The sequence below is a fragment of the Pinus tabuliformis genome, chromosome 3_1, assembly GCF_031772625.1.
Source record: "Pinus tabuliformis cultivar Carrire ecotype Pingquan chromosome 3_1, CPIR1, whole genome shotgun sequence".
NCBI classification, from domain to species: Eukaryota; Viridiplantae; Streptophyta; class Pinopsida; order Pinales; family Pinaceae; genus Pinus; species Pinus tabuliformis.
This window is the reverse complement of record NC_142301.1, coordinates 182,687,562-182,759,650: the sequence shown is the minus strand read 5'-3', so window position 1 is coordinate 182,759,650 and position 72,089 is coordinate 182,687,562. Positions and strand designations below refer to the sequence as shown.

Here is a 72,089-nt window from a genome sequence, read left to right as displayed (position 1 = left end):
TCCTGCTGGCAGCAACTGGCAGCGAACACGACGAGGTTCTGGCAGCCACTGCAGACCACCCTTCCTCCACGCAGGCGTTCTGGACTTCTACTCCTGATGCCTCACACTGATACACGCAGCAAGATTCGGCTCCACTCCTTGACGCAGAGCAATTACAGCCCTTCACGCCTCACTGGTCTCACGCAGATACAGCCACACGCCCAGCACCACCGGCCAGCACGCAGCAGATACAGCCACACGCCCCCAACACCACCAGCCAGCACGCATCAGATACAGCACCACCGGCCAGCACGCAGCAGATACAGCCTCACGCCCAACACCACCGGCCAGCATGCAGTCCGTGTCAACTCTGTCTGGTCTTCACGCTGTATCCGGCCAGCACGTAGTTAGCACGCAGTCCGTGTCAACTCGGTCTGGTCTTCACGCTGTTCTTCAAGCTGATATACAACCTTACGCTCAGGTTTTGGACTCTTCTTCACGCAGGCAGGGTCTTCACGCCTTCACGCCCAATCTCTCGGCCCTGTTAGGCTCTGATACCAATTGTTGATAGAATGGGAGAAAAACAAGAAAAGAAACAGCAAAGAAACCAAAAATGACCAAGACGAGAAACTGAATCAAAAAACTGAATTGAATGGAATATTTATTTAACAATGATTCTCCGTATTTCATTTCATGGGCATTTGATAGTTTTATATCACCAACTATCGTTACATAACTGATTATTCGGTATACAGCTGTCTATTTACATTTTACCTAAAGTTACCAAAACTGATTATTCGGTATACAACTGTCTATTTACATTTTACCTAAAGTTACCAATTTGTTGTCAAACTAACATTAATAACAAATTCACGTTGAATGAACCAGACAATTATCGTGGAGCATTCTCCATCCTCTGCATCAATCATGGCATTCCCCAGTGAAACAACTGTCGTACTTTCTTTCGGCATGGAGATGGACTGCAAAGATGCAATGTAAGATAAACACAGTTCCAAGAATTAAGATTAAAGAAAACAGAGAATAAACCCTCGCCATGAAATTAGATGAAATAAGTAAACCTAAGGGTGTATAAATTTTGGAGAACTTAAAATCTAACCTCTGGAAACTCTGGTAATGCAACCAGGTTGCTTGAATAGAATAAATAGCAGAGCGTGAAACTAAACACACAACGTAACTAGTGTATACAAAACATGAGCATTAAATTCACGCATGGGTCTATGAGATGCATTACAGATGGGAAAACCAAATGTGAATATGAATCGAAACCGGTATAATTGGAATTTTACCTTCCTTGTTGCAATAAATCATTCTTTATTCGTGCGTTGCCTTGCAAGATAAGTCATGAAAAGGGTTCTTGAACTAGAGTTGTGATAAGTGGTATCAGAGCTTAGACTCAACCCTCAGGCTTAATGGGCAATGGGTACTATTATAAGCCACAGGAAGACCTTCACTAGTGGGCAGTGAAGATAAGGCAATAAGAGCTATGTGACAAGTGGTATTAGACCACAGACTCAACCCTTGGGATTAATGGGCACTGGGCACTATTGTAAGCCACAGGAAGACCTTCACTAGTGGGTAGTGAAGATAAGGTAATAAGAGCTATGTAACGTATTTCGAATAAGGAAGGGGAAGTAGTTGACAATCATGGAAGGAAAAAAAATGCCTCCAATAAAACTCTAATTTTGTTTACATAAATTCTATAACTATATTAAGGGTCATAAGAGTGATTGAGAAATTCAACAAGGTTTATAATGCATTCAGAATCACCCAGTTGAGAATTGTGTCCTTTGAAATTGTCAGCATTTTGTTTTGGGTGGCTAAAATTTGACTTCTCCACTTTTCCTTTGGCTTAGTTTTCGACAACCCTTCCTCATCCTTCTAGCTGGAATTTCCATACTCATGGTATCCCTAGCATTTGAATGGAGCTAACTCGCTTTCCATAATCTTAGGTATCTTAATGATGTTGATCAACTGAAAACTATATCCTTCTCAGAATTGAAATGGAGGTATTACAAGTTGATTGCAATTGGTGTGATTATGGGTAGATACATTTTGAATTGAACCCAATGATCCAATACTGCATGAAGAAACCTTCCCTACTGAGGTCATTTGACTATGTTATATCTCAGAAGTACTTGCTTGAATCCAAACTATAACAACGCTTGCAAGTTATGCTGAGAAGAATGACAACCCATATTTCTTTCTGGCATGTAACCATAGATTTTATTTCTTATTTTCCATAGTATCCCATCATTTTGAAATCTCAAAACATACCTCGAATCACACATGTTGGCGCGGTGCAAAATCCTTGTTTAAATTTTATCAAGATATTATTGCAGATATCTCTGATAACATGGATTGGGATCACATTCACGGAGGTTCACTGGAAATAAAATTGGTAATCAAGCTCATTATAGTGAAATTATGGCCCAGGAAAATAATTTTATAGTGTTTTCTTTTCATGGGATGATCTGCCAAGGGACATGTTAGATCGAGTTTTCTCCCATCTTCTTATCGTTGACATAGTTCACTCTCGATTTGTTTGCAAGCACTGGAATCAAATCTTGACATCCATCCAATTCTTACAGTATCAACTCCTGGCTCACCCTCATATATGCCCAAGGAGATGACAGAATGGATAACAACTACAGACTCCTCAATCTCTACAACCCATCATTGCACATATTCTATGAATTGGATATCCCATTCCTCCCTCTCCAATTCATAACCCTAGTGACAACCTCATGAGGATTGGTTTGCGTCGTAGAGTCCAACTCCACCATTTCACTTTGCCTCTGACAATCCCTTAACTAAGAAGTACAGGATTCTCCCTCCCCTCCATGACCTCGTATCCTTCCCCGTTATGTTAATGATCGAAGATCTAGGGTTTTAGTCCCACAAGATACTAATCATGGTTGATGGCCTTCATGTTTGTTACTGTCCACACGATGGCCTTCAAGTTTGTTACTATCCACACAATAATCGCTAGATTAGATTTGGATGCAAACCCTTCAGACCTATAAGCCCTGTGATGGCTTTCAATGGTGTAATCTATGGGCTTGAGGATGTGGGTTCTACTTGGCATCCCAGGTGGAGGCTTGCTAGTTTAAAAATAGATGATGTGTATGGGGATTTTGGAACCCTGCTAAAAATGACATCTAAGATGATATTGTTAAAGAGCCTCGACTTATCAAGGGAAGAGGGAACTGCTTGATAATGGAAGGGGGTTTGAAGTCATCATTCTCATTGAATTTGGTTTGTTCTACATTTGTGATTCTGGAACTTGATCTCAACAACCTTGAACAGTTAATGTTTCCCATGTTCCACTTCAATGGATGGGCATTCACCTGCGTAGTTGCAACTAAAGGTGGAATGAACATTTGTATTCTCAACATGTCTACAAGTGATATATAGAGTCATAAAGCATCATCGTGTCACAGGCCAGATCTTAGGTTTTCCGATAGTTTTATACAAGACCCTATAACTACTTCCCATAATGAAACATATTTTCCACTACACTTTGGATGCTATTCTAAAGTGATACAAAGCCAAAATTTATTCATTCTGAAGGAAGCTTCCTTCAAGTAGACAGTGGCTATGATTGTGATTGGATGAAAGTAGAGGAGTAGGGTGATTCATAGATTGAATAAGGGAAAACACTGTAATTTTTGAATTGTTCTTGGGATGTGTATTTGGCGTGGGACTACTAGTTCGCATATACCAAGAAAAATCTATGATAATGAATCTGTATCAATTTTGCAAGTTTTGCAGGATGACATTGTTAGAGAAGTGGGACGCCAAAGAATTGCCTTTGTCAAATTGATCTTTTTTTTCCATGTGAGCATATGGATATTATATGGGATCATAGAACCTAGTGAACATATTTCCATGGATTCATAGAACTAAGTGAACACATTTATGAAGGGTGGTTTACCTTGAACAATGGACAAGGAAAAATATTTTGTTTCTGAAATATTGGAAACGTTTGTAGTATGATGAACGCCATTCGTTTGGAGGTCAATACAGTGGTACGATAACCAACAGGGCCACTACACAGTTACCCTATGGGTTATGATGAATTCCCAAAACCCTTAATTCCTATTTGAAAAAGAGTGGTAGATATATCGATGGTTTATCGTGTGGTTGAGTATTTGTAGAGAGAGGGGAACCCTAAAATTTGGGGTAAATATTTTTTCGGTGGATAGAGAGCTAATATTTTTCAAGACATTTCTTGGAAATATTTTTGAATAGAAGGAAGAACTAGAGACTCAAACTGAAGGGATTGCAATAATAAATTCAAGAGTAGTACTTGTTCAATTCCTTGCCACTAAGAGGAAATTAGCTCTTTAATAAATTTGAAGAACAAAGGTTAAGTATATAAGCTGGAAATAGAATCCAGTGTGCATGACTTAAAGGAGGAGATAAAAACACTTACCATTTCAGTACGACTCAATAATCACAATCTCAATAAAATCCCTCATACAAAACATTGGAGATGCGTTAAAGTAAAAAATAAAAGTTGTTTTGAAGTAAAAAATAAAAGTTGGTTTAAAGAGTAAGGAAGTATATTCCAAACACTTCATATCTCGCTCAACCAGTGACATAAACAGAGGTAGATATGTCTCTATAAAAAAAATGAGCAAACAAATAGAGAATGTCAAAACATGTTTAGTCTTAAAAGCCATTCAAGAGAAGTCATGGTCATTATCATTTTTGGAAGACATCCTCTTCTTGAATTCTTCACCTTTCCATCCAACAAGTCATGTGTTTGAAAAGATTTTGAGTTGTCGCTGTTTTTGAGTGGACGTAGATTTATTTCAGCAATAAAGGTGGTCATAAATCAACTTCCAAACAGGGTGGGAGGAATCCTCAAAACCAAAATGGATGTTAAAAGTTGTATACTAAAGGCTTATATTAAATTTCAAAAGGAGGGAGCTATTTTAGTGATCATGTCACTGTAAGTTCATTTCCATCTAAAAATAATGGTTTGGTAAGTAAAATCATTATGGATTATTTGAACCTGTTGTGTTATACAACAACCCTCCCCATTTCAAAATTTTTATCTAAAACTTTAACAAGAAATGGGTCTTTTTTTTTAGAACTTAGATAAAATTAATAAAACTTTAAAAAAATCAATAGTTGTGATAAGTCTTTTGCTTTAAGGTTAAGTTCAATAAGAATCACAATTTTGCAAAATCTCTACAACACATGAAAATCCTTATGAAAAGGTCTGATCTGATTTAAATATTAAACAAGACCTTGTCATAAAACAAATATAAATGAATGTGTCGCATCCTTTGTTTAAAAGATAGACTTAAGTTTCCATTGGAAATCGAAAGCGCATATCACAACTTATCAAGGAATCATTCCAAGGGGTCATATAAATCTTCCGATGCGATAAGCTGATCGTAATCAGCCATCGCTGAAAGTACGAAATGCATAAAAAATGCCCATTTGGAAACTACCGATGCGATTTCATTATTGGAAAGCGCACTTTTCAATAAAAGTGAAATATAATCGTTAAGAGAATGTTTGCGGGTCTAAATTATAAGTCAATTATAAATAAAAAGAAAAACGTTTTATTCAAGTGATCCTACTTACCATCCATCACACTTGGAACTTTACAAATGAAACAGTTAAGCATAACAGTTATACCTCCCGATCTGCAATATGCAATTAATTGTATATCGTTGATTGGGAAGTTACGATATTTATTTTAAAAGAATCATTATCAAGATTTGCAATGCGACATATTTTTATGGCATTTAAGTGTCATGTTGGCAGTTATGGAAAATCATTAATTAAGTAGTTATGGTTGAATCCTTCAAGGATTTCATCCGTGGTAGTGTAATATATCAAATCCATAACACTCATTGCGCTTAATTGTCGTTAATCTTGTATACTGTGTATTAGCTTTGAGCAAATATTTCTTCTGTTATGTTCTTCTGTTTCGTTGTGCAGAGCAAGTCTACTACATTCCAGGATGAGTCAACCTCCGAAAATCCAGCCAATACTCACAATCTGTCAGCTACAAGCACAAGAAAGGACGCTGATTCAATGAATTAGTTCAATCACTATCGCACTGCTATTTTTATTGAAAATCCCAGTTTTTCATGTCTACAGTTTGAATAGCTCATAGAAATTTTTGTGGATAGTTTGTTTTTATTTTTATTATTTAAGACCCTTTCATGTATTTAGAAAGGGTCCTCAATCTATATAAGATTTGACTTAAGAAGTTGCACTTCTGTACTTCTAAATATTTTTTTTTATCAAAAGTGGATCAAGGTTCTGCATTTTTGTGAAAGAAGCTTTTTCAAGACTTGCACTTTTGCATTTTCGAGAGGTTTTCTCAAATAGGAAAGTGGAATCAAAGTGTTGTTTACATCGGAAGGATTCAAATGCATGCGGTACTTCTATCATTGTTTTTGTCTTATTTCTTTATGTGAATGAACATTTCTTAAAAGTTGTTATTGTTGATATGTGTATGATTTTTCAAACAATTATTTATTATATCATTTCTAAAAATCGAGAATTGTTTATTTCAAAGGATATATGTCAGCGATATATATTGTGATGAATGCGATAATGTTTCTATAATTACTTTGTTTAATTTCTTAATACAAAATAATCATTATATGAATACATCTTTCGATTTACAAATAAGCCATCTTTATGATTATTTGTCTATTAGAAATAATCAGAAATCACATTTTTAACAGGATACCCGGGTTATATACTTATATTTGTATATTTTTGAATTTTAGTATAAAACAGTTATCACCTTTGTTACACATTATAAAACAATCACCCATCAACTCATACATCACTCGGAAACTATTTCCATTATATCCAGTCAGAACCACCATACCAAACGGAAAAGGCGCTACACTAAGGTCCGGACTGGGTGGTTTTCCCCGATGTTGATGCTAGGATTTTAGAGGCACCAACAAAACCTTACTGTTAAATCACTGGATCTAATTACGACTATCACTGTGCTTCTCCCCTGTTTTTCTTTTTCTTGTTCTTATGAATATAAAAACATACTTTAGATTTTTGCGACTTTCCCTTGGATTTACCTAATTCCTATTGTGTTATTGAATGGTATGAGGCTGGTAGGATGCCCATAGAATTATTGAGACACTTTTATGCTGAAGGTGGGGTCGATATATTCGGTGGGATTGAAGGGGTTTATTTCTCAAGCAGAAAGGTGGGAAGATTGGGGTTTTGGAATTTCTCCAACGTTGGAAACGGATGCTAGAGTTGGGTTGATAATCCTCTTGGACAGAGGAATGTTATTCGCAAAACGTTTCCATTTGAACCCAGGCTGGATGTTGTGCCTTGAATAAACGTGAGTGAACGACTTTGTTTTTCTGTTATTTCATTTTCAATGAAACTGAACTGATAATAGTATTCCAATGTGTTAGGAAGTGTTTGTTAACTGAAATTTGAAATCACGGATCTCAGATCTAAAATACTAAAACTGGATCATTTTTTTCCTTTGTACTATAATTTCTACTTTATAGGGAGGTAGAGAAGGATCTTGATATTCATTGAGAGTTTCCTCTTTTTGAAGAGAAGGGTCTTCTCAGAGCTCAGGTAAGGTCTTGGTCTTACCTCAATAAAAAAGGTTGGTCCTTTCATGCAGCTAGTAAGGCCCTGAATTAGCTTACCAGGTTGAGATATCCAACCAAGACAGACCTTTCAGCACCTTACATTTAGTATGCTCAAGTACCTACTTTCACTGTTGCCATAGGTGAGTGACAACCTTCCCTGAGTTACAAGTATAACCTTATATAATAGTAATATTGTAGTACAGTGGGAAAAGAAACAGGCTACATGGTAAAAACCAATCTTAATCCAGGTGCAAAGGAAGGAGGGTAGGCTATCATTCATGTGATATAATATAATTATGGAAAATTTACCTTCATTGACCAAAGATTTTTGGAGGTAATAGTTGAGTTATCATTGATCCAAAAAGTTATTTTATTTTATTTGAAGTATAGGTTGATTATTTAATTTTTCCAACAATTACATAAATTGAAAATGAAGACAGAAGGGATTTCTTTTAATTTCTCTCTTTTTCTACAAAGGCTGCAATTAATATGGAAGACATTGAAATTTAAAAGACTAGCCAAGAGGAATGCTAGGGGGCACTAACTTCTTTGTTCCTGTATCCATACTTAAATGTGGTAATGGTAACCCATGTAATATAGATTTTGGTTTCCAATCCCAAGCGTAGCTAGAGAAAATCTCAGCTACAATAAAGTATTAAAAAAATGCAGTTCGAACATTGGTATATGTCCACAATAATATGGAATTAATAAACATTGGGACGAGAGTAAAACCGTGGTAATGGTTATAAAAGATGAAATTTCTAGCCAGTTGGCCAAACATTTCAAAGGAATAGAGAATATAACTATGGGGTACTTTTAATAAATTAACCATGAATTTGCAATCCATGGTGTGACACTAATGTGAGGTTAAAGTTATAAATCTTTCATAATAAAATAAGATTAAAGTATTATGATGGCCATATGCATAAATCAAATGGTGTGGTTCAAGCCAATACCTGAATAAGATTAAACATAATTATAAAGATATTAAGTATAATGGAAATTGAGGTGGACCGTAAAGTAATGGTTATCATGTAGATTGACAATATATAGCATATGAAACAACATGGATATGTCTTTAGATGCTATATGCCAAAAATAACATGAATCGGTAAATGCCACTGAATGTACTAAGAATATATAGCAAATCAATCTAGTAGCCTAATTGAATGTAAATATTTTAAGGGAAATTCGATGTAGGGTACAATTAAACCATGGAAGGGAATCTTCATACGTATAAAAAAAAAAAAAGAATTTCTAGAATAGATGATAATTAAATTTCCAAGGTACTCTTTAGGTATCTATGTGGGTAATATTTTCATACTTCCATATATTTTTGAAAATGAATGAAAATATATAACAAAATGATCACCATAGACTGGTAGCAATAAGATATGTATATTGAGATATATATAATAGACATATATTAGATACAAAGATATTGAATTTATGAGATCAAACTAAAATGATACAGAGAATCTGGAAACTAAAATGATACAGACAATCCGGTAATTAGTAATTCCTTGATGTGAGCAGTACGAAGGGAAGAGTTGAGGATTCCTACTTTGAATTCCATAAGAGATTACACCTATTCACTAAATGTAGCTGTGAATAAATGATTAAAAGGAACCTTTGGAATTGACTTGATGTTTTGTTAATGATACTAACATTGTTTGAAAACATGTGGATAATGTGATTGATGCAGGGAGACTACAAGAAGTGAGTGTTCCTATTCACTAAATGTAGCTGTGAATAAATGATTAAAAGGAACCTTTGGAATTGACTTGATGTTTTGTTAATGATACTAACATTGTTTGAAAACATGTGGATAATGTGATTGATGCAGGGAGACTATAAGAAGTGAGTGTTCGGCATGAATACAAATGTATTGGAATAACATACATTTATTCCTACTATTTAAATGCAATGAATTTAGAAATAAGGAATCATAGTTAAATTGCGAGCAACATTAAACGTGTGGATACTCAAATAGTAGTACCGTTATATCAAAGTTATGATATTTTTAGTTTGTAAACTAGTATTTAGAAGAAGGCATCTAATGTCTCTCACACAATTAATTGAAACAAATGTTACAAGTAGCACCTGAAGGAGACTTGCGGGTAGAAATACTTTCTATCCTATATCTAGGTCAGAAGGTAAGGGGCTAGGTTCGATCAGAGGTATGAGGCATAGGTCCCCAAGGAGGTTCCCAAGGCTAAGGAGGCAGTAGGGTCTAGGGCAATAGTCGCGGTTGGAGTAACTATACTTTCTATCCTATATCTAGGTCAGAAGGTAAGGGGCTAGGTTCGGTCAGAGGTATGAGGCATAGGTCCCCAAGGAGGTTCCCAAGGCTAAGGAGGCAGTAGGGTCTAGGGCAATAGTCGCGGTTGGAGTAACTAACACGCACTATATTGAATATAGTGTGCGTTTCACCTCTATATATGATATGCCCATCATCTGTATGCATTTTCAACGGCTCGTTGTAATAAATTCAATGGTAATCGGAGCCATATGTGTGAAATAGTTATAGGAATAAATGTATTACAGCTTCTACTAATATGGAGTTTAAGCTTAGTAAATTATATATGGTACATCAATTGATACCGTGTAAGCCGGCACTTTGATAAAGCATAGAAACTGGTCCGGGACAGAGAGGGATAGATACAAACGCACAGAGACGCTGGGACAGAGGCAAAGGAGAGTCTATAGGGTTGAAGCGAGACTGGCCGTTAGGGGCTTGTTTGTTGGGGCCGGCTTGTTAGGGACTTTTACGCCATTCGAGCATTGGTGATCGATAAATAAGGCAAGCAAGGCGGATTAACCTTACAGACAGAATGCAGTAAGGCATGCTCAGGTAAGAGAAAGATCTGATTCAGGTGGCAACGTAATCAGAACCGGTAATTCCAAAAATGGCTACCTACGAACGAGGAAATAAATCATAAGATGCATAAGTTATGATATTTTTAGTTTGTAAACTAGTATTTAGAAGAAGGCATCTAATGTCTCTTACACAATTAATTGAAACAAATGTTACAAGTAGCACCGGAAGGAGACTCGCTGGTAGAAATACTTTCTATCCTATATCTATGAAAGATCTGATTCAGGTGGCAACGTAATCGGAACTGGTAATTCCAAAAATGGCTACCTACGAACGAGGAAATAAATCATAAGATGCATAAATTTCTAGAGAATACACCGAGGATGGTGTGAATTTAAGAGGGGGAATGTAATATCCCTCCATTGTTATAATGTTTGGAAAAGTTAGATTGAGTTATAGGAAAAAATCTAGGATTGGGTAAAAATGTGAGTGAATAATTTATTACCAAATAGAAAAAAGGAATTTAAATGCTTTGAAAAGGAGACACCTAGAGATGAGACTCTTGTCAAACAAAATCCCATTGGTGAATGGGAATGGATAATTCTTTCCTAATAAGAATTCTAGATCAAATTCTAGATAAGCTTAAAGGATGGGAGATAAATTTCCATTATGATCCTTAGCTCGAGAAAGATGCTAAGTTTGAAAAAAAACATAAAAACCTCACCGGAGGGAAAGGCAAGTTTTTATGGGAAACGCCTAGGCAAGTGGATAAAAATATCCACAAAAGCAAGACACCGCTATAGAAAACCTTATCATGAAAGCAGTGAATTAAATACCGTTTGAAGAGATCAACAAGAGGTTGTTGATCAATGGGCAAGTAATCTCAGCTCGGGGTGAACTAGATGAAGTTAATTCTAGGTTGGGTGGTGGTGTTCAATTTTCCAAGTGACACTCTTTTAGCTAATTTGGTTTGAATCAAATGCATTGGATGTTCTTAGATAATTTGACTCCTTATGTTTTATGTTGTTTTTATTTAGCATACGAATAGATATATATGTGACCTTCTTGTTTATAAGATGATTAGATAAATCTCGATGTGACAACAACAAAGAAAATACATTGAATTGGTTGAATCAAAAAGGAAGAAACCTACATTGAATTTTTTAAATCGAAAAGAAAGAAACATACATTAAATTTGTTAATCTATCAAGTGATTATATAGTTAACTGATCAGATTGGACTGTAACAACCTAACAATGGTCTAGGATCTATGATCCAAGATAGGGATCCTGAGTTTCATTTCATCGTGATAAAGGAGTCCAACGCCACAATTTTTCTCCATCAGTGGAAAATATCTGTCCAATTTCTTGCTATCCCATACCTTTTTGTTACATGCAGGCAACGACTTAGCATAATCTCTCAGATCTGATATGAAATGGTGGTGTTTAATGAAAGAGAAAAATATGGCCGACAACTTTGTCATTATTTTGGAAATTGAAACAATGGACTCTCCAAGAGTTGGTCACCTGCTGAGTTTTGGATGCTTACGAATAATCTCAACGGTATTTTGTTTGTCTTTTTAACTCTTTCTTCGTTAAATCTACTTGATTTATTTTTTAGCTATTTCTAGTGAAGACAATTTCTTAATTTCCCTGGAATATTATCATAAGAAATCCATCTCTTATGGAGAAATCAGACAATTATTGTTCTCGTGGTTATTTCTTTAGGCTTAATAAGTTAACTTTCATCTTGTTGATATATATAGCACATGGAGCTAATCATTTCATTTGTATTTGTCTTTGACACTTTCGATTAAAGAATTCATTGGCGTATAGGTAGGCAATTGTAGCTCCCAGCTTAAAAAATTCGCCTATAAATATTCCCTTATCTGTGTGCTCTAATAGAGTCTTGTTACGTCATATAGTGAACCGTGAGTATAATTAAATTCTCCTTTTTAATAACAAATTCACGTTGAATGAACCAGAACCAATTATCATGGAGCATTATTCATCCTCTGCATCAATCACGATGTTCCCCAGTGAAACAACTGCCATACTTTCCTTCAGCATGGAGATGGATTGCAGAGCTGTAGGGTAAGATAACCACAGTTCCAAGAATCAATATTAAAGAAAACAGAGAATAAACCCTTGCCATGAAATGAGATGAAATAAGTAAACCTAAGGCTGTATAAATTGGGGAGAACTTAAAAGCTAAGCTCTGGAAACTTTGGCAATGCAAGAAGGTTGCCCGAACAAAATAAAGGGTTTGTGAGATGTGTTCCAGATGGAAAACTTAATGTGAATATGAATCGAAACCGGTATAATTGGAATTTTACCTTCCTTTGCTGCAATCATTCATTCTTCATCGATGCGTTGCCTTGCAAGATAAGTCACGAAAAGGGGCTCATTCTTCATCGATGCGTTGCCTTGCAAGATAACTCACGAAAAGGGGCCTTGAACTCGAGTTGTGACAACCCTTCATTTGACGGTGAAAATGAATGAAATAATTTTTTTTTTAGTATCCATCACATTACACAATGCCTTCCAAAAAGGCTATTGTCTCTGTCTAAGATTATGGACTGTAGAAGTTCAAAATGCATCCCATACATTTTGGAGAAATAACATCATTGTCTCTTGGCCAATGATGGTCTACTTGCATGAAATCAATAAATCCATCTTGTTGAACTAGTCCACTACCACATATTGCTAGTCATGACTATGCCAAGATCCTTGGATTCATCGAAGACCATAATGAACAATCCATCTTAGAGAAAATACATAAATCCAAAATGCCATCTCGGGAATATCTGTGCACCTTCATGGAAATAATGGAAAGAACAACACACCTTCATGGGAATACTTGTACACCAAGGTCTACATAATCAAAATCATGCAGTTCTCTACATATTGCAGATGGCTTCTCAAATACAACGATAATTTTTCATGTCATAAATCTCAACTTCTATTATCTCCACCTTACAAATTTTAGCATTTATAGAAAAGAAGTATTAGTCACAAATGTTATATCATATGTCATATTCTAAAGTCGGTAAATTTATATATAATTGTATTATATTATAAATGTACATAAATATTTATATCTTGTTAGTATATATGTTACTTCATACAAGTTAGACTTATATATCAAATATCTATTTAAATTATATAGCTTAAAAATAAATTTGTATCGTTGTATATACACATTTGTACAATGTGTTCTAGTTGTTGATTCAAGTGTCACTGCACGAAATCTCTAGGCTCAAAGCATTGAAGGGATTAGATCCCCTAACAACACTTGAGTTGAAGAAAAGTGAGGAGACATCTTGCTTGGCAAGAAGGAATAATGCAAGAATGATACTAATTTTTGGAGGATCTTTCGTGGAGCTAGAGTTTTTCATGGTTTTCCCTAGGTAGGGTTTTGGAGAGCTAGAGGCTCGTGGTAACCTTGGGATCAAGATACAATATATACATGTACTTCATCTTTATACACATGAAGTTTTCAGTTGTTCAAAATTGTCTCTGTTGCATATTCGATTTTCAACATTCATTGTCTTCTTGGTTTTGTCATTCCTAGCACTAATTTTTCTGCTAATTTGACAAAGTTGAAATTGTTAAGTTATTTAACATTAATATAGAACTTAAGAAGATAGCAATATAGATTTACCCTTGTAAATCTGTATTTTTTGCAACGTTGTAGATCTAAATCATCTGATTTTATGCCTAGAAAGTGTTCCCTAAGGAATGAAACTTGTTGGCATATGTTTGGCATCCTTACATTTGTTCCTAGATGCTATATTTCAGATCAGAATTAAGGATGAATATTCATAAGGTTTAGAATCAGGAAACCTTCGGTATGAGGTGAGGTGAAATTTCATAATTGCACTAAAGTCAAAATTCCAAAATTTCTACAGGAGCATCTCCTTCCGCAGGGGATAATCCCAGTGATGGGGGAACATATACCACCATGAAAATAGGGTCCAAAGCAACACTCATAAGCTATGGACACACACCAACCTAATGTGGGACATCCCCATAAAATTTTTAGAAAATCAAGGAACATCTCCTACAGTAGAGGACATCCAAAGTTCCAAACTAATTTAAAAATAAATAAATAAACTTGCCATTACTTTAAAAGGTAGAAAATAGAAAAGGAAATGCATGTGCCCAACAAGAAGCCCTATGGCATCAATGTGGGGCATAATATATTTGTTCAAAAACCCTTAACATCTCTCATAAGAAACATTTATAGTTTACTGTAATGTTTTTCTTGCAAGGACATGGTGTCTAGAATTAGCTATTGAAGGGTAGAACTCCTCAGTTTAAAACTTCATTCTTCAGTACTCAGATTTCCAGTGTTGTCACTGTTTAGTTTTAGCTTCACCATTCATATTTTCATATTTCAAATTATCTATTTCACTTTTAGATTAATTCTTCACTCAATTTCCACATCATGTCTTCAATTATTGCTTCTCCGATTCACCCTTGGCTACTGAGCAATTTTTTCAATGTAGGTGGTCAATTTTTTTTAACTTGATGAATGATTTTTTGTTTAATTGGGAGAAAGGCTGGTTGAAGGGACAAATTCATAGAAAAGACTCAACATTCTCAGGGATGTTCTCTCGGGTGCATCACTAAGATATACAATTTGTGCTTGGGTCCAAGGGATGTTATCCATCCATTGTGCATTTGGATATTTTGTGCATCCAAGACATGAAACCATGAATTCTACTATAATGGAAGCATTTCCAGTGAAACTCAACGCATCGTCACTATAATGACCGATTTATTGCAGGTATGGGGAGGTTCTATCTCTTTGAAGCTCTTGTGCCCACTATTTTCATCAACAAGCTATCCATCCTTCCAACTAAGCCAATCCAGACACGTTATATCTTAGCTCATGGACAAGATGGATTGCTAAAAACACCAGCCTACTTTAACAAGCATGTAAGCTTTGGAAGTGTAATTCAAGGATTTTGAATTTTCCACAAAGCCTGTAGCTCTGCATAGGTGTCTGAATATTGGAGTGACCACATGTTTAAGCTTTCTTTGATGCCTATTCAGAGTGTATCCATAGCAACAGGAAAAAATGTCAAACTTTGGATGGTGCTTTCCACTAGTGAAAATGCCACCAACATTATCTCACGTGACATGGGGATAAAGGGATATACAAACTTGAGTATTTGATATGGATATCATAGACTCTTAAATTGGGACATGTAAATACTAACTAGTCCATGCACATATACACATATACACATATACACATATAAAGGATAAAGGATAAAGTATCTTATTTCTAAAAATTAACAGAAATAAAATATAATTATATAGACAAAAAACATTGTTGATTGAGAAATGATGAACTCAACAAAATAATGGCAACCTGTAGAGGCACCATCGTCACAATATCTACTTAGATTTCCATGAAGGCATAGTGTCACTGAAAAATGCCTCTTTATTTTTCTATTTTAGTGGCATTGGCCCACATTTTCTCATCCCACAGGTCTAACACATCAGGACACTTCTTTCTAGCGAGTTGGGCATGCCCACAGGTCTGACACATCAGGACATTTCTTTCCATCAAGTTGGGCATGCACAAGACGTATTCTCTACATGACACTTGTCCCTGTGTATCAAACTCATAGGAGGGACATGTCAGCATGTCCAATATGCCAGATTCACAACACAAAGAGTGGGGACCTATTAGGTAAAGTTAGTGCCATCCACATTTGGCAATTGCATTTGCAATTCATGGTTGATTATTGAAACTAGCACCCCATATCCTTCTTAGATAATTGAAACATGCCTAAACCTCCAGAAAAAATTTGGTTGTAGTTATGTGAACTTAAGTCTTAAACTTTTATGAGACTCTATAAACCCTTGTTAATCAAGTGAAAAGTTCATTTAATATGTTCAGACCTATAGCACAATTAAATTACAAAAAAAATTGACTCCTCCAATCTTTGATTAACACTTGCACACTTGTTCCTCCTATATTTTCATCTTATATAACATAGGTTGTTGCAGTTATTGTCCTCAATATGGGTCAATTAACACATTGAAGGTATTCTAAATCAATGATATGATCATTTATTTCATCATTTTCTACAATAATGCCTTCATCCTATTATTTTATGTAGTAGAAAATTAAGGCATTTTGATGATTATGTTTGCATAATCTAATCATAGCCATATTCTTATTCACACACAAATTCATCCCTCTTTTCATAATAAAACTATTATGAGCATTTTGGCAGTTGTATAGTTTGTGATTCTCATTTCACAAAGGACAAGTGGGTATACAAGTATTAGAATACATGCCAAATTTTCTTGGAAGAATTAGGCTAAACATTTTTTAGGAACTTTTTGAGAACCATCGAAGGAAGAACCAGGTTGTAAAGTCATTGTAAAACTTCAAACCTAGGAGGCAGTGTGCAGTGTCCATCTTATTTAGTAGATGCCTCATAAGTAACCTCCATAATGCTATGTCACCATACATGCTCTTTGCACGGTGTTGGCCTCCCAGCCCCCCCATATCGAGTGGCCTTGAACACATTTCTCCACATTTAGTTCTACTCGAAATATCAATATAAAAATAGCATCGATGGACCTATGGAATAGTTTTAGATACATCTTCCAAAGATATTCAATATGATCTAAGTAGGAATGTAGTGGTCGATGATTTATAAACAAACATTCAAGCCTAAGATGGAATTCAGGAAGTCTCAAGTTTGCTAGAATATTCAAGTGGTGCATTGCATTAGCTCTGACTTGTACCACTTTATGAATAGGTCACTACATCTCAAGTAGGCTATAAGAATCTTGAGATTCTCTATTTTATGATCTGCATTAAGTCCATATCATTCATGATGATATCATTTGGAAAACGTTTTTCACTAATATCAAATATACTAATATTTTTTAAAAGGGATTAATAATATCTTACATTTCTCACTATCTCAGTTGGATATGTTAAGATTACATCAGTGTTTGAAATCAACATTCTTTCTACGCCTTGATATTTTGTCAATAATACAATTCTTGTCAAGAGACAATACAACATACAATCATCTCCAAAGCATTGGAAATATTAACATATATGTATCACTTTGGATAATTTAATATGTGTAAGGTTTTTGGGGTCTTTACAACATTTATTTTTCCATCCTTACAAGGGATGTCCCATTTGATGGGCCTTGTGGTGTAATAAATACAGTGCACAAGTGAAATTGTGTTAAACAACTTGTTATGGGAAACATTATGCATAATTACATTACATATACCATCCTTTTCTCTAAATTATAGTCAGAACATTTTATAGTTGATTTTAGATCTAGTTCTTTTATGATTGGTTCTGCAAATGGCCAAGACAACCACTTAAAGAAATTTTGTTTTAGCTTACTCCAACAAGCTTGACTAAGGAGCATCATAGGTCAGTGGTGTTCATTTGTAGAACGATTGTTGAATGAAATAATATCCAATATCTGTTCCAAGGCAACCTAATTGTTGTGGCTTATAATGGTGTGCACTATGTTCACATGGATACACTTTGTTGGAGAATTTTTCACCTTGTACCTTCCACTAGAATATCTTTCACATTAATAGAAGAAAACACAAAAGTGGAACCTTTGGATATTTACACACAAGTTGTGGATCATCCAATGACCATATACTCTGAAGTTTTTTCAAGTTAGAGGTCAATAATAGAGAGAAGGCAAATATGATAGAAAACACCCATCATGTCTGTCTCTCCACATAAAATATCATAAAATGCACTAGTTAATCATGTAAAATGCATTTCATGGTTCAGAGCTCACATCAGCTCCTATAGGCATAAGGTGCATGTGGGTACTGAGATTGACTTATGTAGGTTAAGTATGCAAGGCTACATATAAGAAAACATTAAGGAGCTGAGGAAATTTTTATGTGGTCAAATCAAACATTCACACATCTAAAAATTAACCAAGAAGTTGGGTAACTTCTTTTAGAAAAATATTTTACTATTATGTAGACCATTTAGATATCCAATTCAAGTATCAATAATGAGCAGGTGTTGCTTGGGTTAGGACCATGTTGTCCTTCTTTTCCATCATACATTTGGGTTTGTGCATGTAGAGTCTCTTTCCACTTTCACAGGGAAGAGTAGTAACAAGTTTGTTGATGTTCTCATGCTGCATATAGAAGAGCTTTGTGTGCCTTCCAAATGAACTGCCTTTATTAGAGGTAGTGTATATGTCTTGATATGGAAGTTATCTGCTCTTTAATTGTTGTCGTCCAAAGATTGAGGTTTGAAAATCATCACACTGATAAGGTGGCTTGTTTAAGCATTGGAAGTCTTATAACCTGCACTATAGGAATATTTATAGACGTAGTAAGGGATGAGAAGGTCTAATTCAGCCCATTCAGTGGCCTTTCTTCTCATCTAGTAAATATTAGTTATAGTTGTTTTGGATCTGTAGAGTATATTTCCTTGTGTAGATATTTTAAATAAGAGGGTAATGTTTTCCATCTCATTGACCCCCTCACTCAAGTATCTGCTAAGATGTCTAAGAAAATACCTTTCATATTTCGATGAATATTTCGGTGATTCTTAGACATGTCGATTTCCACTGTATTATTATGCCCAGGTTGGAAAGGTTCTTCTCCATGAGTGAATGCCCATGTCTCGAATGAGAATAACTATGCTCCAAATGAGAATGTGTGTGTCCTTAATGAAAATTTATATACTCTGAATGAGAATGTCTATGCTCCAAATGATAATTTTCGGGTCCAGAATGAGAATGGGTATGTAAATGGTTGTTTTCAAAATGTTGATGAATCTCACTAGTGTTACCAACATGGTGAGACATACAGGCACAGTTTGTTTCTTCACTCTTTAGAGCACCATATTTTTTCCATAAATCATTCTACTAATACATAATTAACCTCACATTCACGTTTTTAACCTGAGCTTAATGCTACTATTTTTAATGTGAATGCCACCATTCTTGATCATCATCTAATCTCTAATTTTATCTGTGTCACCTAGTGTCATCTATGTTGTTGGAATTCATGTCATTTGGCTCACCTTTGTTTTCATTTGAGTTTTGTGGTGTTGTAGGAAGTACATGATCTTGTGCAGTAACCCTACACTCCTTTTTCCACAAGAAAGATGACATTAATTGCCATTACTTTTGGCTTGAAGGAATGATGGTGGACTCAAGGGTGAAATTATCTTGTGATCAACCAATTCCTCTTTCATATAACAGATTCCCACCGTCTTAGTTTTTCCTGACTTAGATTCTCAATTAAGAGGTATTTGTCCCAGAGCTAGAGCTTTGTAGTAAATGAAACAGGTATACCCTGTCCAAAGCTCTGAGAGGAATACATTGTCTAAATCTCTATATTAAATGCCAGAGGAATTATGTGTTTGGAGCTCTGTAGTAAATGCAACAGGAAAACTTCCTTCCATTTTTATCCAAAAATGGGACAAATCAGGTTGTCGTGCTTTGCATTTGAAGCATACACAAAATGGAATGTATGAGAAAATTTCGTAATGAATATAGAATGGTGTGAAAATAAAAATAGAACAATGATCAAATTCTAATGTGAATGCAACAATCCGATTTTAACATGGATCAATAAAATTTAACCTTTTGTGAATGTAATAAAACCCACCAAGGTTTAAGATTTGGGTTTATGTAAATTCAAAAACCCAAACCCACTTTCACTTTAGGACCATTAAAACAATGATCACAAATATATGTGAACGTAACAATCCTAGTTTAACACGGATCAATAAAATTTAACCTCTATGTATATGTCATAATACCACCAAGGTTAACTATTGTTCAGTGTAAATTCAAAAAATCAAGTGATAAATTGCACTTGAAAGAAACCCACTGCTAAGAAATTAGCCCTTCATTTTCTTGAGGCCCGGTGACACATGCTTAGAATGTTTAAGAGTGCATCAGAATTTTCTACATATATTTTGGGTAGACTAGGTTGATCTGAGAAGAAATTATTGAGAACTAGCGACTAGGCTTTTAAGTTTATATTCTTTGATTCAATGTGATTAGTGTTAGACCATGTTACCATACCAGCAACCACATCTGCAAAAATAATTGCTAATCAATCCCTCCATATACATCATTCAAGGCATGGGATAGGTTTTGTAAAACTTACATTGATTTTCCACCACGTAGTTCCACTAATAAGAAATTCCCTCTGAGGCCTCTTTGGAACTATTGACGTGAATATTATAAGACGATAGTTTTTCACAACCATGTCGCTTACAGTGGGCTAATCACTGCCATATTTGGGCATGGCAGACACATGGTACCAATACTTCATCAAATCGGCTTCGGTGAAGACTTTGGTCAAACCTTTGGTATATTTGACATAGTACTCGACGAATATGGTGATGATTTCTTAGGGATTGGCTGCCAGAAATGCCTGAATCTCCTTCAATGTATTCACAACTGACATTTTTAACATAACCATATTCCAAATAAACAAAAAATTTAAATATTGGTTTAGTTAAAATTAAACAAGGTTGACAAAATCTATTATTATTTGTAATCTATCAATGTATTTAATGCTTGACATGGCTAGGTTCAAATCTCTTAAATTAAATAGACCTCAATATGAGTTAGACTAGTTTAACTTTATATCCAAGGTTGTAGTTTCACTGGTTATCATAAATATTATTGGGTATTTGGGTAAATTAAAATCTCCTTAATAATGTGGACCTGGAGGTATGGTACATTGATTTACAACAAAAAATAACACCCTAACATCCCGAATAGCACTTCGAATGTAGACAATTATGCTCGGATGTATTTAATTTAATAATAAAAAAAAAAAATTGCAATAGCTAATCAAGGGACTTGGGATTTTAACCTAGAAAAGTTGTGAAATTGTAGAAATTTCCTCCGGAGGAATGATAAATCCAAACACCATTCTTGTAATCATACATGTCCAACATTAGTCCTCTAGCACAATTCTGCAAAAAAATCCAAAATTAAATATCCTAATTGCTTGAAGTCTCCGCTAAATTCCCAATGCTTCAAATACTCTAATTGCCCTAAAATATTTTACATGCCATACAAACATTTAACTGATCTGTAACATTAACTTCTTAGTTATTGTAAGTGAATCTTTGGACACTCGTCTACGATTCCTCTCTAATGATTGCATAAGAATTACGGGTCGTCAACCATGAGTATTTATTGAAAGGTAGGTCACCCACGTAAACAAAAATAAAAGAAAATGTCAATGATTTGAAAAGAAATTAAATGAAAATCAATTATAATCTTTCAAAGTTGAGAATGATGCCTTTAAAGTTGGATTTGTAGTATTAGTTCTAGTGCATCTATAACTCGAGTCACCCACTGAATTACACAATATGTATTGAAGACCTATGACACAACTGTTGTCCTTTGTACAAATATCATGGACCTGTTGAGAAAAAAAAGAGAAACAAGTGAGAATACCCTCTTATTGCCCTGATTGATTTTAAGATTAGTACAAGAAAAGTAGCAGATGTGGGCTATGCGATTTGATCCCATGACTTGGCAAATCCCACTGGAACAAGTTTCTCATGTGCCACTCGTGGGAAAAATCACAATTGCATCCATGAAAAAGATGATGCATCGTCTACAAACACATTACACATGTACTTCTGGTAATCCTAATACCAGTCTTCAGAATGCTTAATCTAGACTTGGGAGACAATGGAGCTAAACCTTGAGTGAAGGGAACATTTTCAATATTCCTCACACTTGGGCTCACACAAGTGTTGCATTCAGGTTGGACTGAGACTGACGACACATCCTGGGACTCGAACTTGAGACAACCGATGAAAGAAAAGACTGAACTCAGAGATCAGAGATGAAATCCAAGAGTTGTGAGATCCTTCTATGTGGTAAAATTTGATTTGATAGAGGAGGAAGAAAATCGAATGCTCTGATTGGCCAAATCTGCCTAGCCAAAGCCCGTAGAGCAGCACCTTCGGTGTAATTATATTTTTAGAATGTGGTAGGTATATTGTAATTGTTTTGAAATTAAATTATATTTAATTTATTACTTATATGTCATTTTTAATATAATTTTCAAATAAATATACATTAAATTATACTTAAAAATTAGTCAAAAATATTCTAAATTTTCAAAATGTTATATTTTGATTTCATAACTAATTAAAAAAAATAATATAATTAGCATATTCTAACTTTATATTGAAAAATAATTTATCAGAGAATGAGCTTTGCTAGGGTTTCAACCTGCCGACCCTAAAAACTTTTCTGCAATGTCAGTCCTTACAACCCTAGACATAATATCCATTCAGTGAATTTTTACAGTTCATATGAGTGAGATAGCTGGGAGGGGAGAGATCCTATTCTACCATAATGTTGTAGTTGAAGAATGAACAACAAGGGAGGGGCCTCAATGATGACCAGCAATGAGGGAAGAACCAAATGAAATCCACTAATGGGGGCTTATTGTCAAGCACGGATCAGGGGCCAATGCTTGCCATGAACAACTAAAAAACCAAGATTTGTGATTCTAAGCAATAAACTTGAAAATTACAGCAAGTTCATGAAGAAACATGCCGTGATCTATAAATTTATCGACATTTGGCGCTCGAAGAGAGATGTCATCAAATGTATCTAGCTAAAATGGTAGTCGAAAGGGCATATTTATCTGAAATGGGGTGCTTGAGGATTTTCCAAGGTGACCTTCACCAGCCTAGAGGATAAGGAGAGGGTGTCCAAAAATGGGCCATATTTCTTTTATAAGGCTGGTCTCTTCAATTGGGAAGAATGCTACAACCCGGATAAGGAAATATTCATGGTAGCCCTGGTTTGGGTGTTGTTATTTTCTCTTCCAGCTTTAGGGATCCCAAAATACTAGAAGGAATTGGTAATTCCATTAGACAATTTGTTAAAGTAGCAGATTCCACTCATCGAGATTGTTACACCTCATATGCTTGAATTTGTGTCTATATGAACATCACGAAACTCCTCCCTAGATTCATTGAGAAGGAATACCAATCTGAATTATGGAAACAACCCCTAGACTATGAGCATATACCATTTCATTGTTGAAAATTGCATGAATATAGATATTTGTTTAAATATTTCCCTTTGAATCAAATGGGAACAAGGGACCCAGAAAACCTCAAAGACAACCCTAAGCCCTAGGAAGATCAAGAGGGTTTTCAAGAGGTTACCAACAAAAAGAGGAATGCAAAATAACCATTGGAAAATGTTCAAAAAATGTAGCGGAAAAATCAAGCTAATAACAATAGATGTGAAGTATTGATGGAAGATAAGGAGTGTACAAGGGATCCAAGCCAACATACTGACACTGAAAATGTCAGGTTTCCACCCAAAGGAACAAATAAACTTAAAATGAAATATTAGGAAGAGCCCTCGGATGAGGAGGACAATGAAAGACCGAAGGACCATGAAAACATGGAGATCGATAGAAGGAGAGAGGAGTTGAGCACAAAAGAAAAAGTTCTTAAGAGGCTTTTGAATGAATGGCATAATATAAATGAAAGATTTATTCCAGAAGATCAAAAAAAAATTTATAGAGACACTTTTCAACAATATCAAGCCAAGCAAATCCAAATTTGCATGGATCAGCCAAAGCACCTTGGATCCAAACTAGGCAATAACCCAAATCAAGGTGCAAAAGGGAAATGGGGAAAGAAACGAGGTCAAAATAATTTACAGGAACCAATCCATGTTGTTGGGTATTTGTTGGTAAATTCAAAAAGGGTGGTACCGCTCTCAGTGATATTCCACCAAATTAATAAATCTTCTCAATGATAATCATCTCTTGTTATGCTCTTGACCTGCTAGAAGATGCCAGAATACCAAATATGCGAAGAAATACAACCCAGAACACATAACAAAATGAGAAATAACAACGTGTATTTTATTATTTAGAGATGAACGCAATGTTCACTTGCCTCTTCGAGGGGACAACCTCCAATAGAGCAGGGCTCGATTATAGAATAAGACATGAAGCTCCTCAATGGGGAGTCTCTATCCTTTATATCGGATTCATACATACAATACCATGGGTCAGTACCATGGTTTTATTAATACCATCTATCTAATACCATGGCCCATTTGCAACTAACTGTGGTCCCTTTCTTTAAATGCGGGCCAACCACTTACAATTATTAATATGGGCTTTATTGACTCTTCAACTAACTATAACTATGACTCGACCCTATTACATAAATAAGAGGTTAGGGTTGGACCCTAACATGCCCTCCCCCATAAAAATAGCCTTGTCCTCAAGGCTGAAGCTGCGGAAACTGTTGAAGAATAGTGGTTGGTTCCCAGGTTGCATCTTCAGGAGAGGTGTCTTTCCACTTGACGAGGACTTCCTTGATCATGCGGCCATGTAGGTGCCATTCTCGCGTGTCAAGAACCTATTCAGGTTGGAGCTAGATTGAACCTTCTTCATCCCATTCCAGTAGACTGGTTTGAATTCTGCAATTGTTCCCTACCACTTTCTTGAGGCATGAGACATGGAAGACGGGACAGATTTTTGCAGTGGGTGGAAAGGCTAGGTTGTAGGATACCTCTCCAATGCGCTGAAGTATTTGATATGGTTTGTAGAATTTTGGAGATAATTTTTGACGACCCTTGTCTTTGAGTGATTTTTGCTTGTATGGTTGCAGCCTCAAGAATACCTAATCCCTTTCTTGAAATGTGTGGTCTCAATGATGTTGGTATGCCTGTTGCTTCTTGCGATTCTGAGCTTGATGGAGATTATCTTTGAGGTGGGCGTTCATGGTTGCACGGTTCTATAGGAGTTGATCCACTACTTATACCTTAGAGCATCCAAGGATATAAGAGGTAGGTGAAGGGGGGAGTTGACCATAAACTGCTTCATATGGAGTCATCTTGGTGGCAGCATGATAGTTAGTATTATACCACCATTCGGCTAGAGGTAACCACTGTACCCATAGATGTTGCTTTTCTGAAGTGAAACACCTAAGGTAGGTCTCCAAAAATTTGTTGACTGCTTCAGTTTGTGCATCAATTTGGGGATGATAAGAAGTACTGAGTTGGAGTTGGGTTCCTTGTAGCTTGAAAATTTCTTGCCAAAAGTTACTGGTGAAGGTCGGGTCATGATCAGACACAATGGAAGTGAGCATGCCATGCAATTTGAAGATCTGGTCTATGAAATATTGAGCCACCAAAGTGGGTGTAAAAGGGTGGGGTAGGGTGCAAAAATGAGCATACTTAGAAACTCTATCCACAACCACCATGATGACTGACTTGTTGCCTGACTTCGGAAGACTAGTAATGAAATCCATAGAAACATCCATCCAGATTGAGGCAGGTATTGGACTTGACTATTTCTCCTTTGTGGCGCTGACACACATCACATTCAGCTACAAAAGTAAGAATTTCCTTTTTCATGCCTATTTAAAAGGAGGAACGATGAGTGCAACTATAAATCATATGAAAGCCTGAATGTACTACAGTGGGAGATGAGTGCAACTATGCCAAAATGCGCCTTTTGAGGGTGGATGTCAGTGATACCACTACTTTTTCCTTGTAGTGAAGAATCTCATCCTTCCAAGAGTAGCCCACTGTGGAATTTGGATCTGCTTGCAAGTTATGAATGAGTTGGGAGAGCGAAGGATGTGAAAACCATTCCTTGCAAGCTTCTTCAATCCACTCTGGAATGGCAAGAGAGATTGCTAGCAGGGTGCTGTCTTCCTCAAATTGGCATGATAAAGCATCCACTACGACATTTTCGCGCCCTCTCTTGTAAATTCTCTCATAATCATATCCCAAAATTTTGGCTAGCCATTTATTTTGCTGTGGCGAGGATAGGCGTTGCTCCAAAAAATATTTAAGGCTTTGATGGTCTGTGCGGATTTGGAAACACCACCCCAATAAGTATGGTCACCAGGTATCCACTACATGTAAGATGGCCATCATCTCCTTCTCATAGGTAGATTGTCCCAAGTGTTTCCCACTTAGTTGTTGGCTAGTGAAGGCCAAGGGTTGGCCTTCCTGCATTAAGACAACCTCAATACCCGTACCTGAAGCATCACATTCAATCACAAAAGATTTGGTGAAGTCAGGTAGTGCCAATATGGGAGTGGAACACATGGCATGTTTGAGAGCTATAAATGCCTGTTGTGCTTCATCATTCTAGAGGAATGAATTTTTCTTGAGAAGGTGAGTGAGGGGTCTAGCAATGTGACCATAATTGCGGACAAATTTGTGATAGTAGCCGGTGAAACCCAAGAATCCTCTCAAACTCTTCAGGGTCTTTGGTTGTGGCCAATCCTGCATTGCCTGGATCTTTTTGGGATCCACCCTGACACCTTCACACCCCACAATGTGGCCCAAATACTCAACTTATTTCATGCCAACATATCACTTGGACAATTTGACAAATAATTTATGCTTCCCGAGTAGTTACAAGAGCAGGTCTACATGCTAAAGTTTTTTTTCCCAAGTGAGGCTGTAGATGAGAATGTCATCAAAGAAAACAAGGACAAATTTTTTGAGATATGGTTTGAGCAGGTGATTCATGAGGCTCTGAAAAGTGGATGGGGCATTACAGAGACCAAATGGCATGACCAAGAATTCATAATGAACTTCATGAGTTCGGAAAGAAGTCTTCGAAATTTCTACTTCTTTCATGCGAATTTGGTGATAGTCTAAGTGAAGGTCTAGCTTAGTAAAGAATTGAGCCCCATTTAGTTCATCCAACAAATCATCAACAATCGGGATGGGGAATTTATATTTGACCATCAGCTTGTTGAGGGCCCTGAAGTTTGGACACATACACCATTCCCCATATTTCTTGAGCACCATGACCACCGGTGATGAATAAGGACTAATGCTAGGACGAATGACACCGACTTCCATGAGTTCCTTGATGAGTTTTTAAATTTCATTCTTTTGGGCGAAAGGGTATCTATATGGGTGCGCATTCGGTGGTTGTGCCCCTGGGGCCAAATAAATGCTATGCTCATGTTCCCCTCTCAATGGTGGAAGCTCATGAGGTTTGTCTAAGACCTACAGATGGTTGTTTAAGACCTGTTGCATCTCAGGATGAATATGAAGAGTAGGGGGATCGAAGGCCTGAATGGCATTAAATTGGGCGATAACTCCATGGTGGCCCTTTTTTAACAACTTTTCCATCCGATGCGAGCTGATGATAAAAGGAGTACCTGCTTGGAGTCCATGAAGGTGTGCGTGTGGTCATTCTTATTAAAGCTCATATATAACTCCTGGAAATCCATTGTGATTAGGCTGAGTGTGCGGAGCCATTCAACACCCAAGACAATGTCACACCCACCCATGTTGATGGCAAACATGTGGGTCTTTAGGTGGTAATCTCCCATCTGAAGTTTGATATTTTCACAGCGACTGTCACATTTCATTGTCCCCCCATCAACAATTTGTACCTGGAAATTAGAGACTGCTCTGACAAAACAATGCACAGCTTCTATGACTCTCTGATGGATAAATGTATGCATGTTTCCACTATAAATCAAGACTATTATAGGGCGATGTTTAATAAAACCTCTGATTTTGAGAGTTTGGGGAGAAGAAATTCCTACCAAAGCATGGAGTGAGATAAATGGTTCTGCTGGTGTAGATGGCAGCTCATTGTCCTATTGGTTGTCCTCATCTTCCTCGTCTATTCCCTCAAAGGATGGGGCTTCCTCAGATGAACTATGATCAGTAGCATCAATTTGAAAGAATTTGGGTTCCTTGCATTTATGCCTCGGGCAGTATTTTTCATCACAATAGTAACACAATCCCTGTTTTCTTCTTTCCGCAATTTCTGCCGGCCACACCTTTTGAACCTTAAGTGTTTGGGTAGTGCCCAAAGACTAGGTGGGGCATCCCTTGGCTATGAAATTTGGACGAGGCGACTGGGCTGCTAAAGTGCGTTCCACTTCGTGAGCCGTTGCGGAAGCTTCCAGCCATGTGGGTGGGTGGTGCATCCACACGTGAGCTTGGATGGCATCTTTAAGACCACTGATAAAACATTCCAAGTAGAATTCATCTGCCAGACCTCCTATGTGGAAGGCTAATGCCTCAAAGGCTATAATATAGTCATGTATTGTGCCTATCTGTCTAAGCTTAGTAAGGCGACCCAAAAAATTGGATTCACGTTCAAAGCGTTCAAAAAGGGATTTGGAGAATGCTTGCCAAGTAATTGGCCTTGCATAGAATTTTTGATGCCACTGCCACGATTGCCATATTTCTTGGTCCAATTAAAGGCCTCCCACACGTAGCTTAGTTTCATCATCTCTGATGTGATTCAGCGTGAAATATTGGTCCATTTGTGATAGCCATATTGCCGGATTAGAGCCATCAAATTTGTACATGTCCAACATGGGTGGTCGAGGGTGGGAATGTTGGTGGTTTCCATGGAAGTGAAGAGAATGGCTAGATTCTCCTTCATGGTCTTCATTAAAAGCATATGCCTCTGATTGTAATGCCAACTTGCCCTTTGTGAATGTGTCGTGCAATGTCTGGATCTGCCTCGATAATTCCTCCAACCTTTTTTCAAGGGATTCCATCTTCTCATTGGCCATAGCTTGAGCTTTGGTTTCTACCATACATAGATCCGGTTCACTTGTCGTCACTGTGAAAAAATTTGGGACTGCCCGAAAATTGAAGCTAACAAGTGAATGGTACGACCTCGCCCAACCCATCATCCTGATTTTTATGGGCTAAGTCTCTTATAAGCATCATGGGAGGGGCCTAAGGTATAGGAGCCACAAGCCTTCCTGCACAAATGGTTAGATCTATTTGCGAAACCCTCAATTGTAGAGTGTGAGTAGGAATGCAGTAGCAACCGAACCCCCGCTGCTAGATCTGAATGGTATTCTAGTGGATCTGATCATTGCGGCTGCACAAAACCCAACCTGCTAGATCTTATCGGGAAAATAACATGATGGGAAATCTTCAAAGAGACAAGGGAACTATGGTCTCAAGGAGTGTCAGGTGCTACAAATCGCAATATACATAAGGGCCCAACAGTAGTACTCGGCCCAATCTTTTAGGGCACTAACTAAGGAGGATCAACCGTACCCTTAGCTGTACTACCCAACTACCCTATCGTATGTGTGATTAATCTCCCCGATTGTTGTTCTTAGTGTACTGTAACAGCAAGATGGATGATGGTTTAACTACGACGAGGTTTCAGGTGAGCCTAGGGGGCTTCCGATATACCTATAGGGTACGTGGAAGACTGTCCATGTGTGGTTCTGTCTAATTCGCTACTACTCGAAGGGGTACCCACAGGGGTTACAAGGGAGTCCAAGAAGCATGACCACCTCTTGTATTTCCTACATGCATGCCTCACCAAATCCATAGGTTTATGTGCTCAACGACAAATCCCGTGGTTTAAAGACGCCAGAAAATGTCTCTAGCCAAAAAAAAAAAAATCTGCTACAAATGGAGATACCACCGGCCCTGGAAAGTGCTCTGATACCACTTGTTATGCTCTTGACCTGCGAGAAGATGCCAGAATACCAAATATGTGAAGAAATACAACCCAAAACACAAAACAAAATGAGAAATAACAACATGCATTTTATTATTCAGAGATGAAAGCAATGTTCACTTGCCTCTTCAAGGGGGCAACCTCCAATACCATCTATATAAGGAGTTGTCCATAATGCGACTTTTTGGAGATTCCGGTGACAGAATCCGGCGGACGAAATTGAGGTCAAATCTTGATTTGTTGCAGTTAAAATGGTTTTTTAACTGCATATTTGGATTCAGAACCCTGGAAAACCCCTAGGACGCTTTCATTGTGCAGAAACTAGCTATCAAACTTGCGATTCCAATAAATTCCTGCTGGATTTCGACCGGAAAAACCCACCGGAAAGGCTTTCAAAAAGTCGCGTTATAGACAACTGCTCTATATAATACCATGGCCCATTTGCAACTAACTGTGGTCCCTTTCTTTAAATGCGGGTCAACCACTTACAATTATTAATATGGGCTTTATTGACTCTTTAACTAACTATAACTATGACTCGACCCTATTGCATAAATAAGGGGGTTAGGGTTGGACCCTAACATCTCCTATAATGTGAGAGGCCTCAATAGTCGAGGAAAAAAATAAAGGAAATAATCAAACAAGAAAGACTGATCATTATGATGCTTCAGGAAACTAAAGTATCTAAGGATCGATTGAAAGAAATTGTTCGAGGAATAAAACCTCATTATGAGGTTATGGCCTTAGATGCCATAGGAAGCACAGGAGGCCTGGCTATCCTCTAGAATCCAAGAGAGATAATCTTTGACAATTGGGTTAGCTTCCTTGAATCCTCTCAGGGAGATTTAGGGATATAGGAACCTAAGACTGGGTGTTAATGTCGGCTTTTTATGGCCCCATCATTATAAGAGAAAATGAGGCTTTCCTTAAGAATATAGGAAAGATTAGAAGTCTATGTTTGGAGGAGATTTGGATAATCAATGGTGATTTTAACCTAGTTTCCTCTGCGGAGGAGAAAATGGGTGGGATAAGTAGAATGGTTTCAGAGATGGAAGTGTTCAGAGGCCTGATTATGGAGCTAAAGTTGGTAAATATTCAAACCATTAATGGGATATATACATGGAATAATCGACAGGAAGACTCTCATCAGGTTGTTTCGCAAGTAGATAGATTTCTAGTTTCAGAACAAATGATAAGTAGGGATACTGTTTTTGAAGCTTCAATCCTTCCTTGTTCGGGGTCAGATCACTGGTCGATTAGGTTGGAAATGGACCTAAATTTGGTGGCTTGAAACAAGCCTTTCTGATTTGAATCCTTTTGGCTTAGGGACCCTTCGTTTTCGGGTAAAACGGAAAGTTGGTGGAGGTCCAATACTATGCAAGGCGGGAACCATATGCATACTTTCTAGCTCAAATTAAAAGACCTCAAAGAACAAATAAATTGTTGGAACCAGTTGAAGTTTGGAAATATTATGAAGGAGCAATGACGTCTTCAAGAGAGAATGCAGGGGATCCAATAATGTATAATCATAGAAGGTCAGTCAGAGGAATTGGTAGTGGAAGAAGGTCAGATCTTGAATCAGATCGAGGAAAGGAGGAAACAGAAGGAAATCCTTTGGAAACAGAAATCTAGAGTCCAGTGGCTTAGGGAAGGTGAGAGGAATACAAGATTCTTCCACAAGGCCATGATTCAACATTGGCAGCATAATCAGATCTTCTCCTTGAAGGATACTACAGGAAATCACCTTGCTCAACATGAAGAGATGGAATACCTTCTAGTGGATCACTTCCATTCCCTTCTTTCGGAACCTATTCCTGATCGATGGGAGGCTATTCAAAGACCCAACATATTCCTCACATGGTCAGTAGGGATCAGACTCTTACTTTGATGAGGGTGGTGACACTAGAGGAAATAGAGGAGGTGGTCAAAGGTATGGCCAGAAATAAATCCCTGGGACTTGATAGATTCACAGTAGAATTATTTCAAGTTGCTTGGATCTTCATAGGGAGAGATATCCTGGACGTGGTAGAAGAATCCCAAAGGACACAAAAGGTTCATCCTAGTCTTAATTATACTTTTATTTTGTTAATTCCTAAATCAAACCATTCTGAGGATCCGTAGGGTTTCAAACCTATTTCCCTTTGTAATTTCATTTATAAAATTATCTCCACCATTATGGTGAAAAGGATAAAACCTCTTTTTCCCAGTTTCATATCTCCGGAACAAACTGGTTTTGTTGAAGGCCGCCAAATTCTAGATGGAATCATCACTTCCCAAGAAGTTGTCCACTCTCTTAAACAACTTAAAATTCCTGGTATGTTGATCAAGCTAAGCTTATCCAAAGCATATGATCGCCTTAGTTGGTCCTACCTCCTTAGTATCTGGAAGGCTTATGGTTTCGATTCGAGATGGATGAGTTGGGTCTCCTCCCTCATTTCTTCACCTGACATTTCGATCCTAATTATCAGTTGATCCCTTTCCAAAACCTTTAATCCATATAGAGGTATTAGGCAAGGAGATCCACTATCTCCCTTTCTTTTCATCCTAGCTGTAGAAGGCTTGGGCAGATATATCAAATCATCCTCCCAATCCTCTCATCTCAAAGGCCTTCGTCTATGGGGTAATGATCTCCGTATCACTCACCAACAACTTGTGGATGATATCATGTTGTTTTGTAAAGTCTCCCTTCATGAAGTTAGAAAGTTAAAAGATATCCTTCATGAGTTTATGCAACCCTCTAGAACCCTGATAAATCAAATGTTTTTTTTTCAATACCCTTGTTCCCATCTAAACCGTCCTAGCTCGCTCCCTAGGCTTTGGTATTGGATCCTTGCTAATCAAATATTTGGGTATGCCTTTGGTTATAAATTCCTTAAGAAATTCCTATTAGAAAGATCTTCTTCAGAAAATCCAATCGAAGCTCAATGGGTGGGCTTTTAGGGCCCTAAATCTAGTTGATAGGGTGATTCTTTTGAAAGCTATTCTATAATCCATTTTGATTTACCAACTCTTGGGAATGGAAACTCCCAAATCATCATGTATTTCCATGACAAATATTATTTTTCAAAAACTTCCTCTGGAGAGGAGCCCAGAAGGCTAAGAAATGGGCCCTGGTTTCTTGGACCAATGTTATAAAACCTAAATTAGTAGGAGGTTTAGGTCTCAGAGATCTGTTGATCCTAAATCAAGTTCTGGGGGCTAAATTGTGGTGGATATGGTTAAAGGGTGGCTTTGACTTGTGTAAGAAAATATAGACTAGAAAATATAGAATGTCAAACTCATTAGAAGGAAAATTAAGACATTCGAATACCCCAAAGGGCTCATCAACTTGCAATGTTGAGTCGAATAACAAAGATCTCATCAAACACCATATATTCTTGGAGATTAGGGATGGGAAAAGTGCTCTTTTTTGGAAAGAATCATGGCAACAGAGAGGGAAGTTGTTCAATAGGAAAGACCTAGGGGATATCTTCCTTTTTCGAATAGGAAAAATTGATCTTTGGTGGATCAATGCTGGAGTCCTACACAAAATGATCTGGTGTGGAGACAATGGAAATGCCATCATGATTGGATGAACCCTCTAGCAACTAGCCAATGGAAAAACCTTGAAAGAGAACTCCAATCTAGGAAAATTGTGAAACAGGGAGGCCATGATTGTTAGAAATGGAAGAAATAAGATATATTATGAAAAATGGAATAAATAACATATATTTTGAAACATAGCAGCTCACAAGTGAGCAAGCTTCACCTAGATACTGCCTCACGGATAACGTTCTTACTAAAGGTTGATAAGCGCACTTTTTCAGGCCAAATCCCATGTTGGTCAAAAGCTAGGGAAGCACAAATGTATGGAATAAAACCCGCGCTGCTCCAGTTTTACCTCAAGAAAAAAAATCCCATGCTATTCCTTATCACTTCATCTCTTTGCTAGGCCTCCTTCATACCAGCCACCAAGAGCCACAATTCTACCACTTGAGCACTCCCACATCCACCAAAGAACACTGACTTTGATACTATGTTAAAAATGGAATAAATAAGATATATTATGTAACATAGTATCTCACAGGTGAGAAAGCTGCACATGGAGACTGCCTCATGGAGAACACTCTACATTGATCACTATTCATCAAGAATATATAAGTTTACATGAGAATAGGAGAGTTAGAACTAACACCTAGAAAGTAGGAACTAATTCCTAAACTAGGACACACACACAACTAATGAACAGACTCTCTCCAATAATACAAATTCTCCATTAATTTCAACAATGATATCCTTAGATGGGGGTACTCCATCAAATGTATGTTCAATATTTGGGAGTCATACAAATTAGCAGCAGAAGAAACCCAAGATCACCACAACGCTATATGGATAAAGATATGGACAAAGCACCTCTGGCCTAAAGTTGCACACTTCTTGTGGCTTGTATGTCGAAGAAGAATTCTCACTTGGGATCAACTACAGAAAAGAGGAATTCAAGGGCCCTCATATTGCATTCTATGTGGCCTTCAAAATGAATATCTTGAACACCGTTTGAATTAATGCTCCTTTGTTGATCAGTTATTGAGGAAGCTAGGCCACCTCTTTGGTTACCTAGACCATGAGCAAAATAGTATCAAGGAATCTATAGAAATTTGGAGAAAAGGGGTATTTTCGAGCCCAACCTTGAATCATGCTTGGGGAGTGGAAATTGACTTTCTCCTATGTTAAATATGGAAAGAAAGAAACATAAGGATCTTTAAGGACCAACAACTATCTCAGGAGGGAGTATGGAATGGGATTGTCCAAAATATAAGAGAAACAATTCTAGCGGATCAATGGCATCTGAATGATTGGCAGGTTTTTTCTCATGAAGCTAAGATCATTCACCTCCTAAATCTATCCTTGCAAATGATTTCTCCCTCTTCCTAGAAACTCATGGTCTCCCCCAGATCCTCTCTAATTCGTTACTCTACTGCCTCAGAAGGATTCTCAAAGCTAAATTTTTGATGGGGCTTCCAAAGGAAACCTTGGTGAGGCTAGGTTTGGAGGTTTATTTAGAGACTCGCAACATCAAATCAAACTCATCTATGTAGTAGACTGTGGCTATGCTAGCAATAATGAGGCAAAATTTAATGTTGTAATGCAAGGCCTCCTCATAGCCAAAAGAGAAGGTTACATAAAACTGGTGATAAACGGGGACTACAACTTGGTGATAACAGTTATTAAAAAATTGAATCACGGATCAAGTAGTGAGAAGATTAGTCATAGTTGGAGGACTGGTCGATTAGTGAGAAACATAGGCGATCTTCTACCTTGGTTTGAATATATCATACCTTCCCATGTTAGGAGAGAAGGAAATGAAGTAGCAGATTTCTTAGAAATCTAGGGTTGTTTAAATATTAGAAGGACTTTGGATTCTCCATGGCCCTCACAAGACCTTCGAGAAGAGATGGATAGTCTGAGGCATATCTTGGATCACGATGCTAGAGATAACAATGATCCTAACCAAGTTATGAATTAGAGACCCTCGATTAAGGTGTGAGCTGACAGTAGAGCATCTCTGGAATCTATGACATGGACATCGCCTCGATAAGAAAGGACGATGGGTGATTAAGTTATGGCACTCACACACTTGCTCTCAACCGCAAGGTGGCACTACACATGGAGTTATCAATGGTGACAGAAGAGGATGAAGGGACATCTCTTTGCTAGGGTTTTATGCTAGTAGCTCTGAACGTTTAGGTGACATTGCAATTGGAATGGTTACATTGTTTCTGGAGAGCTTGGGGATGAACGTGAAGGAGCTTCGCGAGGTCCGCCACCTTAGTATAGACATTTTCATCCTCTTCCCTGTGGTGAGTGACAGTAGGTATGTTCTCTGAGTGTGTTGGAGAATCATTTCCAAGCCGATGTGTGGGGTAAGAAGGAAAATCATCTGTGAAATTTGGGGGGGAAGTGCTGATTTTGTTTATGGGTTGTCTGAATATTGTAAAATTATTTTTGTCTGTTATGGAATTTTACTCTCTCGGATGGGCATGTGTTTGCAGTATGTGCACTAGAATTCAATATGCATCTACTGCATGGAGGTTTGTGTCTATTATCTTATTTTTTCAATGAACCTACTGGCATTTAAGAGAAGGGGTCTCCTACGTAAGGATACACCCGAATCAATTCTATGTTTTGTCTTAAGATGGCTTGGTGAGCCCTAGGTTGATGCGTTTGGCATCTCTTGGCAAAACCATTTCATATCCATGGAAAAATGTTTAGTTTTTGGCCTTACTGCTCACTGTTATATGGATTTCTGTTGTGGTATACTTATAGGTCTAAATTTTCAGTGTGTGTACCAAGACCTTAAGTTTGTCAATTGCCTCAAGCTCGAGGTCTTAGCTCTCTATTTCAGGGTTTCATATCATTTTGGTGTTTTGTTGAAGTTCAACATGGTGCGGCCCTCCTCCGACAAAGGAACCTTGACTAATGGAGGTCGTGGGCATAATATAAATGTAGGTCAGCGATGGGGAAGTAACTAACCCCAGCCATGTCCAATTTAGGGTAGGGGCCGCAAATCCACTTCGAGTCTCATTCAAAAAAATGTCGATTCATAACAGACCGACACGCAACCTCATATTCATCAGTTAATCTCAGATAGGGAAGTAGTATTAAACCAACAAGCAACTGATGCAGATGTGGATATGGAGGAATGGGAAGACCTGGTGCCGAATCCTGGACACTTTAGAGGTTGGTCCTCTTAATCTAAATATATTGTCTATCTTTAGCGGTTGATGAAGAATATCATGGTAAGAGCTTTGACGACTCCCTCAACTGGTCCCTCCAAGACAGATCCTAGACTCGAGGAAATTCACAAGGAATTACAACTTATAAAATACAGATTCATCAACAAAATGCCCACCTCAGCTACATAGAAAAAAATATTCCATGTCTCCCTCAGACGAAATTACCTGGCTCAAGTGCGAAAGACCTAACACATGTGGATTCTTCAGATGATTAGTAGCATGTCTTGCATAGTTTGGGCTTTAATTTTTTCTTTTTATAGATGAAGGCTTTGTAGACTTTGATATTATGTTTTAGTTATCTATATTTTAGAAGAATTAAGGATACTCAAACATATATAGGTTTGTTAGATAGTCTCAAACTATTATGTTTTTGGATGGCTTATAATGTGGTTAGGTGGCCAACATATATGGTTTCCCATTGGGCAGGTTGAGGCCACCTGACCATTAGAATATGGATGTAACTGACCTTTTTTTAAATGAGAATGAATGAAATGCCAAGCTTATATATATATATATATAATGAAAAAGGAAAAATATAATATAAAAGAAAGAAATTGATATGATTAAATTTCATGTGGTTCGAATATCTATTTTCAAAAATAAAAAATATAATTATCCCCTATCTACTCATGGAATCTCTGTGCAAATTTCCTGAAACAAATTGTCTCTAATCATATCAGTGGAGATCAAAGGGACAAAAGAGGAATTAATGTCCGGGAAATCTTGCCAGGAAAGTTGTCTCGTTCTTCAAAGTTGGCTACCTCACAAAACTAAGAGCCCAACAAATCGTTGTCTTTATATAAGATAATGTGAATAGTAAGTGAAATAACAACCTCGCTATAGGCGTGAAACAGTGGTAGCTGGTAGACTTAAGGGGCATTGTCAAAATCAATTTTACAAGTGTTAGATGATATTGTCTTAAATCTTAAATGAGTTTCATCTTAATTGTCATTGTGTGGAATATAAAACTTTGTCTTAAAATATTTTTTTCTTAAATATAAAGTTTTGCTTTAAAATATTGTCTTAAACTGTTTTTATCTTAAATATAAAATTTCTTTCAAAATATTTTTTTCACTGTTTTACTTTAAATACTGTTTTTACTTTAAATATAAAATTTAGTCTTAAAATATTATTTTCTCACACTATTTTTGTCAATTCAATTGATATTAAATTAAAAAAAAAATTCCTTAAAGTACGAGTATTAGTGAATATATATTTCTTCTCGCCTTAATTTACATGTTATGAATTTACTTAAAGTGCAAATCCCTATGAGTGGTCCATAAGATGTGAAGGGTATGAATGACCTTGTATCAGAAATCTTTGTGGCACAATTTTTATACATATTGAATGCAATTTAACTTTTCCATTGGTGTGCGTGCAGGCAATCTAAATAACCATAAGAATCTTTTGAAAGCAGTGATGTTACAGGGTTCCTTCAAGTGTAAAAGTGAGATAAAACGAGGAAGCAATTAGGATAAACTATAATAGAATAAAATAAAGTTGGAATAACCCTATGCAGAGAATGATCAAAGTTTTCAAGGAAGAAAATTGTAGCATAGGTAGGAAATTATCATCTAACGTAAGAAATGGCTTCAGAAAATTGGAAAAAAATAGGTACGTTCATTGCCGCCTGATCTAGTGTATAATTAGTCATACCAAATTAGCAAATCAATAATGTGTTTACAACTTGAATTAGATCACGTCTCTCAAATCAAATAATAGAGCCAACGGCTCCCATTGAGTTTTCTTGATCTGCAGTATTGAGAAAGGGGCGGCCTCTCTTTGCATCGCCCTTTGTTAATGCCTTCACAAGAGTACATGGACTCAGTCTTCAATATCTACTCCATTGGCTGCCAGTGAAACTCCTGAAATCGATGGATCGATGGAGAGAAAAAGAGAAAGGATGGATTATAAAGATAATAATTGGATGAATGAATGCATACGGATCCCTGTCAAAACGCACATGGATTGCACACATACAATTATTGTACCCGTCAGTTTTTTTGACAATTCCAATAGACATCTTGATTAATGAAAATGACTAAGGTATGGGATGGTAGGGGAATCTCCAAGCGATTATATGCTGTCTGTCAGATGCCCTCGGACTCCAACACAATCAGAACTGAATGTGGTGATGTTTCCTCCGCAGATTGCGAGCAATGCCCATACATGACTGCATCTGTTTTTGTGTATCCATTAGCCTAACGTACTGCACGGAATCGAGGAACTATAAAGAGTTAGTTTGGTTTGATTAATATTATCAGATTTTGTTTAGACAAATATGAAACATATCCCAAGGAAATGGAGATCGATGATACGTTGACAGGTGCATTGAACATAAGTTTAAAGATAAGTTTGTGTTTTAGTTGCCGCAGGTATAACACATGCCCTAAGACAGCACAACTTTTTAGGTGGCCTAAATACACATGTATTAAAAACCATTTAAATGGATTCATTGGCATCAGATCGTTGTCTGTAATCTTCAATATTATGATGATTGAAGATGCGCTTTGAGGAGTCGAATCTTTCCATAGTTTTATTTTTCGTAACTCATTTCTTTATAGTTTTTTTATTTACTGTTATGCTAGAGGCGATTTATTGGTAATTTCACATGAGTTGAATTTATATTGTGGTTTTATAAGTAGGAAAAGTACTTTAATGTATTGGATGATATTGATGGGTGAGAGGAGCTTTAAATTAAAAGAGGGAAAGGTTTAAATAATCACAATTTAAGAAGTATGTTTATAGTGTACAAAAACACTTAAATATTTACAAAAGGATTTTAGTTTAAATATTTTGAATTTAAAATTTGATATTTAAAATTTGTATAGAAATAATATAGTTTTTTTAAATCGTGAATTTGTATTAAATTTTTTTAGTTGGAAGAGTAGAACCTTATACATCATCATCTATAGCTTTTACTACAGCCTTCAAATAGATTCAAAGTAAGTTGATTCCAATTACACCGTTTACATATTTTAGTATCTACTATTCTAAATTGAGTGTCTTTATACCACTTCCAAACTGACCAACATGCATGCATGGTATAGATGGAAATTACATATCTCCTAGCGAGTGGATAAAATTTTCCGGTCGATCAGCGAGCGGTGTTGATTGACGACTTATTAATGTGACTATTGTATGGGAAATGAACAACGTCCGACTAGGTTTTATTAATGCTTTTATTGATTAATGTGAAATGGCTTGCCAACTACCAGACATCTAGCTGTTTAATATTTGAAAACCTACCTGGTGCGCCAGAAATCACTTGAGCATTCTCTGAATACAATTCTACGCAGTTTCCAAGCACGAGCAGGAGTAGGAGTAGGAGCATGAGTAGAATAGGTTGCCGAGCACGAGTAGGAGAAGAACAGGTTGGTTTCTCAATTTTTTACTCGCTACAAGATTCACTCAAGTGCCCCCAAATTGCAGATTGTTGTGTCGAAATTAGAAATGAAGTTTACATTGATTCAGATTACATAAACAAATGAAGTTATAGAGTGAGATTCAATAATATAAATCATCTCAAATAACTGAAGATGAATACAAACTTCACTATTTAGTTTCTACAATGAATTGATATCATTGCGCCATCAAAAAAAATAAAAAATAAAACAAAACAAAGTGTTGATAAAGAGTTTTTTGATAGCTATGTATTCCTTGTTGCCCGTGAATTTTATACAAACCTTTGTAGTCCTTGTTGTTAGTAAATTTTCTGCAAAGCATAAAACCCCTAATAGTCAAATCCATTATCCCACAAGTGCAAAATTAAACCAAAATACAGGGATTTCAGACTGATTGGCACCTCCAGTAGAGCGTATATCCATTGGTAAACCCAATTGATAGAAGTTGCTAGCAGCAATCCCTTGCTAAACCCAATTGGCAGAAGGCCAAATGAGCAAGGTAAACCAATCTGAGACTTCAAACAAAAGCAGTTCTTGCCCATACCCGGCTAACAGAACACCAAAGTAGTAATATTTCTGGGAAATGAAGATGAAACTCACACTTTTAAGAACTCGAATGGCAAAAATTTGATTAAGAACTCGAATGGCAAAAATTTGATTAAGCCCAATGCTATCAATCAGAAGAAGGATAAACAAAGCCTCTATTAACTAACCTTAAAACCGGACACATTATTATCTGGAATACCAAGAAGCTCTCTTTCCACTCTCAGAAGATCGATGACTGAACAATCAATCTCTTCGGCCTCTCCAAGCATGCAGTACTACCATAAACAATGCAAAATCTCGTGTCATTTTTTGAAATTTATTAAGCCAATGACTTGAACTACCATCATTGGAAAATAAAAGGTTTTATTAGGGGATCCTCAAATAAATTGGACTAGAAAAATGGCAATGTAATTATTTGGTACAACAAAAAGCTCATTTGGTAATGGAGTTTTGAATTTTTTTTAATGAAATATTATTATTTTCAAATTCCAATTTGAAATTGTTAAATTTTTCAATATTTAAATTTTCAACTTTTATTATTAATAAGAAATAAATAAATAAAATATTACGTAATATGTATAATGATGATGATTGACACTCATTAAGATTAATATAGTCTATTGAACATTAAAAAAAATGTTAATTAAGATTTTTTAACATATTAATTTAATAATTTAAAAGAAGAGAGAAAATAATATGTTAATATTATTTCATATTAACCTATTATTTTGACATATATTATTTCATATAATTCGTCTTTTTAGGTCCGATAGATCATTATTTGGTCTCAGTGGACGTTAACAATCATCATCATCATCATATTAAGTAAGTTTAAAAACAATATTGTATTTTTCTCAATATTTTTTTGTTATAAAATAGGTTATATAATAAAAAATTTATATTAAAATAATTTTTAGAATTTAAAAATATCTAAAACTATGTTTTTGAATGATTTAAAAAAAATAATTATATTTTTAAATTCCAATTAAAAAATGTTAATTAAATTTTAAAATGTTGAAAAAATAAATATAAAAAAAAACATTATGTAATAGGTATAATAAATTATTTATAAAGAAATAAATTTATTAAGCAAAGTCTTTCAGTAGAAATCACATAAGAGAATTTTTTTTGCCGACACATTTCGAACCAACAAGTGTGGTTCATCATGAGTAGACCATGGCAAAGGCTTAAATAGAGAGCAATGTGGAGACATAATTTCAAGTAACGACTATATTTGAAAAATAATATTTAAATTATAATATTAATTTATTAATATATTAAAAACAAATATTATTAAGTAACGGCTATATTAATGGCTAGTTTTGAAAAAATATTTAAATAATTATATTATTTCATTAATTTATTTCATTAATCTATTAATATTTTTAATAAATTAATAAGTAATATCATTATTTAAATATTTTTTCAAAAAATAGCCATTTAATATAGCCTTTAGTTAATAATATTTGTTTTTAATATATTACTAAATTAATATTATAATTTAAATATTATTGTTCAAATATAACCGTTACTTGAAATTACGTCTCTACATTGTTCTTTATTTAAGCCTTTGCCATGGTCTAGGTCTTCATCTGGTTTGATGATGAACCACACTTGTTGGTTCCAAACCCATTGGCCAAAAAATTCTCTTATGTGATTTCTACTAAAAGACTTTGCTTAATTCATTATGGATCACAAAAATGTTAAATAATTTAAAAAATAATATTAAATTTTCTTAACATTCTCTCATATATATATATATATATATATATATATATATATATATATATATATATAACTTTTTTTAAACCATTATTTAAATTGATGTGTATTTTAATATTTGATAGTGCCATTATTTTGGTCCGTAATCATAATTTAAATTATAAAAAAATCAATATTTCATTGAAAAATAAACATAGTCTATTGAACATTAAAAATAAATTGTTAATTAAAATTTTTTAACATATTATAATTTGAAAAAAGAGAGAAAATAATATGTTAATATAATTTCATATTAACCTATTAATTAAACATAAATTTATATTAAGGCTAAAAACAATATTATATTTTTCTTAATATTTTTTATTATATAATAGCTTATATAATAAAAAATATTTATTAAAATAATTTTTAGAATTTAAAAATATTTAAAACGGTGTTTTTGAATGATTTAAAAAAAATATATTATATTTTTAAATTGCAATTAAAAAATGTTAATGAAATTTAAAAATGTTGAAAAAATAAATATAAAAAAATAACATTATGTAATAGGTATAATAAATTATTTATAAAGAAATAAATTTATTTTAAATAATATAAAAAATAATATTAATTTTTCTTAAGATTTATATATATATATATATATCAAAATGCTAATTTTTTAAAACAATTATTTAAATTGATGTGTATTTTAATATTTGATAGTGTCATTATTTTGATCCATAATCATAATTTAAATTATAAAAAATATAAGGAATCAGTGAAAAATAAAAATAGTCTATTGAACATTAAAAAAATGTTAATTAAGATTTTTTTAACATATTATTTTTATAATTTAAAAGAAGAGAAAAAATAATATATTAATATTATTTCATATTAACCTAATTTAACATAAATTTATATTAAGTAAGTTTAAAAGTAATATTATATTTTTCTTTTTCTTTTTGTTATATAATAGTTTATATAATAATAAATTTATATTAAGATAATTTTTAGAATTTAAAAATATCTAAAGAAATGCTTTTGAATGATTTAAAAGAATATATTATATTTTTAAATTCCAATTAAAAAATGTTAATTAAATTTTAAAATGTTGAAAAAATAAATATTTAAAAAAAAAACATTATGAAACACTCTAAATGCTAATTTTAAATTGATGTGTATTTTAATATTTTATAGTGTCATTATTTTAGTCTATAATCATAAATTAAATTATAAAAAAACAATCAATAATTCCTTGAAAAATAAACATATTCTATTGAACATTACCAAAAAAAAAAGATGTTAATTAAGATTTTTTAACATATTATTTTTATAATTTAAAAGAAGAGAGAAAATAATATGTTAATATTATTTCATATTAACCTATTAATTTAGCATAAGTTAATATTAAGTAAGTTTAAAAACAATATTATATTTTTCTCAATATTTATTTATTATATAAAGATTCACATGGGCTCACAGAGTGAACATGAGTGTGTGTAGTCATCAAGTGAAACTCTTCAAGGGTGATCTAAAATCACCCCTAGGTGACCTCAGGAAATTAATGAAGGTATTACAGACTCATGTGCTAGTGTGTGTGTGTCTATGTTATCTTGTGCAACGAATCGATAAGATTGCAAAATACATAGACACTTGAAACAATAAGAGATCACAGTAAGCAAGCATAAACACAATATAATTTAATAAGGAGTTCACCCAATCCTCCTGGGCTACGTCTCTTGGTCCAGCCGTCAGTGGTGGCTATTTTATTATGTTTTTAAAGCAAATTCTTACAATAAGGTGCTCAATCTGAGTCTCACTTGATAGAGGATGATCAGTAGGATGGCACTTGGAATTCCCAAGTCCTTAGAGTTCACAAACTCCCCTTACCAAATTTCAACCTTAATTGGTCTCTGTCTGCTCAATGCTGCCCTTACTCTAATGGTTAGCTCGGCTTCTCTGTCCTCTGCAACTTTGCCTCTTTTTCTGTGTCTCTCGACCTTCGACTTCTTCACTACTTCTCTGCCTCACTGTCCCCCTGCTTCTTGTCAGCTCGTGGCTTTAAAGCCAGTTTGTTCCTTCGACTGTTTGTTTCAGCTTCTCGGCTTTCTAGATCGCATGCCTTTGTCTGCTAGGACTCCTCTACCCTGCGTCATCATCCTTGTGTAACGCTTCGTAGAGAGTTGGCCACCTGTCTCTTTGTGAACTGAGTGTCAATTCTTCCTGAACGGTCGTTTTTTCATTATTTCCCAGATGCCTATGAAACAGATCCTTCTATCGATTCATTGGTCAAATCAGACTTCAAATCTTATGCGTCGTAGTTTATTTCTCCCCCAGGTTCGGTCATCCATCAGGTTGAACCTCCGCCGTTGATATGGAGCACCCAGATCCTATGGTCTTCGCTTATATCACGCGATTGAGTTACTCGACTGTTAGTCCGCGATGTAAGCGATTTCCCTCTCTCCTCGCTGGACACGCGTCACTCAGCGTATGGAATTGCTGGGTCCTCGGCCAAATTCGCTTACCGCCCGACATGCCTCCAATATTCCACTGGTTTTGAGTGCGGGACCCGCCTTGTCAGTTTTAACGCTTTCCCATGGTTTTCTGGTTTCCCTTGTGACCGAGCGCTCGGGGTATTTCCTTCTTGACGGGTTTTGCACGCTAATCGCGTATCAAAAACAGCCTCCATTTCCAGATCTGAGCTTCCCAATTGCCATTTTTGCGCCATGGACGGTCTCCATGGATCAACAATCAATGTGCTTTGACTGAAGGTCCTCGTTGCTCCGTGTTGGCTGCAAATTTCCATTATTTAGAGGTTATTTCTGATAGCTATAAGATTTCTTGAAGTCTATCATTATTTCTTAACAATCATGGAATTGTTTTAGGATCCAATTCGAATCACGGCCTTCCCACTGAAAAAGCTTTTGGACCACCAAAAGTTGGTTTTCAGGCATCGACTAAGTGAGGATACAACTTTCTCACCCATCCAATCTCTATCCATTTTCCACTACTTGGCTTTGAACCCCTGAGCCCAATTCTGAGGTACTTAACATCTCCCCTGTGCATCGTTCTCACCTTCCTATCCAAAACTGTGTCTTCCTGCAATTCATTAAGATATTTAGGTAACAGGTCATCAATAGAAGGTAATTAACTCTGCTCTTCAGGATCTTCAATTAACGAAGGTTCAAATAGTCTCAAGCTATCTGCATTGACGACTAATAGATGTTCATATAAGCTAGCAAATCAAGGCAAAAAGCGTTCTCACCAATTTTCTCAAGGATCCTGAAAGGTCCATATCTTATTGGTTTTAGCTTTTTACCTTCACCTTGCATCATGTCCTTGCTGATATACAGCCAGACTTGATCACCAACTTGGAAACTATGCTCCATCGATGCTTGTCATACCTTGCCTTGTATTTGGCTTGGCTCCTTTCCAACTGTTCCTGTACTGCTTGATATATCTCTTGGATTTGTTCAATGAACCTAGTTGTCTTGTCCACATCACTGTGTCCCTCAACTATTGTGTCCTTACTAGAGACAAAATCCAAGGGAGACCTTGGTGTGAAATCAAAACAGGTCTCAAAAGGAGATCTCTGTGTGGAAGAATGTTTGGCTCGGTTGTAAGCATGCTGCACATAATACAAATGTTCATCCCAAAGCTTGGGATGTTTGCTGCAATATTCCCTGAGCAACTAGATCACCGTCCTATTGACTACTTCTGTATGGCCATTGGTTTGTGGATGGAAAGCTGTGCTTTTCTTCAATTTGGTGTCCGTCAGTTCCCACAGACTTAACCAAAACTTCCCCACAAATCTGGTGTCTTGATCAGATATAATGGAAGTGGGTAATCCAAAATGAACCCATACTTGTTGAAAGAACAGTTTTGCAGTTTGTTCAGCCGTAATCTATTTATTACAAGGTATCAAAATACACATTTTGCTGAACCTATCCACAACAACATATAGATAATCATGACCCTTCCTAGATTTAGGCAATCCTCCAACAAAGTCCATGGAAACACTTTCCCAGGGATGAGAAGGAACTGGAAATGGAGTGTACAAGCCTAGTTTCCTATTGCTGGGCTTGCTTTTAGCATGCATAGTACACCCTCTTACATATCTAGAAACTATCTCATTCATTTTTGGCCAATAAAAAATTCTTTGCAACTGTGCAACTGTTTTTCTTACCCCAAAGTGACCTGATATTAGAGAAGTGTGTGCATCTCGAATTATCTTTACTCTTTTGGTTTGTGGAATGCATAGCTTCCCACAATGATACAAGAGTTGGTCCTTAATATGATAATTCAATTCTTCTACTCGTTTGCCTTGACTTAAAGTTGCATATACATCTTTAAAGTCTATATCTTGATCATATTGTTCAATGTAACTTTCATGTAATATAGAATTATGCTTAAGTATAGTAGATGCATTTATAATGTGTCTAGATAACATATCTGCAACTTTATTATGTATGCCCTTTTTATATATGATGACTATATGAAACTGATGTAGGAACCCCATCCACTTGTAGTGTCTTGATTGTTTCAACTTAGTTTGGGAGTGTAGACATTGAAGTGGTTGATGATCAATATTGATAATTGTTTCTTTTCCCGTTAAGTAATGTTTCCACTTTTTCACACTCTGTACTAATGCATACAATTTCTTATCATATGTGGGATAGTAAACTACTACAGAGTTAAACCTCTCAGAATGATAAAATATGGGTTTACCGTGCTGTATCAACAACGATCCCATGGCATAGTCACTGGCATCTGTTTGGATCTCAAACGGTCTTTGAAGATCTGGCAGTGCTAGTACTAGTGCTGTACTAATCTTTTCTTTCAAGGTGTCGAAGGCTTTATGCTGTTTGCCTCCCCATTGGAACACCTTGTTCAATCTTGTTAAAACATGTAAGGGAGCTGCAATTAAGGAGAAGTTAGAAATGAACTTTATCCAATATTATGCTGCTCCTAAGAAGCTTCTAATTTATGTAGCAGATTTGGGTTTAGGCTAGTTTACAATGACTGCCACCTTAGAGGGATCTATCTTCAATTCACCACCCCCTACTATCTGTCCCAAATAATTCAAAGATGTTTTTCCAAATTCACATTTTGAGAGTTTAACATAAAGTTTTTCTCTTTTCAAAACATCTAGTGTCTGCTTAACATGATTTAAATGTTCTTCCCATGTGTTGCTAAATATAAGAATGTCATCCAGATATACAATAACAAAATCATCAAGAAAAGGTTTGAGCACATCATTCATTATTCTCATGAAAGTAGCAAGAGCATTAGTTAAGCCAAAAGGCATAACCAACCACTCATACAATCCCTACTTTGTTTTGAAAGTAGTCTTCCATGCATCTTGTTCTAGAACTCTGACCTGATGATATCCACTATGCAAGTCTAACTTGGAAAAATAAACAGCTTCCTTTAATTGATCTAATAGATCATCTATGCGAGGAAGGGGATAGTGATTTTTTATTGTTATTTTATTCAGTGCTTGGTAATCAATGCACATTCTCCATGAGCCATCTTTCTTTCTCACCAAAACGATTGGTGACCCACATGGTGATGTGCTAGGTTTGATGAACCCCTTCTCGAGAAACTCCTGCACCTGCTTCTTGATTTTTTCATTCTCTAAAGCGGACAACCTGTACATCCCAATGTTAGGAAATGGAGCATCTTGCTGCAAATTAATATCATGCACTATTTCCTTTTGGGTGGCAGACCTTTAGGTTCTTGAAACAAGATATCATATTGTTGGACACCAAATCCTCAATGGGTTAGTGTGGAAGCCAAATGGACAAAAGGGTCCAAGAGACCTTGGGATGTGAAACCCAACGGTCACAACAATGTACTATAAATGTATATCTCATGTTAATAAAAAATGTACTTGCATGTTTTATCTTTCATATTTTCTGGTTGCCCATGTGTGTTTAACACATACTCTGAAACAACTTTTTCTAAATCAGCTTGCTGTTTAGCATCACAACCCTCAAATACATTGGTTTTATCAAGCTTATTTTCCTTTACAACCATTAGTAAAAATTGTTTGCATGAATTTACAATTCGTTTCATCTTCCTTGAGTTTATGAGAATATAATTATTCCTAAGCTTATGAGCTCTTACAAAGTATTCGATTCCATCTTTAACGAGTAGATACTTATTCTTAGCTCTATAGAAAATATATTTTCTGTCATACAAGTAAGGACTTCCTAAAACAATTCCACATATATCCAAAGGAATTATATCTAACTCAACCTCATCTACAAATGCTGACCCAAAAGAAAACTTGAGTTTGCATTGTCTAGTCACTTGCAGTTGTGCTTTATCACTTAACCAACCTAATGAGTATGGTTTCTTGTGAGGTGTGCATTGTCTAGTCACTTGTAGTTGTGCTCTATCACTTAACCAACCTAATGGGTATGGTTTCTTGTGAGGTGTAGTCAGTAATCCCGAATTCTTCACAATTGCTTCAGAAATTAAATTTACTTGTGAGCCACTATCAAACAAAGTATCTATCTTTTGATGTTTGGAAATAACTTGAATATGGAAAAGCTCAAGTCTTTTTCTCTCATTTTCATCATCAATAGTAGATTGTGAAGAATTACTAGTAGATGCTTCAGAATTCTTACTTTTTATACCTGTGGCTGCAATGGTTGTTTCATCTCCTGAGTCCGACCCCAAATCTTTCTGAATATCTGCAGCAGTCTTCTTCTTCTTGCCCTCGAGCTTCTTAGGTATCAGCTCTGGATGTAGAATCCAACAGTGTTCATCATCATGCCCATCCTTCTTATAGTGAGTGCATGAAGAATTGCTTTTTTGTGCAGTGTTGGCCTTCCTCTCTTTCCATTTCTGTTTTTTTTTTCTCCTTATTCTTGCTTGCAATGGGCTTGGCTGATCCTCCAACCTCTGGGTTCCCATTATCTCCTCTAGCTTTTAGATGCGTAGCTTGAACAGATACCTCATCTATACTAGTGGGATTAAACATGAGGATAGTGTGCCTCATGTAGCTGTGTAGATCACTGATGTACTTCAACAGAGTCTTAGGTGAGTCTAATGAGATTCCTAGAATCAAAGCTCTCTTCCTAAATTCCTGGGTGTAACCTTGTACACTTTTCCCTTTCAATTGGCGAAGATTTTGCTAGCTCATCATGGCTTGCTGCATGTAGGCAAATGGATAGAACTACTTTTTAATTGCAGAAACAAATTCACTCCAGAAAAAAAGAGTCTTACCATGTCTCTTCATGTCAGCTTGGGTCCTGCCTTCCCACCAAACTAAGGCAATGCCCCCAAGGCATAGGATGGCCAGCTGAATCTTGCTCTTGTCTGAGTCGATACTCTGCACTCTGCAATAAACATCACTTTATCTGATCCAATTGTCCAGCTTTTCTGCATTCAACTCTCCGTCATATATTGGTAAATCAAATTTAACATCTAGTTTAATCAAAGATGTCTTCTTTTTATGTTCAGGGCTATTAGGAGGTGTGAGAAAGTTTTCTTCTTTCCCTTTGCCTCTTGAGTGGTCATGGAGGAGAGACTCTTCTTCTCCTTTATCTTGTTTGGAGCCTGATGATTCCTCATCTTTATGTTTTCTAAAGTCCTTATACGTTTCCTCTACCATGGATCTCATGGCCAGGAAACTATCTATAAATTGAGGGTCTGGGCCCATGGAGCCTTCCTCGGACATTCTCTTCTGAGGATAGACTCTTCCAATTTCAGGATTAGTTTTGACCAACTCTCCTTCTCCTAATTTGAGCTTCGATCTAGTTAGCATTCAATAGCTAAATACAACACAAGCTTGTTTAACCTTAACAACCTTTAGCTCTGATACCACTTGATTTGAAATCACCCCTAGGTGACCTCAGGAAATTAATGAAGGTATTACAAACTCATGTGTTGGTGTGTGTGTCTATGTTATCTTGTGCAACGAATCGATAAGATTACGAAATACATAGACACTTGAAATAGTAAGAGATCACAATGAGCAAACATAAACACAACAAAATTTAATAAGGAGTTCACCCAATCCTCCTGGGCTACGTCTCCTGGTACAGCCTTTAGTGGTGGCCTTTTTATGTTTTTAAAGCAAAGTCTTACAATAAGGAGCTCAATCTGAGTCTCACTTGACAAAGGATGATCAGTAGGATGGCACTTGGAATTCCAAGGTCCTTAGAGTTCACATACTCCCCTTACGAATTTTGACCTTAATTGGTCTTTGTTTGCTCGATGCTTCCCTTACTCTGATGGTCAGCTTGGCTTCTTTGCCCTCTGCAACTTTGCCTCTCTTTCTGTGTCTCTCGACCTTCGTCTTCTTCACTGCTTCTCTGCCTCACTATCCCCTGCTTCTTGTCAGTTCATGGCTTTAAAGCCAGTTCGTTCCTTCGACTATTCGTTTCGGCTTCTCGGCTTTCTGGATTGCCTGCCTCTGCTCGCTGGGACTCCTCTACCCTGCATCATGATTTTTGTGTAACGCTTCACAGAGAGGTGGCCACCTGTCTCTTTGCGAACTGAGTGTCAGTTCTTCCTGAACGGTCATTTTTTCCATTATTTCCCATATGCCTATGAAACAGATCCTTCTGTCGATTCATTGGTCAAATCGGACTTCAAATCTTATGCGCCGTAGTTTATTTCTCCCCCGGGTGTGGTCATCCATCAGGTTGAACCTCCATCGTTGATCTGGAGCCCCCAGATCCTATGGTCTTCACTTTTATCATGCGGTTGAGTTGCTCGACCGTTAGTCTGTGATGTAAGCGGTTTCTCTCTCTCCCCGCGAGACACGCATCACTCAGGGTATGGAATCGCTGGGTCCTCAACCAAATTTTCTTACCGCCTGAAATGCCTCCGATATTCCGTCAGTTTTGAGTGCGGGACCCACCTTGTCAGTTTTAGCGTTTTCCCATGGTTTTCTGGTTTCCCATGTGACCGATAATCGCGTATCAGAAACATCCTCCATTTTTTAATCTGAGCTTCTCAATTGCCATTTTTGCACCATGCATGGTCTCCATGGGCCAACGGTCAGCGCGCTTTGACCAAATATCCTCGTTGCTCTGTGCTGGCTGCAAATTGCCATTATTAAGAGGTTATTTCTGATAGCTATAAGATTTCTTGAAGTCTTTCATTCATTCTTAACAATCATGGAATTGTTTGAGGATCCAATTCGGATCAAAGGGAGGCTCCAAAATTGATGCAAACCAAAATTTTGGAGGGTGGTTATAGCCGCTACAACACCACTCCTCCCACATTTAACTAGTAACTCAACCCACAACCATAAGGAACATGAGCATAAATCAAAAATAACAAATGGGGAAACCCACAATACCATGGTTATCCATGAAATGGCAAGGCAAGGCTAAAACCACTGTATATCCAAGAAATCCTCCATGTCAATGACATATCATAACCAAGAAACCACATGCATTTACCATGCATTAAGAAAAGCATACATGCAACCTGTTACATGCAAAACAATTCAACTGTAGTTGTTGATCCACTTGTTCCCTTGCACTTTCTTGCCTTGGCCGTCTTTCCCCAAATCCAAAGTATGCCAAGAAGCTCCAAGAGTGCTGCAAGAAAACTCCAGGTGTGCAAGAGTATAATGAGAGAATAGATAGAGAACTCCAAAACTAAACTGATAAAATGTTGTGAACTGCTCCTTAGAGTCCCTTTTATCATTGAGCCCTTTGCTTTCTTCATTTTCCTCCATTTTCCTTCAATTTTATCCTGATGCAATCTAACCTTTCACCTTATTTTTTTCCTATTTTCCTTTATTTCATAAAACAATTCCCCCAAAATCAATTATTTTCAATGCAAGAATCCATATGTATATGCAAGCTCTTATGTCTATGCAAATAGATACACAAACATATATAGAGAAATTAAGTTTTATAAATGCACTTTCAACTTTTGTATATGTGACTTTTGTAATTGCACAAAGATATATCACTATGCATATCTAGAAGCCACGCATGTAGATGAGGAAGTACATATAGGAAAATATTTATAAAATCTTTTTGTCATATTTGTTGTTCTCCTAATACTTCAAATTTTTATAGGTACTCTATAAATGGGAAAGTGGGATCAAATTATGGAGTTGGACACTGAAAACCCAGAAGATATGATAGAATTTTTTGCTAAACATCTAACATGGAACAAAACTGAAGGGGATCAAATAGCTAATATTCCTTATAGTCGACTGGATGATTTTATAAATGGAGAGAAATCAAATGAATATGCTCCCACTCAATTTTTTGTTAGTACAAATCGATCTAAAAAACTAGAGGATGTTATATGTGCTCGCATTAAGACATATATCGAATATACCATGTGAGCCTTTATTTGTTAATTAGATACATCTAATTCAAGTTCAAATGAAGTCAACATGTTTTCTAATTTCTTGTTGTTGTTTTTATTTAGGTATTGGTATGCATATGGTCCTGAGTCGACATGTAGATATGTACGTGATGAAAATACAAAGAATCCAAAAGGATCAACAACAAAAAAATGGATTCCACACCAAAGCATAAAATTTGGTTGTAGATGTCACTTCATCATGCATTGTCTTTATGTTTGTCCAAATGATGCTATTATAACATACACTGAGTGTAGACATTTTGATAAATCTGGTGCTTTCTGTCATGAAAAGAGTGCAGTGGGAAGACCTCAAATGTTCAAGTATTCACCACATGTATCCTTCGATTTATGAGCTAGTGTGTGTGGTATGGTTGAAGATGGTTTTAATGTCACAATGGTTTGGGACAAATTAATTTTTAGTGTGGAGAACCAATATGGCGAGTTATTTGCAAGGGTGGGCCAGGACACTTTAATGACGAGGATGGATATTTCTAACATTTACAATAATATTAGACAAAAGGAATATATGAAGGATGACAATGATCCAACAAGTGTCGAGTGTTGGTACAATTAGTTTCCAGATAGTTTCTTTTTCTATCAAAAACATGATGTTGTGTAAAACATACCATTTATTATAGGCATACAAACACATTGGATGCATTCCATGATGGTGACACATTCACACAACAACCCTATGTCAATGGATTCTACATTTAATACGAATATGTATGGGGTGTGTATTATCAATCTTTGGATTCCTATAGTGATAAAAAAGAAGTCTCTTTTTTTAACATAATACTTATAATAGTGTGTTTTGAATGTAGTATTAACTTTATACCTTAATGGTATTCGACAAACATCATAATGGTGTCCCAGTGGTTTGGGTGATTTCTTCATGCAATACCACATATGATATTAAAAAACGGTTGGCATCTTTATTTTCAGTGGGAATGAAAGAGTGTCAAGATTTGAATGTAGAATCATTTATCACAGATAATGTTGTTACTGAGATTCAAGTATTAAGGTACCATTTTTGTTTTAAAAAAGAAACATGAAAATCATATTTCATTCATAATTTACTCTATTCTAATGTTGTACCATTCAAGTGTCTAACTAATTTGTCCATCCTATTATGTGTATGGCGCATCCATCGAGCATGGGTGAAAAATGTTGGAAACAAAGTTAAATGCAAAGAAAACAAGTCTACATTTTACGTGCTTTAGGGAAAATCATGCACTCATGCAAGGATGACAAGTTAGTACGAAAAGATGTTGCAGATATATTTTGAGAATTTAGTGAAGAGGAACATTTTTTGAAATATTTTGACACCACTTGGATATCTAATGATAAAATATTTAAGTGTTATGCAACATCATATCATGACTATTATTCTGTAATTGAATGTTTTTGGTCATTATCTTATAGTTGATGATAATTTGTGGTCATTACCTTTTCCAAATATGTGGGAAAAATCTTATTGGAAGTTTCCACATTCTAATCAAGACACAAATAATGCAATTGAGTCCTACCATATGCATCTAAAGTATAGGTACTTATATGAGGAAAATAACGCTTTCCACAAAAGTTTGGATTGGCTAATATTTGTGTTGTTGAAAAAAGTTGAACTATATTATATTCACAAACAACATTTAAAAGAAGCATGCGTTATAAGGCCTACAACATGTAAGAAACAAGAGACTCTCTCAAAGTCTAGAGAAAATCATATACGAGATGAAGATTGTCTGCATGACCCTAAGAGTATAAATGAATTTATGGTTCGTAGCCAAAATAAGGATACTCCTCATACCTGGTATAATGCCATATGCACAGGGTCCGAGTTTAATTTTTGTACTTGTGATTGGGCATTGAATGGAAATGTTTGTAAGCATATCTTCAAAGTTCAAATGTGGGCCAATGAACAGGGTTTGGACTTTAACATGTTGCCAATTATTTCTAGTTCAATTACTGAAAATCATAGATTTCTAGTTGATTTAAATCAAGAAGGTATAATGAGCTCGTTGTCAAAACAACAATCAAGCATTCACCATGTGCCTATTGTATCATAACCTATTGATTTTTCAACTAGACCATTCACAAATTCAATCTCTGAGATTGAAAGATCAAAAGTTGTACATGCATCAATCAACAAAAAGTTAATGGATATATTAAACAATTTGCCTACAAAATTGGAGAATTTAGAAGAAATTGATAATGGCATTGATGAGATGTGTAGCACAATTAGTTAAGAGAAATAAAAAATTTTCCATTATGATGTCTCCATCAAGAATTATGACTAAGAGAAAACATAGTTTTTTGAGCCCACAAAGTAAAAAGATACGACATGGTCATGAAAGAAATTCAAGGAAGGAAAAAACACAATTTTAAAAGGTTGGGTGAGTTCGCTCAAAGTCAAGGAAGAGAATGGAAAAAATAATGAAAGTACTTTCTTCAAAAGAACATGGAAATATTGAGGGATCTACATCTTGGAGTCAACAAAGACATGTTCGACAATTATTTTTCTGATGATATTGTCAAGGGTTCAACAAGTACAGATTTATAAATTATTTTTGTTTATTTATATAATTGAATGAATTCTTATCTAATTAAATATTTAGTGCACTATGTCATGCAACCAACTCTAACTTTATTTTTTCGGGACGTGGTTCCTGATCAAATATCAATCAAATTATGTAGCAATTCAAGAAATTGGCACAAACATGCCAACAAGCCCATTGATTCCAGATTTGAACATGTGAAGTTTGATGAAAGGTAAATTTAATATCGAAGTTAATAATTCTAGTGCAGGGATAGAATAATCATGGACAAATGTCAGATTCCTCTAACCACACTTACATGATGTTAGTTGGGGAAAAATGTTACTCCTTTTTTTATCATTTTCTATAATATTTGAATTCAAATTAATAACATATCTTAAAGTCATATATGGGTTTGATTGATCTTATACTCATAATATGTGGAAATTAATTTTTTTCTTAATAATATTAAGATTTTTTTTAACAATGCTAAATATTTTTCTTTGTTAATGTTTTTATTGTCATGCAGTTCTGGACAATGAAGATGCACCAAAGTTGATGTTTATGATAGGGGAGTGGGAATAAACTTAGAAGAGAATAACTTCAGAGGCCTATGAGCCATTTTACAAAGTATTAGTGTCTTTATTTTTGAAACAGAATTTCCAATGAAATGTAATGAACTATTTTTTGAAATGAAATGAACTATTTTTCCAATGAAATGTAATGAACTATTCTTAGAGGAGGCTTAGTTTTAAAATTCAGTTCTTATACTAAATATTGGTGTACTTTTAATGTCAACATTTATTTCAAATGGTAATATATGCACTACGGTTTATTATGGTTTTTTCTTTGGTTTGTTATCTATTTCAGGCAAATGCGAAATTCATTTCATGTAAATTTTTATTATTAAACAATTATATGATGAAAATTACTAGTTCTTTTCAATAGATATGGAAGATATCCCCCCCTCACACTTAAAAGGTCAATATAAAAAGAATCTATTTTACCTATACATTAATGTGGTTAGTTTATATATTTATTTTATATAGTAAAAATAAATTATTTAGTATTATTATTAATATTAATATTAATTATTGCTTTTGTCATGTAATGTTACATTAAGACAAATAAAATAATAATTACATAGAAATTCAATAATGGAAATTATACAATATTGAACATAAATATTAATAACAAGAAAACCATTTCAATATCAATTATAAACAAAACACTTCAATGTCCATGTAGATAACATAATTAGATAGATAATGTAATTGGCAGTGAAATATTTTAATTTCATCCATATGTGCTACTTCTACTTTTTAGTAGAAAGATGACGTGTAACCTCCTCCACTCAACATGGAGATTATATAATATCTAAAATGCAATTGATGTTACAACCAACCATGGTTGACATGTGTAAAACTTTGAAACTTTGATTATAAACAAGGACCAAATAATATAGATGATCAATATATATATTTATATATATATATATATATATATATATATATATATATATATACACACACTAACATTTAGATTTAAATTAACAATTATTAATATTTTTTATATCAAACAAGTGCATCAAACAAAATATACATCTTTATACAAAAATTCCATTTAAATATGTACAAAGCTTAATTAAAATTTCATAATCATTATAATGAATAAATAATTAAAATGTTTTTAAAAGTTGAGAAGAATGTTAAAAACTTTAAAGCATAAGTTACATAGAATTTCTCTATTTTATCTTTAAATTGAATGTCAACGCCATATAGTATTCGTATTGAAATCAATAAATAATCTAATATACATATTTTTGGAATATTCATTTTAATAAATAATATGGATAGAACTATTTATTTTTTTATATATTATTTAAAAGATGCAAAAGTAGATTTTATTTAGAGTACATACCATTTTTTATTATATATAATATCGGAATTCGAATTAATAACATATCTTAAATGTTATATATGTTTGATTTAATTGTAAGTTATATATAAATTATTTAAATTATATAAGTTTGATTATATAATTTCTCTTTTATATTTATATATAATTTTTATTACAAATTTTAAATGTATAATATTGGATAGATGAAAATAATTATTATATATAATAATTCCATAGAAATTTATATAAATTAAAATTAAAATTTTGCAATTTTTTTTAGTAAGTTTGGTAGGATTACATCATCATCATGCCCAACTTCTCACCCCAATCCACAGATAGCACAAGATTTGAACCCAAAACTGCTGGTCTTTGAACCCAAACTGCTGGTTTCGTGAGACTTCATTTCAATTTCCACCACCATTGCCAATTGAGCTCTCGCAAGCAATCTTTACAAATTAAATTATTAAAAGGTTAAAAAGACTAGAAAAAATAGTTTTATAATAATTTTGATTTTAAATTTGGAAAAAATTTTAAAATATAATTTAATAAAAGCATTGAAAATTGAGAATAGACAATGTTGCTATTTTTAAAATTTAATTAGAAATGAATCTCCTCCCCGCAATTTTTTATGAGACTCTTTTAAAATTTAAATAGAAATGAATATTTGTCCTACAATTTATGATACTCTCCATATTTTATGGATGATGGAATCAACCATTTCATAATGCATAGATGTTTGTGATATGAAAGCAGATAGACATTCGTAATGTAACCAGACATTAAATTACTGGTAACAGGTAATGTAATGTCTAAATTTATTCAATGAATGGACAACAGCTAAGAGTTCTTTTTTAGTCATTGTGTAGTTTAAGTCGGCTTTGGATAGATTTTTGGTGATGCAGTAAATGGCATAAGGTAGATTGTCATTTATCTGGCCCAGAGTTGCTCCTATAGCTTTGCGAGAGGCATCAGCATTGTTGATCCCCTGTTTTGATCACACAACTACTGTTTTTCATCTCTATTTTGACCTTTTTGGCACTCCTAAACCTACTCACCTGCCATTCTTATTGCCCTAATCACTGTTCTAATCTTCACTATGAGGTAAATCTTTCATGGTAACATTTTGTTGTTTATTAGTGAATTTAAGTAGATATGAGTAGCTATCCAAAAACTAACTAATCACTATGGTCGAAGTGTAGACATTTCAGCAGATGTGCAGGGTGACAATAGGAGAATGTGGGTAGTGAACCATGGTTCCTCCACTTTCGTACTCAAGAGCCATTTTTGGGTTCGGTACCTAACACCGCAGGGAATAAGAGGCTATATAATTCTAGATGGCGAGTTGCCTCTAGCCATGCTTGAACGTGTTTCATTCCACCCACGACAAAGATCCTGGTTATCCTCTATGAATGGAGCAGACACCAAGATTGGTATTGGTTGAAGGTTGTTAAACTAAATTGGAAAAGTTTTTCGAGCCATTCGATCTGAAGGAATGAATTAGCCAGGTTGTTAGGATTTACTATCCATAGTTCAATTTGTTTTTACTTAGTTAACACCTATAAAAGGCTGCTATGTAATACTTAGAAGCTAGCGAATAGAAGTAAAGTTGTTACTGTGTATCCTTCGACTTATTATTTGAATCAAAGATGTTTACAATGGTTATGCATTAAGTTCGAGTTAATTGTTCGATGGTTCGTTGTGTATGATAAGTTAATTGTGATCAAAGCCTTCCATTTTTTGTAAGTTAATCCGCTCCCCAGGTGTGGCCGGGCCCACCCATCTGGGTTCAGCTTTGTAATATTGCGTAGCAGTAGATCTGTGTGATAGATACAGTCATTCTTCAATTATCTGTGATTCATTATTAGTTTACTTGTTGTGTGGAGAGTTTTCTTAAGTTTCGATTGATTGTATCATGCTATTGTTATAATGTTTTTTTAAACCATTTGCTTCAGTGATCCAAATCTAAATCCCTAGTGTGGACATTGCTTTCGCTTTCAAGACAGAGACCTACTCTGTTTGTGAACACTGCACATTGTATTAGACTGGATTGTCATAGATGTATATGAAGTTGTAAAATTACATTGTCATCTAATGCTTATGAAGGGTTAGTTTACCCATTGACAATGCAAAAGCTACTTTCAAACACTTAAATTGGATAACGTATTTAGAGACCAGAGATGAATGGAATTTGAGTTTAATTTGGATTGTGATCAAATCGTTTTCTCTTGTTTCCTCTAAGTAATTGAATCGATTGACTCTCTTCTGAATTGTTTCTGCAGATGTGTGTGATATAGGAAGCACTTGTTTCAGGTTGATTATTTGAATAATGTGATTGGCATGAGCGTGGTTTGGTTTGAAACGATTGGTTTTATGTTAGGTTAGTTGCATGAATGTGTATACAACAGAAGCACTGCTTTCAGAGTATTGATTTGAATGATTTGTTGTAGCTTCAGTTAATTTCATTTGTCAAATAGATTCCTTGGTTGTTAAGTAGACTGTGTGGATTAACTTCAAGAGTGCAAAAGAGTGATTTAGTGTTAGTTGTTAAAAGCAATTTCCTTTGATTCGTTTGAACTGCTTGATTCCCCTGTTTCATTTGAATGCTTGATCATATTTTCTATAGCTTAAATGCATGATTGAATTCTAAAAGCAGAGTGTTTGTTTGTTAAAATTTCAAATAGGGTTGTTTACATTTTGATTAATACAACTGTAGGGAAGATTTGAGTACAGTTTCTCATAATTGTTCAGTTGATTGCCATGTTTGAGTATAGTTAGTGTTTGAATTTGTGCTTGTGGTCATGATCAATTAGGGACTTGGATACAACTTAGTCGAGAGTAAAACAGAGTATCTAGATTAGGTGCTCAGCACCAAGATGTTTGATTGTTGATAATCCAGTAGGGTTAATGAGTTTTGAGTACAGTTTGGATTAGAATTGGATTGTCATTACAAGTTGTGAAACTTCTAGTGTGGATTGCAAGAATTTGAACTTGAGTGTTTTGATTGATTAAGCTTTGTATACGGTTTGTTTGATTAAGTATTCATTCTCATAACCTGAGATCTGTGGTAAAAGTCAAGTCACCCATTAAGTCCAGATTTCAATCCCAGTTCCAAAGAGATTAAGTTCATAGAAGTTTTGGAAGTCATTAAATTAAATTTGATTATTGGTTCTTCCTATGCTAGCTGGATGTTTGATTTCTTTTGAGTTTGCAAGCATTGGTGTGTCTATTACCCAGTTGATCATTATAAAAGAAATGTTAAAACTCTTACCTAGAACTAAATAAAGGAAGCGCAAGACAGCTCGTGCTTACAAGCGTGGATTGACATAAAAATATTAGGAGATTAATGGCCCAATTTAATCTATCAACAAGCATGTATATGAAAAGGAAGAGCCCAATGTGGGCCTCGGAGAATAGGTGCAGTGGTCAACTTGTCCTTTAGAGTTTCTAGGGCCTCTTGGCAGCTTTCTAACCATAAAAATTCAAAGTCCTTGGCCAATAGACCAAACAAGGAAGAGGATACCTTACTAAAGTCTTTTATGAATCTCCTATAGTATTCGGCCAAGCCTAATAAACTTATGACATCTCGCTGCTTCTGAGGAGTAGGGACCCTCTTTATGATAGCTATCTTATTTGGGTCTACTTGCAATCCTTCCTAGGATATTGAGTGACCTAAAACAGTCCCTGCAATCATTAAGAATTTGCACTTCTCAGGACTAAGGGACAAGTTCATTTTAATTCATTTACTTAACACCTTTCCTAGGTTAGAGAGAGCCTCTATGAAATCTCACCCATAAGAGGGGGTGAAATCATTAATATAAATTTCCACAGAATCATGGACTAGCTCTGTAAAGATGCTTAGGACTGCTCTTTGGAATATGGCAGGGGCATTTCATAAACCAAAAGGAAGGACCCTATAAGAAAAGGTACCCCAGGGATAGGTGAAGGTGGTTTTATCCTGGTCCTTTAGGCTGATCTGGATTTGATTGTAACCATTGAATCCATCTAGGAAAGAGAAGAACTTATTTCTTGCCAGACCATCTAATACTTGGTCAATGAAAGGTAGAGGAAAATGGTCCTTTTTTGTGGCTTTGTTTATCTCTCGATAATCCACATAGATCCTCCACTTCCCATTTTTCTTTGGAACCAAAACCAGAGGAGACACCCACTCACTATCTGAGATGGGGTAAATGAACCCTACATCCAACAACTTCTATAGTTCTTCTTTGACTATATCCTTGAGGGTTGGGTTAATTCTCCTCTGAGGTTGGCAGATTGGCTTGCAACCTTCCTTGATGTAAATGTGGTGAGTACACACCGAAGGGTGCACTCCCTTCATTTCCTTGTAACTCCAAGCCAAGAGATCCAAATGATTTATTAGCATGTCACATAACTCCTCTTCTTGGTGTACAGAGAGAGGGGTTGATTTTCAATCCTCTATCAAGGCTAAATTTTATCATCTTCACATGAGTAGGGTTTGAGTCAGATAAGCATAGATCAATCTGAGGGTCGTCTTTGGATTCCTTTACTAACTCCTAAAGAGACATTGTGTTGGGGGATTTATTTTGGAGGATGTGTTCAATCAGGTCCTCTTCATCAGGTTGCCCCCTTCCTATCGTAGCATCTAGGGTATAGATTGGGGAAGAGTATACTTCATCATCTTCCTCATATTCTAACCGTGAAGGTAAGGTGTGCTCTAGAGATGGTTGAGCGGGAGGGTACAAGACCAATTGCTTGGAAAGATGCCCATTTTTAATGGTCATATTCCCAGCCCTGCAACTTATGTAAGCATCGGCAGTGGCTAGCCAAGGCCTCCCAAGGATGAGAGGATAACCATTGAACTTGGTCTTAGGTTGGAGAACTAAGAAGTTAGTAGGGTATAACCAGTTATCAATGGATACCATCACATCCTCAATAACTCCCTCAGGAGCTATCGTGGATCTGTCCGCAAGTTGCAAAATTGTTGTAGTCTTTCTTAATGATCCCTGGAGATTTAGTGTAAGCATAGTTTCCTTAGTCATCACATTGATGGCAGCCCCAAAGCCGATCAAGGTATGGGTGACAATGGTGCCATCGATGTGTACATCTACTACAGGACTTCCAGGATCTATATACTTTGGGCAAATCACCTGCCCCAGCATTAAGTTGGACAATTGTCCAATGACATTAATGGTATGGGTGTCTTTCTTTTGCCTTCCCAGATGTTTGAAACACTTCTCTTTGATTAACTTGTTGTAGATGGGGACATCTTTGATAGATTGGAGAAGTGGGATTTTGACACAAATTTTTCAACTCACCCAGAAGTTCAGTCTCTTCTGGGGTGTGTTGGATAGGATGGGTTAATCTCTCAGGAAAAGGAGGTGGATTTTCTTGAAGGACACTTTCCTCTTTTTCCTATTCACTCTCCTCAGGTGCAGATGGAGGTTGATTATCTGGAAGCACCCTCCCAGACTTGAGGTTAATTTCATGAATTTCCACAGCATAGGTAGTGTAGGATGTTTCTGCACTTTAGACCTGTTGTGCCTATCTATTTTTCAGGTTTGGATTTGGTTAAGTATGCATCTGATGTTGTTTAGGTGCAGCAGGGTGTAGGAGTTGTGGTTGAGAAGGAGGTGGAGGCAATAGAGCTGGAGCTTGGTTGTATGGGGGTCTCCACCCTTGGGATGGTGCATTCCACTGAGATTGTGGAGGAGCATATGGCTGAAATGGTTGGTTGGCAGATTGGGAATGGTATTTAGGTGAAAAAGCCCAGGGAGAAGGTGTGGATCATGAAGGATGAGAAGGAGGGAACGAAGGGGGAATGTATGTATTCTGATTAGGGTTGTAATATGAATAGGATTCCCCTTTCATGCCTTACTGGTATGGTCGAGGCTCTTGAGGCCTCCTTTGATTGATGTATCAGAGTTGTTCATTCACCCCTTTGGTTCCTTGATACACAAATTTTAATCTAGGAAGGGAAGGGCACTTATCTGTGGAGTGGTTTTCCTCACAGACTAAGCAAATTTCTATGATATTCAATGAACATTCCTTCCTAGGGTGCCTCCTAGTGCATTTAGGGTAGAAGATAACTAAGGCTCTCTCTGCTTCCTCATGCTTCCTCTGGATCTACATGGTTTCCATCTACAGATTAAGGGTATGCAACATTTCACTCTTAAAGTCTTCCAACATGTTCTCAATTTCACTTTTTATGGATGTGTTGGAAGAGAATGAACTGGCCACAGGTTGACTAGCCTTACCCTTCTTTCTAGCTTCCCTAGAATGATTCCTAAAGACTATCTTGATATCATCATATGGTAACTGGTAGATATTCCCTCCTGACAGTGAGTTTAGGGTTTCTAGGAGATCTTCCCTGATCCCCCTAAGAAGGACTAACTTAAGTGATTCTGAATCAAGGGTGCACTTGGCCCTTTTGTATCTGAGTTGGAATCTTTCCTCATAATCTTCTAAAGATTCATTATGTCCTCTTTGGTATCTTTGGACCTGCAGTAGTCCCTATACTTTTTGTTGAAGTCTTGTTGCATCTAAGCCCAAGTGGTGATACTATCCCCAGGTAAACCCATGAACTAGCATAGGGCTACATCTTTGAGAGTGGGTGGGAATAATTTCAAATTTTGATCATTAGAGGTGTAATCTTAAGTTCTTCATATGACAACAAAATCGAACAAAAAATTATTCGGGTCTTCTGAGGTTAGGCAATGGAAATGAGGAAGAGAAAAGGGGCTTATGTTTTTCATCTTAGCATCCCCATTAGTTTCTATGATGGGAAAAGATCCCTCATCTCTATCTTTGTCTCCCCTTTCATTTCTATTTTCAGCCATGGTGTAAGTTAGTGGAATGGTCTCTTCTTCTTCCCCAATAAGCTCTTAAAAAATCTCAGGTTGTTCGCCTAATGGGTCCTTTATCTCATAGCCATCGAAGAATAGAGAAGATTCGTTGTTTGATGTGGTGGAGGTATTTGGAAAACAATTTCCTAAGTTGTCTCTACTCCTACGAGGATGAAGCAAAGGATGAACCACAAAAGGATGAACAAAGTCCTGAAATACAGAGCAGTGAAGAAGAGGAATCTCCAAGGGTGTCTCTAGAGCCCACAGAGAAGGAGGCAACAACTTCTTTAACTGCCCTAAGTACACCTATCAAATAAAGAGGAAAGAGGCAGTGGTAAACTCCCCTTTATTTTAGAACAAGGAAGAGCACCAGGATAAAATAGGGGAGACCTCAAACCCCTATGAAGATCCCCATTATCATAGAGGACTCACTAAAAGAACAAGAGAAGTTAGTCCCTCTAGGAAAGAGAGGTGAAGAAGGAATATCACAACAAGCTTCCCCGAGGTCACCAATCACCTATGGCAGGAGGCCTATCACCAGGTCAACCTTAGCAAAACAAGTTAAAGGACCTTTGACCCCTTTTCAAAAATCAAAAGGTCTCCTATAGGAAACACAGACCTGCCTACAGGAAGAAAAAATAGTCCTACGGGAAACCCTGTCAAAACTACACAAAACACAGAAACAAGATAAGGAAGGAATACAAAGGAAAAGGGAAGGAAAAGAGGCAACAAATACTCAATAAACAGTAAAGGGGGAGTCTCAAGAGTTGAAGGAACCTAGCCCACGGCTAAACCTCAGCTCCTATTTTCCATCCCTCTATTCTTTGAACTTGAAAAGGAGAGAGAAAGGACACATCGTTGGATACAAATTACTAAATCAAAAAGTGTAGAAGATGTAGTACATATGGAAGAAAAGTTGATAGAAATGGTTAGAGAGTTGAGTAGAATAAGAGACCGGGAAAGAGTGATGAAATTTAAACTAGAGGCTCAGAACACATGGCTAAGGAGGCAACTACAGGAGAAGAAGAGCCAATTATCAACTATGGCAAGTCTCTCCATGGAGGCACTCCAATGCAGGATGCCAGCAAAATCATATGCCTTATACCTCAAAGAAAAATGGCTACATTTTCAAATAAAAACCCTTGCATAAAAAGGGACTATGCCTTTCCAAGACTATAGGAAATTCATTGACCTCTGTGACCAAATCACCCTAGATGACAGAGCCAAGATATCTGAATTCTACCAACATAACTTGGCCCTAAGAGATTTAAATGTGTGCAACCCTAATCCAAAGCTAGGGGACTTACAATTGATGGCCTTGGCATCATGGATGAATCATGAGGAGGCCAGAGCTACAGAAGTAAAAAGGGTATTTGCAAGAGAAGAAACAAAACCCCTTTTCATCATAGCAGAACAACCCAACTCCATGGTTGTCATTAGCACCCACGACCTCATTGTCAATGATCCCCAACTTGCACCAAGATGCTTAGCTGCACAAGAGCAAGAAGTCGCTCATTTTGTGGACATGTTGATATTTCTAGGGGATGAAAGCCAGCAAGCTTGCCAAAGGAGGTGGGACACCTTTCGCTTCAAACTAAGGATCAGGGAGTGTCATTCTCTTGATAGAATGAGGGATTCACTAGAAAGGACCCAAATGTATAAGCAAGCATTGCAAAGACTCAAAATCAACTGGATTGGATTGAAACTCAGTCCACCATTGCTTTTGGGCATGTTATAATGGAGAAAGGAGGAAAAATAAAGAAAGCAGTGGGAGGAGATAGCGAAGCATGCAGGGTTTTATCCACAAGAGGAGGAGACTACAATAGAAGTCTACAATGTCAGGGAGGCCACAAAAGAAATGAAAGACATGGACATAGATTGAGTTTCTTAGAGGATAAGAAACAGTTTCAGTAGGGGGGTGATGATGAGGCTCATCAATGGGTAAATTATATGGACCTTAATGCAACTCTCCAGCTTACTAAAATCAACTTTTCTCATAATTATTTACATGTTTTGTTATATTTTTCTTAATGAGAAGGGTAAAGATGAGATGTCATGTCTAATGGTCTAATGTGCATTGATTGTAGGTTTTGGAGAAAATTTTGGCTAATTAAAGTGTAGGAACTCGAAGGAGACAAGAAAGAGGGATTTTAGGAGATGGGATCTCCCTCCTTAACTCCTCACTCACTCAAATATTCCTCCATCGAATCTCATCATCTCGGAGTTGCAAGTAGCCGAGCCATTAAGATCATTGGTAGCCAAGCCAGTGACAATTGAAGACCAGTTGATATCGAGATTGGGAGCCAAGCCTCCGTAAATTTAAGGAAGTTATTGGTAACTTCAATTGTATAAATAAGAAGGCCTAGAGCCTCATTAGATTTCGGATTTTTGTTCATTGTAGCTAAGAAGCATTTTCGAGTTGAAACATTGTGACTGATCACTCTTGTGTATTTTTGATATTTTAATGAAAATGAGAAGCATTCCCTTGATCCAACACTGATTTGACTCAGAGGGTTGAAGCTCTTGGGTTAGGGCCCAACCCTAGCAGCAGAAGTTCATCTTTTTGTAGATGTATGCTTACATTACATTCATAATTAGTTGTTGAACTGATTTTGGTGTTGTTAATTTACAAGTATTGGTATGATTAATTAGTTTGTTTCCATTTGTGGATAGTTAGAACAATGGTATCATAGTAACATAAGGAATTTCAAAAAAGTTGGTGTAACAGCCCTGGTGAAAATTCCATATAAAAATATATAAATACCACAGATGATGGGACACGTATTCCAATTTGAATAGTGGGCAAGACATCCTAGTCTGTGTTCATTTGGTTGTTTATGGCCAAGGTAATTGGCAAAGGCAATGGCTAAGGATTTGGAAAGGCATGAGGCATTAATTGGCATTTTATTTATGAAAATAATGGAAATTGGGAGAAAAGGAAGGTGAAAGGTCACAGGTTGCATGTGAGGAGGAAATTGAAGGAAAATAATGGAAAATGAAGAAAATAGAGGTCTCATTAATAAAAAGGCTTCTGAGGATCAGTTGGCAAGACCTAGTCAGTTTAGATTTGGATCTCTCTCATTATTCTCTCTCTCTCTCATACTCTTGGATACTTATAGTTTTATTGGAGCACTTTGGCATTGGAGCAAGAAAGGAAAAGAAGGCAAGAGGAAGAAAAGATCAAGCAAGGGAAGGCAGGATCAAGCAGCTACAATAGGCTTCATTACAGGTATCAACTTGTATGTGTATTTTCCTTGCTAGATTTGGAATTCATGGGATTGCATGTGTTTCTTTTCTACCATGGCATGGTTTTTTCTAGGTGTGACAGTATTTTCAGCCTAGCCTTGCCATTTCCTGATAGCTTTGATGAGATGGGTTCCCTCATGCATTTTGTGGGGGATGTCTGAAATGGATTCGAAGCTGAGTGGGGTGGATCTCCGAATTGACAAACACATGGTGGTAGTGGTCCCTAAACTAGACTAAGGATGCACAAATCCACTAGCCTAGTAACCCCTGAACCGGATTGTGGTTTGCGGTAAAGACAGATTGTGTGCCTCAGTGGGCCTAAGAATCCTTGTTGGTGAATGGTGATATATATAATAAAGCGAAGAGGTGGATTTTCTCTCCGTTGGGCCTAGTGATTCCAGGATGGAATGCACGGTAATTCCTAGAGAGTATGTCTCGGTGTAGGGCCTAGTCATCCCTGGATTAGGCTGCAGATGCACGGTAAAGCCTGAGAAACTAGGAGGCACTCAAATTCCTCACGATGTAAGTGGAGAACTCTGATAGCATCCACATTGATTGGTGTTTTTGATGTGTTCGATGAGTCTCACATTCATGCTTGGAATATGGCACGGGGGTGATTGGCTGAGGAGAGGTTTGGTTCAGCCAATCTATGGTCGGGTGGAACGTGGTAGTCCCATCACCGGTTGGTTCATTGCATTTATTAATGAAAAATTCATTTCCTTGATTTTCAAGTCCAAATGTACTGATATATACATGGATTTTGATGGCTGATATGTTTATTGTATTTCTATTCCTATTATGTTGGTTTATATGCACATTTACCCTGGAGGGTGTTAAAGAGTGGTATCAGAGCATGGTTCAAACACTTGGACTGCATGGGCTCTATCAATGGTGAAATGAAGAATAAAGGTTAAATTTTAGACCTTTCTGTCATATATGTTATAACTTTTCTTATGTGGCATATTAGACATTGAAATTTTTTCCTCATTGAAGGTAAATCCCACTGAAAATATGGTAAAAATTTCAGATATTGGTTCACAGTACTTTAGGAATTATGATATAAGGAAGATGACCTTCATAAATGCACCTTTAAACTGGAAATGTTGGAATTTCTAAAATAACACATGGCTTTCAGAAGCTGAAAAATTGTCCACATTGAGGGGACACACCACTAATTATGTGGTAAAATTTTTAGATATTGGGTCACAATAATTTAGGAGATATGAGTAGAGGGAGTCAAGCCTTCTGAATGCTCCTAAAATCAGGCCTCCAACAGGTCACACTGACATTTTTATTATAACATTTCTTCTAGGCACTCTCAGGAGCTAAAATTTTTCCACAACGAGGGGAAATCCAATTTTGATATTGTGATAAAAATTTCAAACATTTATTCACGGTATTTTAGGAGATATGACCAGTGGAAGTCGAGATTTCTCGATACTCCTAGAATTGTGCACCAAATAGGATTGTGTTGGTATTTTTGTTATAACTTTTCATCTATGAAAACTAAAAATCTGAAACTTGAACCATAGTGAGGGAAAATGCCACTGATCATATGGTTCATTTTCCATAACTTTTAGTACTACATTTTAGGATATATGCATTGAATCACTCACTATATTAGTTTGCATGCAAAGTGTTTGATGAAATGCTTAAATGGTTCAATGATTAATTGCATACAACTTGTTTGATAAAATGCCCTAATGAGTATGTTGTTTGTGGTTGGGGATACTATTGATGTGTAATAGTATTCTTGTAGATGATATATTCTTACTTGTATGCAAATATTTTGCTATATAGTTTTCATGTAAAGTGTTTGAAGAAATTCTTATATGCAAATGTAACAGTATAGTATTTGTTTGAAGAAAAATGTAAAAGTATGGTAATTGTTTGAAGAAATTGTTATTTTGTAGATGGGATAGTATTGTAGTATGATAATATGGATGTAGATGATCTATTTCTATTTGCATGAAAATAATTGAAGAGTTGCATGTAAGGAATTTGAAAGGTTGCATGCAAGGAATTTGAAAGGTTGCATGTAAGGAAATGGAAAAGTGGCATGTTTTTAGTTACTATGTTACAAGTGGAATAAGTGCAATGTTTTGACTTAATCTCATACAAAATGTATGAGAAATGAAAAATCAATTTCTTTTCAAGTGTGGTTAAATTTAGTAGAGCTTTGGAGATCCCATTTCCATAATTGGACATTGGTGATTGGGCCATTATAGTAGCTTCATCATTCTACCTTAGTGTGGACCATGGATAGTAAGGGGGGATGCTTATAGGTTATTTGAATGCTTGATTAAATGCGTGTTATGTGTTTTTGCTTATAAAATTGTATAAGGGATTTCTCTTGTTTTAAATCAGATGCACTAACACAATATGTGTTGAGACAACTAATATGCACTTGCGTGCAAGTGGATGGTAGTTTTAGTATTATGACTATGATTGTGAGTTTATTGTTGACTATGACATGGTTGTTAGTATTGGTGAGAGTTGATTTCAAATTAATAGATATGATGTCTTGATTTTTGGAACATGTGACTCACTCTGTATGAATTATATGTCGCTTATATGTTGATTTCATGATACCTACTTACATCCTTGTATGTTAGGTTACATTTTTGAATATTTTGGATTACATGTATCAGTCTTGTAGGTTGATTACAATATTTGATTGCTTATGTTCAACTACATGTGTTTATGCGTAGGTGTAGTTGATTTGACATTGCTTATGCATATTTTTGGTTGCATGTGGCAATGTGTACAATGGAGTAATGGTTGTTTTCATGCATGAGGTCATGGTTTCTGTAGTTTACATGGTCATGCGATGATGAGTGGACTCTAGCCGGAATGATGTATATATGGTTTGATACTCATTTTTTATGTGTGTATACGCAGTTGTTATGCATGTATGGTCTTGGTTATGATTATGCATGTATAATAGGTACAACATGCCTTGTGAAGTCGTTGTATGTAATTTAGGTCATCTTGGTTCTATTGGATTGTTATGATGCTAATGTGTTGGCTGAGATAAAGCCGAAGATGCAGATCATCATAATGAGGTCGCAGCATTGGACTTTGGGGTAAGAGCAGACCATCATATGTGTATTGTATGTTTGGCATGCAGGTATGTAAGTTAATGTTGGGTTGTGTTATATTCTTTCCACGTAGTTAACAGGGGGTTTGAGGGGCACCCGTAACCCCACTTTATGGGGTGGGCAGCGCCCCGGAAAATTTTGGTTTTGGACCCTATGTTAGGTTGGGCGGACCCACCTATGGTTTTGTGCATGATTTTCGCACATGTTTTTTGGACGCGATGGTTTTTGGTCCATGGTATTGGATGCTTCAACATGTATAAATATGTATCATAAAATTGAAAGGAATATAATGAAAAAATCAAGCTGGTAGTCCCAGTTTTTGTATCCAGGGGAAAATCTCTATGTATATGTGTTTTATGTGTTCTACTCTCGCATTATTTATTTTCTGTGTTTTAGAAATCATATGCAAGTAATTTCTGTACGGGGTTAAAACCTACATTTGTTATCAGAGCAGATTTGGCTTTAAGGGGATGCCTTTGTTGCTGAGGGGCTTCGCTTGGGCCTGTGGTAGACCCTATTCAGTGGGAGATTTGCGAGATCGATTTTGGTGGTGAAAGAAGATGGCGAGCAGTGGAAAGATAGAGATCAAGAAATTTAATGGTCAGAGTTTTGAGTTGTGAAAACTCAAGATGGAGGATTTGTTGGTGGATAAAGATCAGTGGATCGTTGTAGATCCGGGTACTAAACCAATGGGAGTATCCGATGAAGAATGGAAGAAGTTGGATTGGAAGGCAAAGAGAACAATACGATTATGTGTCTCAGATTCAATATTGCTGAATGTATCAGGGGAAGCTACAACAAAAGCTTTGTGGGACAAGTTAGAGACTTTGTACCAATCTAAGTCTCTAGTGAATAAACTGTTCCTGCAGAAAAATTTTATAACATGAGGATGAAATATGGAGACTCGGTGACAGAGCATCTGAACGCATTTAATACTGTGGTAAGTCAGTTAGCATTTGTTGATATTAAAATTTCAGATGAAGATAAGTGCATCAGTTTTTTGTGTTCTCTACCAGATTCGTAGGATAATCTGGTTATTGCAATAGGTAGCAATGACACTGCCTTGCAGTTTGATGAAATAGTCTCAGCCTTGCTGATGGAGGAGATGAGATGGAAAAATATGGAGAGCCAAAATGGTGATGCCTTGTCTGTACGAGAAAGGTCCCAAAACATAAACAAAAATAAGTCATCGAGTGGGAGATCTAAATCTAGAGGGGGATCTAAATCTCTAGGAAAACCTGTAAAGGTGGTGTGCTGGAAATGCAAAAAGGAAGGCCACTTTAAAAGGGACTATAAATCTAAAGCTCCTGACAAAGGAAAGGGATCTGATGAGGCTCCTTCTGCAGAGGTGAAAACCACCTCAAATGAAGGTGGGGATGTGTACTTGGCTTCTTTAAGTACACATGTAGATCATGAGGCATGGTTGATTGACTCAGGCGCATCCTTTCACTTCACTCCCAATAGAGAGTGGTTCTGTGAGTATGAGAAATATGATGGTGGTGATGTCTTCTTGGGGGATGACAGGAAGGCTAGAATCATTGGTCGTGGAAAAGTAAAGTTGAAGCTGCAAGGTGGAAGGGTTAGAACACTTTCGGGTGTTCTACATATTCCTGAATTAGTCAGAAATCTGATTTTTGTTAGTAAGCTGGATGATGCAGGTGTAAAAATAGTGTTCGAGAAGGATACTTGCAAGATGGTTCAGGGAGCACTGGTATTGATGCGGGGAGTTCAGATTGGAACTCTGTACAAGCTACAAGGTAGCACTGTTGTTGATGGGTGCA

The 72,089-nt window shown here is 36.0% G+C and overlaps 1 pseudogene; it reads right to left on the bottom strand.

Moving 5' to 3' along the window:
- Window positions 1-20,330: 20,330 nt before the first annotated feature.
- LOC149186393 (PI-PLC X domain-containing protein At5g67130-like) lies at window positions 20,331-51,310 on the bottom strand (annotated as a pseudogene).
- Window positions 51,311-72,089: the final 20,779 nt, after the last annotated feature.